The sequence below is a fragment of the Mercenaria mercenaria genome, chromosome 17 (genome assembly GCF_021730395.1).
Source record: "Mercenaria mercenaria strain notata chromosome 17, MADL_Memer_1, whole genome shotgun sequence".
Classification (NCBI taxonomy): Eukaryota; Metazoa; Mollusca; class Bivalvia; order Venerida; family Veneridae; genus Mercenaria; species Mercenaria mercenaria.
The window spans coordinates 39,620,528-39,671,037 of NC_069377.1; the positions used below are offsets into that span (position 1 = coordinate 39,620,528).

Consider the following 50,510-nt stretch of genomic DNA (forward strand, 5'->3'; position numbering starts at 1 on the left):
ACGGTAATTACGCATGTTTGATAAGTCGGAAGTTATCCGGATAATGTAGAAAATAGCCTGGATTCGGTACTAGAAAATAAAAATCGTTTAATGAATAAATGGCAACCAGCGAGTAATTTTATTAAAACGGCAACGTGACTACACGGCTATTAAACACTAGCTCCACCACCAAAAAGTGTTGATATGCAGCTAACACAAGTTTCAATATATATACAGGTGAGTAAAATGTACGTTTTATTTCATCTTTTTTCATTGATAGACCTTATTTCGAAATTCAGAGACTGTAATTTCGTGTGTAAGAACATTTAAGCAGAGCCATCACTAAGTATGATAACTCAACCAATTTTAGAAATACTGACATATTTCTTTTAAGGAATGTTTCATTCAAGAGAAAGTATCATACACATTTTGATTATTTGCATCCGCGATTATGTTCTTATAAGGCGTGTATGCTTCGAAATGTAAGATATCAGAATATGCAGAGAACATCTCTTGACACTACAATTGACATAATATTGTAATGAAATAACAGTCAATCTGTAGTAAAAAATGTTTTTACACGGGACTACATTCTCCGATTTTCGAAATAAGTTATATATCAATTAAAATATAAGACAGCTTGTAAACCTTTACAATAGTGCACATCGGAAATCTTGGCAGCTCCTTTCCTTATCGCCACCTTTTGGTTGTGGAGCTAAGCATTAGTAGCCGTGCACTATTTCTCTTAAGATAAAACATGATATTTAAACGTTTGCACGATGAATAACTCTAAATAAATCTTACAATCAGCGGAACACTGATAATATATCGGATAATGTGTGGATCTCCGTACTCATGAGCAAAGTCAAACACAAACAAGTGGACCTATACAGTTTATTTCATCATATTATAGATCATATGCTCATTTACGACTGTGGAAAGTTTAATTAAAATCTACATTGTAGATACATTTTTGTCATTGAACAAAGGCACAGGCCTTGAAGGAAAACTTGTTTTAGGTCTACAATATTCAGATCAGTCTAGCAAAAAAAAAGGCCAAGCGTACGACCCGCCGAATTTTCTAAGTATATTCTGAAGTTTTGAAACATGAGGATCAAATTCTACATAGTAGAAATAAAATTACCCAAACGGGCAAAATTATCTGAACTTCTAGTAAAAGTATACAGTAATAGCAGATTCTGGTATAGATTTATTAGCATTTTATTAATTTCATCATATATTTGATGTCGCAGGATGAAATAAAGCAAATTACATAATTTTGGTATTTCTCTATTGTTATTTAACAGCTTCGTTGTGTATCACTAGGTTTTGGGTCAATTAAAGACAGGACATGTAACCCGTTCGAAAGGTTAAACACGTTATCAATGGTATTTTCCGTATCATCATAAATAATACCATTAGTTTCCTTTTTTCACTTCTGTTGCGTTTACTTTTCCCCAAAGGAAATATTTCTATGTAATCCTCATCACATTATTCGATGTTCCTCACAATCTGGTTTAGAGAAAAATGCTTTAAATTCAGATAAAATCAAAAAAAAAATGATAAACAGTATTAACATTCGAAATAGTTTTTTGTAAATACAGTACAACTTGCATTCATAAACCTCCTTAGGGAGTACAAAAAGGTGGTCTGTAATACGACATTATAAGTTCTTTAACAACACTATACAGAATTTAAAAAGTGGTCACTTAATGCAAGTGGACGCTTGATAGACGATGTATCTGGAGCAAGTGTGACTGTACTTAAAATCTGTTGTGTCTTATTTTATTATTCTCCACGTCATGTCATATTGTATATCAAACTATATGTAATTATAGATTTTAAGAATATTTAACCATTATGAGAGCAAATGACTTTAAAATCAAACAACACGAACAAATGAAGAAACTTTACAACCTTCATAGATTGAAGTCTACCAGCAATTCAATATAAAATATTCCGCAAATTTATTCATGACATGGCAAAAGAGTTCTAAAATAACAAAGTAAAACATCCAAAAAAGTATTTCTGATTAAATAAATCATCGTCTTTCTGTTCCTTATTATAGAGAAATTTGAAAATACAAAGATCATGAAATCATTCACTAGTAATTTCGTGGGCAAGAAATTTCGTGAATTTCGCCAAACAGCTTTTTGTGGCGATTTGAATTTGGAGAATTCAGCTTCTGCAAATAAAACGAATGAGAATCTTATTTGTTCCCTTGTATTTCATTTTGTAGATTGACACAGCCACGAAATGCACGAAAGTTAGTCCCAAACGAATATTAATGGTTCTATAGTAGTATTATATTTGTTGAAAACACCCCTCAGAACATTGCTGTAGGGACATTAACATATGGTTCCGTTTGAAAGAAAACAGAGCTAGCCTTTTGGATTGACAGGTGTCATCAACACAAGAAATATTACAAACATTTCAACGAGATAGTACATGTTACAGTCTGGCAGATTCAATAATGTTTGACATTTGTTGTCTATTTCTTCTGCTGTTTTCAGACGACCTTTCTAACTCGTCTACAATGCTCGTATTTTCGCTGTGTTCACTTATGTTATCTAAATTTAAACTATTGCGATGGTTTCTGTCGACAGAAAATTTTACGCCAATTCTCCTTTGCTCAGTCTCCTGCTGGTCGTATGAATCTACAACTGTCACAGGATATTGCATGTTCTCTATGCATTTTTCAGGACCGAATTTTTCTAAAACTTTTATGCCCGACTTACCATTTAAATGTGGTAAAGATTTTGCCTTCAAAGATATCAAGGGGGAATAATTTCTTTCTCCCCTCTCTGTGGTCGAAGAAGCGTATTCTAATCTTTCATCTAGCCCTTTATCCATACTGATACCCGAATCAGCAACACTGATTTTCCTTTCAATTTCATCTACAGCTTTTAGAGCATATTTGTGAGAACCATTAACCGCCTGAGCATATGATAATTCATTCTGCATTTCTTGAAATTTTTCGTCGATGTTTGCTTTCTCCTCGTTCCCCAGCACAGTTATTTGATGGCTAGTCTCGTGATAAAGTGGTTCGCTATAACGCCTTACGTCGCGGTAGCCGGGGTCGATTAAATGGTTTAATTGTGGTGTTGATGACTGACTAACGCCAGTGTGTGTGCCAGTCAGCCAATATGTGTGCATTGTGCCTTTTCCCTAGTTGAAAAGAACAGAATTTTGTTTTTATTATTTTATGCAATTATGTGATTCTTATGTTCCCCGTTTAACACTTAATGGTAGTGTCCAAACTGAAAGATGGACAAGTTCATTATAGAAATTTAGCGGTGTACGGGTTAATCCGAACTATCTTTACAGAATGAATAGCAGATGCCACATTTGCACAGAAATACAAACTATATGAAACTTTGTTGATCCTAAATGTAACACAAACAAAAAATATCAAGTCTTGTCAATGGTTAAACCATACTTTATCTATTTTACCCGTTCTGCGCAACAAATCATCCATTTCCATGAACAGCGTCCGGTAAATTCATATCGCAATTTACCAGATACTGCTATACACCCGATGTACAAACAGTCAAAGGTACATACAGTTAAGGAAATACAGACACTTATCATTTGAGCCGTGCCATGGGAAAACCAACATAGTGGCTTTGCGACCAGCATGGATCCAGACCAGCCTGCGCATCCGCGCAGTCTGGTCAGGCTCCATGCTGTTCGCTTTTAAAGCCTATTGGAATTGGAGAAACTGTTAGCGAACAGCATGGATCCTGACCAGACTGCGCGGATGCGCAGGCTGGTCTGGATCCATGCTGGTCGCAAACCCACTATGTTGGTTTTGTCATGGCACGGCTCATTTAGTGACCTTAACATACCTTCACAGCAATGAGGCCTCTTTCCTCCACAATAAAGTTCGGAAAAGCTTCTAGCACAACTTTTGTATACGGACTGATGTGGATTTTCAAGGCTGTAAAAGATTGATTTCCTCTTTAATTTCAGATTATCAAACTTCTATTCCAAATCTTGACTAAGACTATCAAACGCAAATTTTCATGTTGCAATTGTTTTATTTCTGTTTGCTCTAACACCATTGTAACAGTTTGGCTGATCTCTTAAAGTGATATTTGTAACATTTCTGCAAAGTTTCATCAAAATATTTGCATTAGAATCTGAGCTTAGACATTCAAGGGAAAGGCGTGTATTTGAATCATTTAAGAAATGAACTAAAATTGAACTCATGAAATGAGCCGCGATATGAGAAAACCAACATAGTGGTTTAGCGACCAGCATGGATCCAGACCAGCCTGCGCATCCGCGCAGTCTGGTCAGGATCCATACTGTTCTCTTTCAAAGTCTATTGCAATTAGAGAAACTGTTAGCGAACAGCATGGATCCTGACCAGACTGCGCAGATGCGCAGGCTGGTCTGGATCCATGCTGGTCGCAAAGTCACTATGTTGGTTTTCTCATGGCACGGTTGAGTATTGGGTGAGCGATACTTTTATTTGCTCATTTATGCACGACAGGAGCAATACTTACGTTCTCCCGTGGACTCCATCCTAGATGCGGTGTTTACCGTGTCTCCAAATAGACAATACCTAGGCATGATAAGCCCGACCACTCCCGCTACAACTGGTCCAGTATGTAATCCTAGGACACACACGTGTATATATTTATATATAAACCGACGAAATTCTTCATACCCATTAAAATTCAATTTACTGATAACTAACATTAACTGCTTTAATATTAATAAAAGATAAATCTATTAAATATGCTGCCATAAAAGTATGGCATTGCACGAATATTAGCCATACGAAACGGATAGGTTCTTTATTAATTAAATGAATATACAAATACTTGTATTGCTTTTGTTTGGGTTTAATGTCACACTGATACTATTGTCATATGGCGACTTTCCGGCTTTTCATAGAGGAATACACCCTGATGCCCCTTCGTGCCTTGTTTCAGACACATGATAGAACCACCGACTTTCCGTAAGTCAGAGGATGGCTTCCCTACATGAAATAAATCTACAAATAAAGCCAAGTTTCGAACCCGCGGCGTCGAGGGGCAAGCGATTCGTAGTCAGCGACCTAAACCACTCAGGGACTTTCTTAAGAGTGAACTATTTATTGTCCAATAAGTACTATCCAGTGAGCATTATTTCACTTCTGGGAGATTTATCTAACACAAAGGAAAAGGAACATTGTTTAAAATATAATGTTTCTGTTAAAAAAATTGAGCCACCGACAATATTTAGAGAGCATATACGAACAAACCAAATGCAAAAAATCAATACCAAGGAAAGAACTAAGGACAATTAGCAAATTTTGTGAAAAAGGCCCATGATTACGTATAATACATGGAGATTTCATTATCAGAAGGAACTACTAACCGATGCGGATTTTAAGCTGCTTATCAGGCCTGTGAGGTATTTTGAATGATATGACACTCTGGAGAATGTTTAAAGCCATTTCTGCTATCTCTCGAACCTGTTGGCTGCCGTTCCTTTCCGGAAGTCCGCTAGCTACCATGTACGAATCACCAATAGTTTCCACCTTGAGGAAAATGATAAATCTTGAACATTGTTCTAAATACTTAGGGGACTGCATCAAACGACATGTACTGAACATTACTTGAAGGTAAACTGCGAAAAGAAACAATTTGTTCTATCATAAATTATAAAAGTATTTAAAAACGAAGAAATGATACGAAAATGGTGTTGGGACAAATTAAAGCGAAATGTTCGCCTCCAAATTTTGAGCAATCTAATAATGGTGCACATAACTGAAGCCTGATACCGTAAAGCAATTTAACGTTGTTTTAAAAACTTTGTAAAAATACCGACATACAGGCAACCTGATGTTACTCAGATATTGTCGTTAAACATTGTTAAAGGCAATTTAAAGTTGTTAAAATGACATCCTAAAAGTACCAAAAGACTTGAACAATGAGACAACCCAACGTTGTTAAAATAACAATTATAAAAAGCAAATTCAATTAATTGATATCCCCCGCCGAAAGGGTTTGTGGTGAGGAACGGGAAAACAGTATATCCAGCAAAAAATTAAGGATGTTAATAAGAGGCAAATAATTTCATTAGTCAAAATCAATTTAACAGAAAATGAATGCTATTTTGTGGTGGTTGGGGGGCGGGGGGTGCAGCAAGGGTGACTGGGTGAGGGTACAAAACATCATATGTTGATTATAAATATTGATGGAAAATTAAAAATGAAAAAGAAAATGGCGGGGGGGGGGGCGAGGGGATGCATGTTTGGGGTGGTGGGCATGACTGGGTGGAGGAGTGGGTTCGGGAAAATGGTACAACTTTGCATGTTGATAAATATTCATGGAAGGTTTGAAAAAAAAAGGAATGAAAAATAATCTTCTTTTTTGGGGGGATGGGGGGCGATGGCATGGGGAGGGGGTGTGACCAAGGCAAGGTGGTGACCAGGTGTGGGTACACAGCTTCACATGTTTATAATAAATGTTCATGGAAAAGAATGAAAGACGTTTAATGAAATTCTACCAATTGGTTGGTTTGTTATGTACAAATCTGTAGATTTTTAAACAATTAAAGGGCAATAACTCTAAGGAAAATTGACCAATTAAAAAAAATGACAGGCATCATCGAAGTATGTTGATTCATATTTAGTTCAAGTTTCATGAATTTCTACCACCTTGTTACTGAGAAATTGCTGCAGACGTGGATTTTTCATTAAATCAAGGGCAATAACTCCAAGGGAAATTGACCAATCAAAACAAAATTGATGGGCATCATCGCAGTATATTGGTGCATGTTTATTTCAAGTTTTATGAAATTCTACATGATATCTACTGAGAAATAGCTGCGGACGGACATTTTTGGGCATTTTTCATTAAATCAAGGGCAATAACTCTAAGGAAAATTGACCAATCAAAAAAAAACTTGACGGGCATCATCGCAGTATGTTGGTTCATGTTTATTTCAAGTTTCATGAAATTCTACCAGCTAGTTACTGAGATATGGTTGCGGACGGACGCACGCACGCACGGACGTGACGGACGGGCAACGCCATTTCAATACCCCTCTCCCGATTTCATCGGCGGGGGATAATTCAAAAGTACCGATTTATAGTCATTCTTGGACAATATAATGTTGTTAAAATAACGTTGTGAACGTTTAGACAGAGAGGCACAAAAAGACATCCAAAATGTTGCTAAAACGTTGAAAAAGTATAGACAGACAGACAAAGTAAGACAACATAATGTTGTTAAAACAACACAAGTATACTCTTTTCTTCTAGAGTGAGGCAATTGCATGATGATAATGATAACGTGATGAGGATATCATAAGACAGACACTGTAAGATAATGTTATCTTGTTAGAATAACGATGGAAAAGTACGACATACAAGCAATGTTAGGCAATCTAATGTTGTCACAATAACGTTGAAAAGAACTAACAGACAGACACAGTAAGACAACCTACTGTTGTTAGAATAACATTGGAAAATTCCAATAGCCAAACATAAATCTAAAAGAATCAAATCTAGTTTACCTTATAAACATCATAATAACTTATGATATCGTCGAACATTGTATACAGGGCATTCAAGAACTCGACGATCTGAAAACAAATCATTGGAATATGTTCTATACTAATTGCAAATAAAGATGATACTCGATGATGATATCACACTTGTATTAAATATTATTTCTTGTTATTTCTGTTTATGTGCCTTCATTTATTATGTGAGATGCTAGGTAAAAAGGCCAAGTACAAGTCTTATTTTCTGTCAACGGGGTGAAGTTTAATTTAATGTCTGTATGACTATGAAATGAGCCGCACCATGAGAAAACCAACACAGTGCATTTGTGACCAGCATGGATCCTGATCCATACTGTCCGCTTTCAAACCCTATTTCAATTGGAGAAACCGTTAGCGAACAGAATGGATCCTGACCAGATGCGCAGTCTGGTCTGGATCCATGCTGGTCGCTAATGCACTATGTTGGTTTTCTCATGACGCGGCTCAAATAATCTTTATTGCTGCTTTAATACATATCATCCTCTGGATGTTGTGCTTCAATAAATCAAAATTATTTATGCAAACAAAATTCTTACCTGTAACGGTGTGCTCTCACTACAAAGTCTTGTGAATTCCACAATATCAGAAAAATATATTGTCACCATATCAAATGCTTCCGCTTCTACTGTCCTTCCAACCTTCAGTTCATCAGCAACTTTTCTGAAAAATTATATATATCTATATAAATTCTGTAAAACTATGACTTGTATTGCACAAGTAGAAACGATTATATGCATAAACCGAATTCCGTATTGTGCTATGTTGAAATCCAATCCAGTGTCATATTTGTGTCCGGGCTTTTCAAACAAAAAGCGGGACAGCATACGCCCGAATTGAAGAAAGTTAAATCTAAAGAAAACGTTTTTTGATTGTGTATTTAATGTGGTGATGGGTTGGTGATTCTAGGGTTTTATGTCGCTGTAGTGATGTCATACGTAGGAAAAAGAATCTTAAACTGATTTTCAGTGTGTGTACGGGGAGAGTAATATGAACTCAGTTTGAGGTCTTGAACTTTGACCTAACAACAAAGTCCAAGTGCTCGGCATATTATCTCATCTCCACCAACCTAAATGCCAAGTTTGAGGTCAAAACCTTCTTTGGGTATTCAGTTATGCTCTGCAAACTAAATATGATGAACAGATTTGACTTTGCTGAAACCTTGACCTTCGACCAAGCGCACAAGAATGTGTTGCACTCCGCTAAAAATAAGAGTAATTGGTTTTTTTGGGGTGGGAGCTGGGTATTATGGGCGATCAATTAGGGATAGGGAAGTAATGTGGATTGTGACACACCTCAAATCAACTCATCACCACCTTTAATACGAGTTCAAAGTCACTACATTGAATAATTTTGAAGTTGTGTTCCGAAAACAAAATACAAAGGAAATATTTGAACTCAGCTGGTGACCTTGACCTTTGATCTTACGACCAAGTTCATGGGCTTTGCACATTGCCTCACCACCACTTACCTATATCCAAAGTTTGAAGTCAATACCTTGAATGTTTTTTAAGTTATGCTCTTGACACATAATATGACCGAAAGATTGACCTTGCTGTGACCTTGACCTTTGACCTATAGATTTTGTCTATGCGCTCTGCACATTGTCTCATCGCCAAGTACCTATATGTCAAGATTGATGTCAATACCTTTAACTGTTAAGTTGTGTTTCGGACAGGAAATATGAGTATCAAATTTGACCTTTGAGATCCATTTGACCTTGACCATTGATTTTTAGGCCTGGTTCATGCGTTCTGCATATGATCTCATGGCCACCTACCTATAAGTCAAGTTTAAAATCAATACCTTGATTGGTTATTGAGCTATGCGACAGACACGAAATATGACGTACAGACGGACACACGGACGGACGCACGCGCCATCATATAATACGTCGGTTTTTTTTTTCATAATGAGCGTATAAAATGCAATTTCTCCATTGCAACTATTCTGCAAATAGCTGCAAAATTGATGAAAATGACATTGTTTTATTGAATTCAAAAAAAATATTACGTCTTTCGAGATGGAATCCAAATACGTAAAACAAGGATGACGTCACGAGGTTTAAAAGTCGTACTTAATGAAATTGATGATCAAATTTAAATTGTAACATGGCTTGATTTGCTTGCCAGTTAAACAAAGAAGAAGATCTAACTCTGTATATTCTGCGATAAAACAACGGTCGACGTGCGGACATTAAGACAGCATTATATTATAGCGTGGATTTGTCGCGTGACACCAAGCATGATTTTATATTAAAAAAATATTCTATGGACATTTAAGAATGAAACAATTACAGTCTTCTTGTACTTTATCAGTTCATCGTTCAGATGCTTTGATGTTTAACCTCGTGGGCAAACGCCCTCGTGGTTCGTTTTCTGCGCATCTGAACACTGGACTGTCACATAACAGGCGACAAACCTTTCGAAGGCTTTATTTGTTTTAAACACAATATGGAACGTCACTGTGTGCTTTTTCTTATTTATTTATTATTTTATTTCATTCCATTTGTTCTTATTGATAAATTTGCGGTCACCCCAACCTTGAAATCGTTTTAATTTGTTGCAATTTATTAACACTGATTCCTTGTATACGTGCAGTAGTTCCTGAAACAGAGGTATCCGTATATTAATGTTCTGAAGAAAACTTGACGAGATAAAAATATTACAGTCAATTGACGACAAAATAAATTGAAAGGTTAATAAGGTGTCTAAAATCAGACCGCACATACCTTGGTAAGATACTGTATAACAAAGCTTCTGTCTTCTTCTTTTCTTCTTGCACTTGAGAAGTTCTTTCAGCAACCACTTCCTCCAGGTTATTTGTGTACTTCTCCATCAATGCTAGTATATTATCTATAACGCTTATTTTTCTGCGTTATATATATAAAGAAAATTGAGCCATGACATGGGAAAACCAACATAGTGGGTATGCGACCAGCATGGATCCAGCACTGGCACCAGATCAGAAAGAAAATGCCTCCGTACGTGTTATACCCTACCCCTAGGTATTCTATAAGAACCATGGTCGTGAACGGAAAAATATACTAGCCCGTTTCAATCGCGCATTTCATACCTTAAACACGCAGTGGGGTAAATGTGTACTGTGGATATCAAACAAGTGGTAATTTATCTTCCATTGTGTACCGGTCACATTTTTTCAATACATTTTATTTAAGAAAAACAACGCGTTGTTTATAGTAATTTCAACATTACACAAAAAACCTGCTTGAACTTCCCTGTTGAAGTTCCGTTCTAGATTATAAAACGATTCTGATTGGCTGTTGTAAAAATGTATGTCAATCGTCATTTTACTACACGTGTTTCGCTAAAATGTGAAAATGCAGCAAAATGTGCAAAATGAATAAAATATACAGAACAGATGCAGACCAATGTACGATTTCAAATTAAAGATCATATACAAGATGAATTTCATTCATCATTTCGAGTTTTAGTGTAAAATTGTGATTTTTGAAAAATCTGTTTTGTTTGTTTACGTTTCGCCAAACATGTGCGCACTGCCGTGACCTCTAGACCGGATGTTCATTAGGGAAGTTCAAGCAAGTTTTTTCTGTAACGTTGACGAAAGCATAAAATATGTTTATAATCTCAGCAATATGGAATATTGAGACAATGTGACTGGTGCACGATGGAAGATAAATTATCGCTTGTTCAATATACTAGGTACCCATTCACCGAACTGCGCGTTTAAGTTGAGAAATGTACGATTGAAACGGGTTAGTGCACTTTCCCGTTCATGACCATGGTTCTTATAGAATACCTAGGGGTAGGGTGTAACACATACGGAGGCATTTTCTTTCTGATCTGGTGCCAGTGGGATCCAGACCAGCCTGCGCATCCGCGCAGTCTGGTCAGGATCCATGCTGTTCGCTAATAGTCTCTCCAATTCCAATAGGCTTTAAAAGCGAACAGCATGGAGCCTGACCAGACTGCGCGGATGCGCAGGCTGGTCTGAATCCATGCTGGTCGCATACCCACTATGTTAGTTTTCTCATGGCACGGCTCAAATATTGTGAGGACACGTCACGGCTGAGATAGTTTAGCATTATTGCAAAACACAATCGGTATTAAAATTGTGTTTCCAGTAAATGTGCTCATTAGATAAATCGTCAATATTTATGTGAAAATAAGGGATGTGTTTTGTATGATTGCAACATTGTTAGTTGTTCTAATTAGTGAAAAACGACTAAAACAATAGGAATTCTTACATGATTTGGATAGACAAAACGACAGTAAGGCAACAATATATTCTTTATTGTTTCAATTTATGAGTTGTAAGCTACAATATAGAAGACCAGTTTTTTAAGAAAATCAACCTGGAAGTTAGAAATAATAGAAAAAATTTTAATTAGGTCATGAGTCATCAAACACCAGTCAAAATTTGACATTAGTTTTCACGAGTTGTCAAAATTATTTTTATCTCTCCATTCTTCAAACGCATTGTTTTTGTAAGAATCTTGGTAGGTCATTGTAGTGTGCAACTTACTTTACATTCCACATTAATAATTGTGCTTTAAATTGCTTTGTTGAGCTCACAGAAATCACGTAAGAATTTCTATTGTTTTAGTTTATTATTTGTAATAAATGTACCAATCCTCAATAATAAGATATAAGAATTGTTTCTTTCTGGTAGACATAGGAAACTATTTGGTTGAATCATAACATAATGGTTTTTGGAAAGATCTGAGTATTAATTCTTTGGTTTTTCATCATTCACCGGAAATTCAAAACTTGATACTACCTTAATGCCTTGTAAAAAATAGTCATCACTGAAGCTGTTTAAGAACGTTTGAACATATGATATACTGAGCCGCACCATAAGAAAACCAACATAGTGCATTGGCGACCAGCATGGATCCAGACAGACTGCGTATCCACACAGTCTGATCTGGATCCATGCTGGTCGCAAATGCACTATGTTGGTGTTCTCATGGTGCGGCTCAAAATTATTATAGGTTTTCCACAGCAATCATCAGACTGCTATTGAGAAGATCAATAATAACGTGTTGAAGACAGATTTTATGACATGGAACCAAAATATGTAATTTATGTTATATAAAACATTGCAATCTGCAAAAAATAAAAACAACTGTTTTTAATTTTTGCCCAAATTGTGGAATCTTTGTTCCAAAAATACCTTACTTTTTATCGTTTCATCAATTACTATGTCACCAGAACACCCTACACATAAGGCGGAAAAATGGACATTCTCGTTCAAGGTTATCAAATACAACTCAACTTACGGGAAGTAGGATAAGAAGTTTTTAATTTATTTTGAGTTATATAGGAACTTGTCTGTTTGATCCACAACTTGTGTTATAAAAACACGAGAGATGCTGTAACCATGATGTATAAAAGTCCGTTTAAGTCAGATACAATCAAAACTATCTGCATTTCAGTTTTAAGTAAAAAAAAAAATATCGTCAAACTGCTAATGCTCTAAACTCTCTCAAACTCCACTAGCACAAAGATAAAAGAATAATCAAAGTGCTTCTGCATATAAACCGGATTAATGTAAATGAGTTTTTACTTTATTCTCTAAAAACGACCTTTAACCAATATTATTCTATAGAGCTGAACTCAGTTAAATGTAATTTTATTTCAAATTTCAATCATTTTCTTTTCTTTTTTTTCTAATTTTGATATCTCAAATCACTTACTTGAACGGATTGATCTTGTTAAGCATTCTTATGACCGTTTTTATATTTGGTCTAGCATCTGGGTCTTCAAGCCAACACCTCTGCACCAGGTATTCGATATTAGACTGCTGTATTTCAGAGCTCAGGTCGGCACTGTTAATAAAAGGCCGAAATATGTCTTCTCCGCCTTCAGGAAAGGCAACTTTTGTAACAATTTCTGAAGAAAGTATTAAAAATCTGTGTGGGTTTCAACACGTCAGACGATGGATTTGTTTTATATCCGGTAAATGATGTTCTACATTGACAGTAGAGTATTTACAACTTAAATTTGCTACACTTGGTAATTTTGTTAGATTATGGAACACATACATAAAACTTACAGACACATATCATAACAAGAAAATTAATATTTTGTGGGTTTTCAACTGTAATTTATCCAGTATTGGTACATTATTTTACCAGTCAGCATTAGAACCGATAACACATGAGAAGTAAAACGGATCAGAATAGCATGGATACAAGTGTGTCAACGTACATTCTATTTTCAAAGTATAATATATAACACATCAACATCAAAATTTTCATTATCGAGATCATTCAGACGAAAGTATTCAGTCAAACCTTTTGGTTTGAGATGTGATTCGGCACTGTATGGCTGAGAGTTACTGACTAGCTCCTTGAAAATCACCCCGAGTGAGTAGATATCAGACTGATGGGTACACTCGCAGCTTTCATTCTTCAAAAGCTTGCGCAATATTTCTGGAGCCGTCCAGTATAATCCTGAAATTGTAAGCACAAGATTAGTTGATATGACGCAAAGAGACAAACTATAACAGGATTTAGTTCTTTCGCAATTTCGGATATTACGACGAAATTCCAAACGCATAATGCTTTAATCATAACTGTACGTTAAGCAAGAGGTTGCATGCATCAGTGTAAAGCAAAGTTAGCATTGACTTGCAGATTTTTTCTTGCTGTCATGTTTCACATGTTATTATCTAAAATATAGAAATTTTGAAATGAATATTAAGAATCATACTGGAATAAAAGTTATATTCGCCCATCATTTCCTCCGAGTTTTGGATAGCTCTGAACTTTTCAATACCAAAGTCTGTCAGTTTACACACCCAACGACTGTCAATAACACAATTTGCACTTCTAAGATTTCCGTGGACTTTGATGGAACTTTTATGTAGATAATCCAGTCCCTGAAATATATATACAGACAATGAAGAGAATTAATACGCACATGAAATGCGTCAAATTACTGCAAAAATGCTAGGAGATTTTTTCCGATTTTCAGATTTTATAGATTCGAAAATACAAAAGTTTACAGTTTGTACTTATATACAGAATGAAATATAGAAGGTATTTTGTCACTATAATTCTTATTCTGCATTCATGACACAATTCGTCTTCAGAATCTATGGAAATAACTTCAACATCATGTCATGCGAAGTGTTTTAAGGTGTCGCCCACTCAGCCGGGAAATCCTGTGTTTTAACCAAAATTGGACAACTCCTTAAATGACAACAGCTCCTGTTTTTCTCTGAAAAGGGACTCAGACAGATCTAAAGCTGTAATCACAATCAAGCTAAACTAACCTAGAACAAATGAACACGACCTACTACATGGAACATACCTGACAAATATCCGCAGCCAGCGAAAGTCTAAACATGGTGTCGAGCCGGATATCGTTGTTTTCAATCACATCCTATTTATGTAAAGAAAAAAAAAGTAAAATGAGCATTTCATTTTATAAATATCCTATACCGCATCAGAAATAAAACATTAATGGCAAATAGATAAATGTCCACGTGACGATAGTTATCGTTTTGAATGACATGAGTGGCGTATACAGGTCCGTTTCAAAATTGACCGAATCGTTCTTTTGTTATCGAGCAATGACTATTTTCAGACGACTTTACCGACACTGATAACTCAGAAACGTAATAGATGGAACAGACTTTGGAGTGATTACAACTTCGACGGGTTAAAAGTGAGTCAAATACACTTATTGTTAAATAACGTGCTCACTGTTGTTGTTTATTTTTAAATACAAAATTGCAGCTCACTCATGCATTCACTCATGTATTGTCCGTAAGTATTGACCTGGCACTCATGAATATTCCGTATCTTTCCGTAAATTAATTTTCGGTGTCCGAATATAACTAGCGATATAACTAAATATTACATATATAATTCCTAACTGTTATATTGTCACATGTGCAGGTAGCTGTGCGGACAAAGCGTTTACTTTCCAATATCAGGATTGTAAGTTCGAGTTCTACGTCTGACCATATCTTTTTTTCCCCAAAGTTTATATGCAAACTAAATACTACTCATTTGATCAAACGTATCGTGATATTTATGGTTCTTTTATTAAAAGTAATCATATTTACCCGTTGTAAAAATTGGAATAAAATTGTTTTAAAAGTATCTTAGATAAAAAAGACAAATTACCTGTCACCAGCGTTCCAGAAAAAAATACAAGAGAAAAGAATTAAAATTCATGAAATATGATATTTAAAATAATATAAACGATAACATTACAATACATTTAAAGTGATTTCGAACTCGTGGTAACGAACGTGAAAGTCAGACACGTTACCTCCACGCCACCGTGTATTCGATAAACTTTACATGTTACTTTAGTAATGTAGATAATTTCATGATACTAATATTGCGTGAATTAACGAAAACGCCCGAAAATATTGGCGAAGATTAATGAGTGCCAGGTCAATACTTACGGACAATAAACGAAGTGAATTTTGAGCAGCTCCCGATAAAATTCACGTGAAAGTTCCCGTTATTCTTCAAATTTAGAGAGCAAACTCCAATGGCGACAAGAAATTACAATGGGAGACTGCCGTTGAAAATATAAATTTGCCGTTTATTTGGATAATTGGCAAAGCAGAAAAAAAATCGTTAAAATTCTCGAGGGTGGATTTTTTTTTAGTTTATGAAACCATGTTTACTTTGCCGATAAGTGTCGTAGTTTTGTCATATGACACCGAAGTTGGGGTAAACCTTTGGAATGGAACAGACTTTAGGCACTGCAATCATTCTGTCATTAAGTTTGAAAATTGTACAACCAAACATTCCCTTACCCTACTAAATTTCTATAATGAACTTGTCCATCTTTCAATTTGGACAGTAGCATTAACTGTTAAAAGGGGTGCAAACCTAAAAGATACTGACTGAATGGCGAACAGTGTTGATCATGATCTGCACTGGTCGCAAAGGCAGAATAAATCGTTTGTTTGTTTGTTTTGGGTTTAACGCCGTTTTTCAACAGTATTTCAGTCATGTAACGGCGGGCAGTTAACCTAACCAATGTTTCTGGATTCTGTACCGGTACAAACCTGTTCTCAGCAAGTAACTGCCAACTTCCCCACATGAATTATCAGAGGTGGAGGACGAATGATTTCAGACACAATGTCTTTTATCAAATCGTCACGGAGAACATACGCCCTGTCCGGGGATCGAACTCGCGACCCGTAGACCAACGCTCTCTCTACTGAGCTAAGCGGGCGGGTTAGAATAAATCGTTTCCAGCATAATAAGGGTTAAAACCAAATGGTCTGCCGACGAACAGACAGACCAACCGACTGATAACGTGCGAAAGAATACACATCTGGGGATATAATTATTTATAACATAGAAAAATATGTTAAAAATGCTTTAAAGTAAGAGAATATACAAATGATAATATTAAATTTTTTAATTAAAGTTAAACATAATATGTCTGTCTTTGCCTTAAGTGAGTGTTTGTATTCCATTATGATCTAAGGCATATACATAATTTGAAACTTGGTAAAAATGTATTTTACTCATTAACAACATATTACAATTATGACTGTTGCACAGAAAGATAATGCCACCGTAATCAAGGGTGTCATTGTCTATAGGGGCTGTTCATGAAGTAAAAAGTAAAACAAAATGTATAAAACTTCCTTAATGTTTAGTGATTTAACCCTTACCATGCTGGACATGACTGGTTCTGCCTTTGCGACCAGTGTAGATCATGATCAGCCCGCACATCCGTGCAGTCTGATCATGATCTGCACTGTCCGCCATTCAGCCAGTATATTTTTGGTACACACCCCTTTTAACAGTGAATGGAACTGTCAAAATTGGAAGACGGTCGAGTTCATTATAGAAATTTAGCAGGGTAAGGGTTAAATCAACCTGGCATATTGTACCTGTAAGCTGCCTTTTGGACAATATTCCCTCACAATACAAACTGTTTCTGGTGCAGTACAAACTCCAATGAACTTCGTCAAGTTAGCATGCTGAAGATCTCTAAGCTGTGAAAATACATATTAAATAAGTGATGAATACTTCAATGTTCTACATAGGCATAAGACAATTTGTCTGTAAAGTGCACATCAAAAAAGACGATAATTACTTCAAATTTATGCACAGTCATAAGACAACCTTTCTGTGAAAATAAACATTCAAACCTTTAAAAAAATACTACTGTTTATTTTCTGCACAAGCATAAGACAATTTTTCTATGAAAATACACATCAAAATAAATATATAAATACTTGTTTGATGCTATAGGACTATTTTTCTGTAAAATTACACATTCAAAAAAACTGCTAAATACTTCAATTTCATTTATGCAGACATAAGACATTAAACATAAAAATCATATTCCCTTCAGAATACAATGCTTTGAATGATCATGACAAGGTCGCGATAATAACTACCGAAACTAAAACCAAACCATAACAGTAACTGTTTTAATATGAATATGGTCGTATGATGCTTACATTTCTGACTTGCAGCAAAAATGTTCTATCCATGTTTATTTCTTTCTTTGTACACATTTTCACAGCAACGAGTTCTTCTTTATAGGTTGCAACTGTCGTATAAAACTGACCACCCCGCCGGAATGAATCATCTACCGTCGAAACGCCACTGCGTATTTTACGCGGTACGCTCTTCTTAACAATTCTCCCAATAGGACTGTTTGTTTCGCTCCTTCTTCTATATTTGTATACTGGACTAGTTGATACTTTCCTTTTCTTAGATCCATTAACAGCCGGTGAGCTAGCGTCACTGATCTTTCTAAAACTGTTCACAGTGCTGTCGTCTCCCTTTATGTACCGATGCTTTTTAATGGTTATTCTCGATCGATTCTTTAAATATAAAATACGTCACTATGAGTTAGTTCAAAGGACCCGTAGGACATGCCAGTCTATATTGAAAACATTACAAATAAAGAACACTTTTTATATCCTTGCGGATGTTGAAGTATTTGCGGAGTAGTCTCTCTTCAGTGGTGATTCCAACTGTACGATTAACCATATTTTTTTTACGTTCGGAAGTGATATATTCTTTTAGAAAAATAGTTCTGTAGTTTTACGTCCTGTCTTTCACCAACAACCATTTGGTAAGCTATTCTACGACTGATAATAACATAATTGTTGTTTGCTCTTACTTCGATACTCTTCTTAAGGTATACGTTATTTAAAAGTCACTATGTTAGCACGAGGGATGTTGGAAAAGAGAGGCAACCAGTCTCCGCATTTGTTCAATTATTAATCTTTTAAGTTAAAGGAATGGAACAGAATTGTAAAGATCAGCGTTTTTAATCAGTACAAATTTGAACGGAATCAATTAATAAATAATTTTGTTACGTAAGTTTTTAGGGCACTGTCCATTAGCAACAAAAGATAGTTTTGCTAGCTGATTTTGGCACAGACGCTTTGTTTGGGCATGGTTTGCAAATACAGACCGAGTTAATTACTTTACGAACATCCCATGTAAAACAGAAACACTTGGAAGTATACTTTACAATTGATGTTTGTGTACTGTACTGGGGCAAGTCGAAATCAAAGTCCAGATCGTTGTAGTTTATTTTCCAGGACATACTTTGTAGCTCTTTCTCATTCAGCCACCATCTGTATTAAAGATGTATATGAAGTTAGAAACAACCCCTATTGTCAACCAACAAAAACTCACCCAAGGCTATTTTAAGCATCTCTTCTTCAGTATTTGGCGTTACTTAGCGTGATAACATCTTTTAAGTTTCCTCAAAATGAAAACGAGCCCAAAAATTCAAATAGAAATGTGGTGCAGCTATAAAAACATCACCTATTGCTTACGGAAAGGTATACCGGTCCTGGTTCTTTTACAAAATTCACCAATACAGTGAATTAAAAAAACAACAAATATTTTAATGTCAAAATAATCAGATTTTTCACAATTACCCATGACGCTATGTAAACAAGTATTTGGTTGGAAATAAGGTCACTGCTCTAGAAAGGTCTATCTCCATGCAAGGAATTAAGAGCTAGCTTAAAGTTTAAACCAGTGTATTAACTTGCACTTTAATCATGATAGACAATGCAGTGTTAACTAGAAATGTGTCCATAAGACAAGGGTGCTCCTATTATATTATGTATGAAGACAAAAGCGTGAGTCCTGTAATGGAATTTTGACAATAGAACACGTATGCTGAACTTACGGATTGAAAAAGTCAAATTATCGTTCATATTTATTTCATAATTAAATGATTTAATGTGTATCCCTTTGTATGAGGAATGTTTTATTCTAAGTTATTTGAATATTTTCTATGTATATACAAGTTATAGGCTAGATGACAAAAAATAAATCTTTGCCCTCTAAGTGTGACCTTAACATCTGAGCTAGGGTTCTAAGTGTTAGACTTCACACATTGTCTTATTATGGTGAATGCTTGTGCAAAGGTATTTGAATATTCATCTATGCATACAAATATACAGAAGTTACAGACTGGATAAAAAAGGAAGCTATGACATCTAAGCGTAACCTTGACCGTTTAGCCAAGGTGTACGTCTTGCATGCATCAAATTATCTAGTTAGAGTTAATGTTTGTGCGGACGTACTTGAATATATATCCATTCATACAAAAGTTATAGATTGGACAAGAAAAGTTACGTAAAAAAAGACCTGAAACTGTGACCTTGACCTAAATGGTAGGGGTATGTGACTTGAAAGCGTCATGTTGTCATGTTTTGGTGAATGTTTGTGCCAAGTTATTTGAATATCCACGAATGCGTAAAAAAGTTATAGAGCGGACAGGAAAAATTACCTTAAATATTTGAGTGTGTTCTTGGCCTTTAAGGTAAGGATATGTGCGTTATACGCAACATGCCGCCATGTTATGGGTGATCATTTGTGCCAAGTTGTTAGAGAGCGGAAAAGTAAACTGACATTATTGTGATCATTTGTGCCAAGCTGTTTTAAAATCCGACATAGCACAAAAAATTATAGACCAGACATGATTTTGTGCATTCATGGACGCACGGACGGACGCGCGCACACTAGGACTGGGGTAACACACTATATATCCCATAATTTTCAATGTTGTAGCCATGATGATACACTTATATATATTACTGTGACAAAACAAAATGTATAAAACGCCATATACCTCACTATAACGAAAAGTACTATACAAAACAACGTTATGGTTCCAACAGTCGATGATATAATTATAACATCTTTATGGTCGTTCTCTGAAATAAACATAATAATTTTATATACCAAAATGTATAACTAAAATCTAGCACCAAGCACATGGAAACTCAAATAAATTGACACTCGTTTTCAATTTATAAAAGATATAAAAAATATTATATCTTCTATAATTATTGTCTATCTTTATATATTTATTCAATGTCTTAAAATATTTATTGTAAAACAGAAATATGTTTTCAATGTTTTCATAATTTTTTTACTATGTGTTGAAATAATATTTATAAAACTAAAAAAATCTGCAATGCTACAGAATATTTATTCAATGTTTTCAATTTATTTATTCGATCCTACAAAATATTTTTTGCAAAATAAAATATTTGTTGTATATCACAAAATATTTATTCTAAAATTTAATATTTTTATTCAATCCTACAACTTTTTTTGTTCGATGCAACTGTAATAATTTTGTGTAAAACGTAAATATTTATCTGCTTAAAATATTTGTTCGAAAGAATTCTGGGTAAATTGCTATATTGCGGCCAATCTGCGAAAATCTGCGGCACATTTTATTAATATGACCGTTTTGGAAAAGACGGACGTATTAGCCTATGTGCTGGTCCGTGCGTCCGTCTACTCGTCCGTCTATCTGTCCGTCCGTCAAATTCGTGTCCGAAGCATAACTTTATAACCACTGACTTTAAACTTGGCATAAAGGTAGATGGTGATGAGACAATGCACTAAAATCGGCTCTTTAGGTGAAAGGTCAAGGTCACAAACTGAGCAAAAAGGTCAAAACCAACCATCATATTTCGTGTCCGGAGCATAGCTAAATAACCATGCAAGGTATTGACTTCAAATTTGGCATGTTCTTAGATGGCGATGAGACAATATACAGAGCACTTAAACCGGCTCTGAAGATCAATGGTCAAGGTCACAAATTGAGCTCAAAGATGAAATTTGTTAGTTTAATTCCATGTCCGAAAAAAAAACTTTTTAACCATTCAAGGTATCGACGTCAAACTTGGGGTATAGGTATTAGGTGATGAGACAATGTGCAGAGTGCTGAAACCAGGGTAAACGGTCAAAGGTCACAGCAAGGTCAAATCTCCCTATCTTAGTTTATGTCCAGAGCATATACATCCCCCGGCTCACAAAAAAATCTTTATTTTCATTTACACCCCATCCCCATCTACATTATACCATCACCCCCTGCCCCACCAACCTCACGCCCCGCCAATTATTTTTTCTCTTCCCCGTCCCACGCCCTTTTCATTTAACTTCTTGCCCTTTAGTATTATGTCACATCCAAACCACAAACACTCCCGCACCCTGCATTTTTTATATTTAGTTTCTAGCTCTTTAGTAAACTGTCTCCTGTCACTTGCACCGTGCGCGCACACACACACACGCACACACACACACACACACACACACACACACACACATCCATCTCCCCCTCCCCTCCCAATCCCTCGCATGTCCCGCCAAAAAATCTGTAAATACGTGTCTTCTTCTTTTTTGCTTCCCTCCTCTAAAATAACCTTTCGGGAGTATATTGCCCACTAGGTGAAGCTGTTGTTCGGTATATTTCTGTTATCGACTATATCTATACCCTCTAGCGTTTTTCACTGATTAAATTAGTGAGAAGCATAAAATACATGTAATTGTTTTATCAATGAGGTAATAAAATTTTGCCGCATGACCGCAGAATAGGGATGTCCGCAAAATAGCAATTTACCCAGAATTTTTTCGAACAAATATTTTCAGCAGATAGAATGAAAATTTACGTTTTACACACAATTATTATCGTTGCATCGAATAAATTTTTTGCAGGATTGAACAAATAATTTGAAACATTGAATAAATATTTTGTCACATTGCATTTTTTTAGTTTTTACAATAAATATTTCAAAAGATAGAAAAAAATATGAAACATTGAAAAAAAAAATACTTCTGTTTTACAATAAATATTTTAAGACATGAATGAATATATAAAGATACACAATAGTTATAGAAGATATAATATTGCAAAAAATTACACGCCATAATCTGAATTGCAAAATGATTTATTATTCTATTTTGTTTTTGCAATTCAGGGTATGCATTGTATATTGAATCACGATTCAATTTATCAAAACGATGGAATTATTTTGGGAAATTCAGCCTTAAAAATGAATATTTAAGTCGCTTCTTAATTTGAACCACAAACTGCAAAATATTCTACATTTTCAATTTTGCAATTTATTTTGTATTTTAAAATTCAAGAAAGATGTTGTGTTTGCTTTTATTTTAATTTAAATGGCAAACTGCGAAATATTATGCAAACTGATTTTTGTAGTCTTATATTCATAATATATATAGAACTGAGATTCAGTTTCTAAGAAAGATGATAATGTAATGGACAACTGAACATTTCATTGTTTTTGCGCTGTGTAAGTTGAATTGCAAACTGAAAAAAAAAGGTTTGCGTTTCGTATTGCAAAATTTTAAGTACTATGCAATTTATAATTTAAATAACTAGTACAAAGCTGTTCTTCGAAAGTGCAGACTCTCCCCCTGAACCAAAAGTGGAAGACGAAAAATTTCAGACACGTCTGTCATGTCGTTTTGAAGAAAATACGCCTCGTCTGGGGATCGAACTCACGGGCCCGAACTTCAAAGACCTGCGCTTTTCCTTCTTAGCTACGGTGCGGGCTATCTGTGTATATAAACATATCTTGAAATGCGAAATAAAAAATCAGTTTGCAATTCAAACTGCAAAATATAACATAAATTTCGAAATGTAAAATCTGCTTTCAACTCGATTTGCAAAATACAAAACAGTTTGTGATTTACACTTCAAATTGCAAACCAACATAACACCTATAGATGTTGAAACATGAAATAACTCCAAATAATGTTAAAAACCCTTCTGGATATTTAAGGTTTTATCTAAGCCATGAGCAAATGTCTCCAAAATGCCATGTTTTATAAATTTTGGAATCTGCTGAAAACAAAGTACTAGATGGGTCGGACCTGGCATCACCGATCTAGTACTTCTGTCAGGTAGCGAGACAACTATGGTGAAAGTAAGACTAGAGAACATGTCTCTCGTAATATGAGTGTTACACAATAAGCTGAAGTGTTGCAATAGTTTATTTTTGACTCACAAAAATACATTATAATAATAGCGTTTAATGTAAACTGTCAAAAAGATTAGCTGCTACTTATTAATTTAGTTTACGTTTTTTTAAACATTAAAATAAACCTGGTGTGGTGGTGGCCTGTTCTGTAGTTGTGGTTGGACACTTTTCATTATAAAATCCACACGGCGGGGTGTCTGGTGGGTAAGAACCATTTGCAGACGTTGTCCCGTTTCCCCATCGTATAACATCGTATGTGGAACTCTGAAGATTTATTTGGAAAATAAAATAACATATCTATGGTGGCATATTTCTGCATACGATAACCAGATAAAATTCGCGAAAACATATAAGCTTTTCGCGAAAACATAAAGCTTTTCTCGAAAGGAACTGCAAATATTAAGTGGATAAGTTTGTGTTAGTGCCCACTTCTGCATAAGAAAACCAGATAAGTTTCGCGAAAATGGACCAAATTTTCATGAAAAACGGTAAAGTTTTCGTGAAAATAAAATATTATTTTCGCGAAAACATTTTATTTTCACGAAACCTTTACCGTTTTTCATGAAAGTTTAGTCCATTTTCGCGAAACTTATCTGGTTTTCCTATGCAACAGTGGGCACTAACGCAATCTTTTTCCATTTAATATTTGCAGTTCTTTCCGTGAAAAGTTTTTATGTTTTCGCGAATAATTTTCTGTTTTTCGTGAAAACTCGATACATTTTCGCGAAACTTATCTGGTTATCGTATGCAGAAATATGCCACCATACATATCTAAACGAAACACAAGGCAGTCAATAACCTTAACATATCTATAAAAGTTTGTTTGGTTGGTTTTAAGACAAACCGGCTGCATTTAGGTCAAATGGCGACATTCAAACCTTTAACTGAGGAGAAAGAACCATGCTAGGTGCCAATCTCAGCATTAGTTCTGCCACGGGGGGGGGGGGGGGGGGCATCTGGATAGAACCACTCATCTACCGTAAAGTATACGAATAACTTACTCACAAGAAACCACACCGAAATGGGGCAAATGATTCAAAATCTTAACCCCTGGTCAGGCACATTGACCCCTCCGATCTTTAACTTATATCCTGACTTGGTGTGAATGTCATTCGTATTGCTGAGATAGACATAGACTGCTCGCTGCTTCTTACTGACCATGCCGCAAAAGTTCAGAACAAGATTCTTTCTAGGTCAGTAAACACAGGTAAAGTTTCAAAATGACAACATAATTGTAATTCAGAAGAAATATTCTCTTGAATAAACTTTTATTTTAAGGCATCAAACGTAGAAGTAACAATAAGTGTAAAAACTTTGACACTGGTCTCACAAATCTTATCTTTGACTGATCAATTGTGTCTAAGCATACATTTGAATTTAATCAATGGCAATGTTTGATATTCAGTTCTGAAAATAAAAGAAATTACCCTTCTTGGCTTTCCGTCCGCTGAAATGTAATACTCTACGGTTGCGACCTTGTGAAAACTGCCAAACTGGTCCAAGTCGGATACAAAGAAGGTTGGGAACCTGTCACCTAGACCGCCTATCACCACCTCTCCAGATAAACCTTAACGAAAGCGAGCAATGAGTACTTGTTTTAATTGTAGAAAGAATAAATATCATATCATGCTAACTTGTCCCGTCTCGTAATTACTGCATTTATCGTTTACTGTTGTTTTTTTTCATCATCTTGAATATGTATCATTATTTCAGGGGATACTCGCAAAATATTAAAAGCATGTATATATAATACCGAAGTCCTGTTTGAAATTAAGACACTGGATGTTCAGATCCATACTTTAATATATTAAGATAAATTTTGTCTTGATAGAGACCCGGATTTCCAACGATACCAAATGACTAAGCGAAGTATATAGGAACGCTATTGTTTTGGTGCTTAAGAGATATTAACTTTTTGAGAAACAGGCCTAGTTTGAGAGACATCATCCAGCTTTGCGCACGAGGTGTAGTTAATAGTTTGCTCTTTTAATTGAGTTAGACGGTGGAAGGGAGACAACTGTGTATAGTGTTGATCTTAATAAACAAGGGAAGATAATAGTATTGATTTTTATCCAATTCTTCAGTATGTATTTCTTACAGGTACGTGTGAAATCAATAAATATATCCCACTCACGTTATTATGCATGGACACTTACCTTTAAACAGTACACGAGTAGTAAGGGTTAATATATCCTGGAAGGTTCCGTTATCATCCGTGGACACGTACCTTTAAATGGTACATTTACGTGAGAAGTTACAGTAAATATATCCTGGACAGTTCCGTTACGATGATTAGAAACTTACCTTTCAACTGCACTTGAGAAGATACATTAAATATATCCTGGCCATACCCGTTATAAATTGTACGTGAGAAATTAGTTTAAATATTTCATGCCAGCATGGACACTTACCGTTAAAATGAACTTGAAACGTCACAGTAAACATATCGTAGCCATACACGTTGTGATATATGGACACTTACCGTTAAACTGTACTTGAAACGTTACAGTAAACATATCATAGCTATACACGAGGTGATATATGGACACTTACTTTTAAATTGTACTTGAGTAGTTAGAGTAAGTAGAGTATCCTTGCCAGTTCCGTTATGATCCATGGACGCTTACTTTAAAATGGTACTTCAGAAGTTAAAAGTTAATATAACTTTGCACCTTGACATGTACTTGAGAAGTAAGGCTCAATATATCCTGGCCTGTTCCGTTATGATGCACGAACATAAACATTTAAATTGTACATGATTAGATTCAGTGTATACATATCCTGGGGTTAGTTCCGTTAAGGTGCACTGACACTTACCTTTAAATAGAACATGATCAGTCAGTGTAAATATATCATGTCTAGTTCCGTTATGATTCACAGGCACTTACCTTTAAATGGTACCCGAGGAGTAAGAGGCCAGTTCCGTTATGATGTATAGGCGCCTACCGAGGAGTAAGAGTAAATATATACTTGCCAGCTCCGCTATGATGAAAAGGCACTTACCTTTAAATGGTACCCGAGGAGTAAGAGGCCAGTTCCGTTATAATGCATAGGCGCTTACCTTTAAATGGTACTCGAGGAGTATAAGGCCAGTTACGTTATGATGTATAGGCGCTTACCGAGGAGTAAGAGTAAATATATACTTGCCAGCTCCGCTATGATGAATAGGCACTTACCTTTAAATGGTACCCGAGGAGTAAGAGGCCAGTTCCGTTATAATGCATAGGCGCTTACCTTTAAATGGTACTCGAGCAGTAAGAGGCCAGTTCCGTTATGAAGCATAGGCGCTTACCTTTAAATGGTACCCGAGGAGTAAGAGGCCAGTTCCGTAATGATGCATAGGCTCTTACCTTTAAATGGTACCCGAGGAGTAATAGGCCAGTTCCGTTATAATGCATAGGCGCTTACCTTTATATGGTACTCGAGGAGTAAGAGGCCTGTTCCGTTATGATGCATAGGCACTTACCTTTAAATGGTACCCGAGGAGTAAGAGGCCTGTTCCGTTATGATGCAGAGGCACTTACCTTTAAATGGTACCCAAGGAGTAATAGGCCAGTTCCGTTATAATGCATAGGCACTTACCTTTAAATGGTACTCGAGGAGTAAGAGGCCTGTTCCGTTATGATGCATAGGCGCTTACCTTTATATGGTACTCAAGAAGTAAGAGGCCTGTTCCGTTATGATGCAGAGGCACTTACCTTTAAATGGTACCCGAGGAGTAAGAGGACTGTTCCGTTATGATGCAGAGGCACTTACCTTTAAATGGTACCCGAGGAGTAAGAGGCCAGTTCCGTAATGATGCATAGGCACTTACCTTTATATGGTACCCGAGGAGTAAGAGGCCAGTTCCGTTATAATGCATAGGCGCTTACCTTTAAATGGTACTCGAGGAGTATAAGGCCAGTTACGTTATGATGTATAGGCGCTTACCGAGGAGTAAGAGTAAATATATACTTGCCAGCTCCGCTATGATGAATAGGCACTTACCTTTAAATGGTACCCGAGGAGTAAGAGGCCAGTTCCGTTATAATGCATAGGCGCTTACCTTTAAATGGTACTCGAGCAGTAAGAGGCCAGTTCCGTTATGAAGCATAGGCGCTTACCTTTAAATGGTACCCGAGGAGTAAGAGGCCAGTTCCGTTATAATGCATAGGCGCTTACCTTTAAATGGTACTCGAGGAGTATAAGGCCAGTTACGTTATGATGTATAGGCGCTTACCGAGGAGTAAGAGTAAATATATACTTGCCAGCTCCGCTATGATGAATAGGCACTTACCTTTAAATGGTACCGAGGAGTAGAGGCCAGTTCGTATAATGATAGGCGCTTACTTTAAATGGTACTCGAGCAGTAAGAGGCCAGTTCCGTTATGAAGCATAGGCGCTTACCTTTAAATGGTACCGAGGTAAGAGCCAGTTACGTATGATGCTAGGCACTTACCTTAATGGTACCGAGGAGTTAAGAGGCCAGTTCCGTATAATGCATAGGCGCTTACCTTTATATGGTACCCGAGGAGTAAGAGGCAGTTACGTTATGATGCATAGGCACTTACCTTTAATGTCGGAGTAAAAGGCCAGTTACGTTATGATGCATAGACTCTTACCTTTAAATGGTACCCGAGGTGTAAGAGGCCAGTTCCGCTATGGTGCATAGGCACTTACCTTTAAATGGTACCCGAGGAGTAAGAGGCCAGTTCCGCTATGGTGCATAGACTCTTACCTTTAAATGGTACCCGAGGTGTAAGAGGCCAGTTCCGTTTTGATGCATAGGCACTTACCTTTAAATGATACCTAAGGAGTAAGAGGCCTGTTCCGTTATGATGCATAGGCACTTACCTTTAAATGGTACTCGAGGAGTAAGAGGTCAGTTCCGTTATGATGCATAGGCTCTTACCTTTAAATGGTACCCGAGAAGTAAGAGTAAATATATCCTGGCCGGTTCCGTTATGATTTGTAGACAAGCTTTTATTCATGGCTCTAGCATACAATATAATCGCGTCATGAAGGTACGAGGCGTATTCGTCTGGCTAAAAGATAATTTAATTGACATAGGTATAATACGTGTTCAATACATATGAAATATATGTTAGGGGTCATTTACGTTTTAAGTAAAATTCTACTTTAAACTTATATGACTACAAAATTGGAGGAAATATCTGCTTTTACACAAACCGTTGCATATAAGGGTATGATAATAATTTACTTGCATGAGTCTTCCTTTGCCGGTCGAAATGAAATATTTTTAGAATAGTTATTGAATGTTCAACTGGTGAATATAGCATAATACATAATGTTTTTATAAAATAACTCTAAAACATCCAGCCAATCATCGCAACTGCTGGAGAGCAAGCACCTGCTTGAAACACAGAACTTGCTGGATGTTCAGATGATTTTCCTCTAGAGAGATCAGGTTAGTCAGAAAGTTGTCAAGTTGGGCAGAAAAATATCTTCTGCTGTTAGGATACATATGCTATTTAGAGATATTGTAATTTTATATCGTATAGTTTGTAGATCTACCGGGCGCATTTAGAGTAAACAGAAAGCATATTCCATTATATCAACATATATAAGTATTTTATTCTGATATAAAAATAAAAGTAAAGGAAATTGTTTAAAAATAAAAGTAAAGGAAAGTGTTTGTTCATTGGAGTGTCGGGTCAGCCATGTTCACTTGATTAGTATTTGTAATAACAGGCACCAGTCTGGTAGGCAGGCAGTAACCATTATGAAAACAGCTGGCAGTCTTTCGTCGGTAATAAGATTTGATAACTACATGTACAATTGTATAAACTGGTTTTCTATATGGAACGCCGAAACTGTCTTATGGTTGAACATTTTCGTTCTGCGCGGTTTACAAAGTGTCAAACCAGTGGTCTTTTTGCTGAAAAGATGTGTCGTACGCCGACTATGCTTTCTTGTCGATTCAGAGTGTTATTTTGTTCGATTAGTGTGTTTTCTCGTCAAAGTAATACGTAAACTTGTCTATGAAACGGATGGGTTGGTGGGGATGTTACTTTGCAAAAGTATCGTGAGAACATGTCTGGGTAACCTATAAGCATGTGTGAACTTCTCGTTGGTGAAGAGATTATTTTCTACCTCCCGTGATGTATTATCAAAATCTCATATGCACTTGTCATTGTAACTATTTGATTCTCAAACTCCCAAGATGTCGTGTCAAATTATCTTGTGATCTTGTCTATGTTACGTGTTATAATTGAAAAAAAAACGTAACGTTTACTTCATGACGTCACGTCCGTTGTTTTATTATGTATTTATCCTGATGAAGGCGTAAGCGCCGAAACGTTGATAAAAGATAAATATTCACGTGTTGTTGTTGAATTTTACCATCGTATACGTGTTATAATTGGAAATAGGTAAATTGTCTTGTGTTAGTGACATGTTTATTAATGTATGTGATTTCTTCAAAACAACATGCCTGTCTGACAAAATAACATGTAACACATATATAGCTTTTCGACATAACAACATGCATATTTTTGGCGTATTAACATGTTCCATCAAGGAGTTCACATGATTCTTTGACAAATCAGTATATTCTGTTGACGTAATAGTACGTTCAATAAACGTATTCACTACTTCTTCTACAAAACAGTTATTTCATGCAAAGAAGAAATCCACCTTGTTTGCGAAAGGTTGATGCTTCCATCCAGGTGGCCGACAGTGCCCTATAATAATGCTTGGAAAATTACCTGTGGTGTTCCTACACTGGAAACTACTGCATAATTGTATCGCAGTGATGTTAAACCACAATAACAACAAAAAATCAACAACACAGCATACCTTTTTGACATAACAGTAACTTACTAAGACAATTTCACATGCTACTTGGACAAACCAATATGCCTATTTGACATAATGACACGTCACATAGACAGGGCAAAATATGCTTGTTGGTTTGGTTTAACGTCACGCAGACACAATTACATGATTGTCATAATGCGACTTTCTAGCTTTTATGGTTCAGGAAGACCCCAGGTGCCCCTCAAAGCATTATTTCATCATGGGCTAACACCTGAGTAGAATCGCCGATCTTCCTTAAGCCACCTGGATGGCTTCCTAACATGACGAATTCTACGCATCAAGCGAGACTCGGACCCACATCGGCGAGGGCAAGCGATTCGAAGTCAGCGACCGTAACGACTCGACCAAGGAAGCCCCCTACAAGTCAAACTAGTACTTTCAGAATGCGACATTGTTGTAAGATACATAGTTAACAAATGTAAGACGAAAATAATTTAATGATATAGCCAGTAAACATATCAGACAAAACAATAACATCTTAAGACGGCTGTGGCGTGGCATAATTCTTTTCGACATAATGAATGCCAGAATTAGTAAGACATCTAACAGAACTAAAACCTACCTCTGTAGGACGTGGTATGTCTGGTCTGTCTTTGAAAATGTTGTGAAACGCTGCATACGACTCGTTTTTCCAACTGTCTATATCCTTGCTGTTATGTCCGAGCACAAACTGAATGAAAGTCGCAGGGAAAATTACAACCATGAAGCGTTCTGTCAAATATTTATCATTAATCATATTTCAAACGAATATTGCACAAAAATCCAATCTCATATTATTTTATAGCAATCGTATCTAAAATCTACAATGTTCGTACTCTCATATTGTCGACCCGGCCTCGATAAGAGTGATATCATGATGCGAAAAGATGACAACACGATGCGACAGCATGACAATCAAATGCAAGCAAACATAATTAATATCGCCTTATCACATCGTATTGTCGTGCTATCGCAATGTGTCCTCGTCCTATCACATTGTGTTGTCGTGGTGTCGCGTTCGGTAGCAAGATATTAAGGTCACGCAATAGTATCCAGTTGTCGTGGTGCCAAGATGACGGTACGATATTATCTTTGGGTTATCGCCTTCTAGAAACAAAAACGTAGAAGATTTATTGCATTGTGTAACCGAAACGCGGTAACACGATATAAATGTCACACCGACGCGCTGTCGACATCGACACCACGAAAACTCGATGTGTAATATTAATGTCGTATTGTGGACGGTGATAGCACGGTAACTTGATGCGACAGCACGAAACATGATGCAATAGTATGACTTCATCGTGATACAGCGCTACAATACAATTCGATGACCGCGATATAACATCCCTACTGTCGTATCTTGTTAGCGCGCTGTCACATCGTGTTTTCGTAATATTTATCACCCTTACCTCTGCAAGGGTTTACAGTCCGAGAATAAGATGGCCTTATCGGAGCCTCGTTGGTAAGTTGATTGTAAAGTCGTCGAAAAAAGTTTATTTTGAAAGAATAAAACTGCTACAAAAATGTGTCTGTGAAAGTTTGATACTACAAAAGTGCAAAAGGCGAAATGCGTTATCATGTGTACGTAACGGTTTCTTCTTAGATCGTATTACGAAGACTGACTTTAAAGCCCTGCTCGCGGCTGTTCAAATTCTATTGTGTGTATGCAACCCATGATTACAATAGTTAACAGTTAACGGCCTCGTGGCACACTTTGGCACGCAAAACCACAGGTATTTTATATAGAATTTTATATAAAATAGGCTCTATTTTGACAGGCGTCACTGTTCATAGTCAGGATTTTCATGCTTTTTAGTGACAATTTAAGGTTAAAAGGTAGGACTGGAGCAGGTCTTTAAAACAAACAATAAGACAATATATTACTGCAGTCAGATAACAACTGATTCGTTAGCCCTTTATTTGCATATAGTGTAGTGAAATTATCTAATAATAATAATAATAATATATGTTACATACGTAGAGAACGTTTTCGAAAGCTTGTTTCGCCACAACGTCAAAGTCGTCTGATTTATTCCAAAGTTTGTCACTGTTTATGTACTCCAGATTTCTGTTATCGGCTAACTAAGTGAAATCAACACAAAAATAAGGGATGAATATTTTGAAAACAGTTTCTGTTACTTAAATTAACTTACAGGAATTACTTTAAGTAAAAGCGTGTCCCAATCATCACAAATTGCCGTGAAAGTAGAGATTTAAATAATTCCTTTAAGGGCTATATTTTATCATAAATATACTTTAGGATTAAATTACTTTTTCTGGTGTTCATGCATGTATGGAGTATGCACCCGGCCGATTTTTTTTTAAATGATTTGTTCTACGTGCCAAAAAATCCGAAAACAACGTCTCGGTCGATATTCATATATCTCGCGGTGAACATTTTTCATATCACACTCTCAGGAATGCAGTATTTATATAATTGCGTTTTGCAGCTCCAACAAAGTGACAGAGTATTGCACTGACAATACAGGAGTCCTCTACGGTGGAAAACTTTATTAGTGTCCGTACATTGTAGTTGTTTGCAACAGTGTTAGGACTAAAAATGCTTCAAGGCACTTAGATGCTAAGAAACAAAAACTATTTTACTAAGCATACAAGCATAGATCATGTGTTGACACATGTCTCATCATGGGGACGTTTGTGTGTAGCATTTAAGATAATCTATCAATGCATATACAAGTTATGAAGATAAAACAATTTTTACTAGACATTCACTTGTGATCTTGACCTATGACCTTCAAGCACAAGTCATATACATGCATAAATTACATATTACCCTCTACTCATATACCAAGGTTTATGAGCCTAGCTTGAATACGTTTGAGTAATTTCAGGATCCAGATTTGTGGACGTACGGACGGACGGAGGGCATTCCTATAGCCCCCCTCCGGTGTTCCACAGGTAGGGAACTAATAGTTCTTAATCTTAAGTGTTTCCTACATAAGGTCAATTGCAAAAATGAGTCCGTTTCTATCAGAAAATCTTCCGAAATGCCATACTAGTAGTCAGTAAACGGAACAGGTGTTAACCATGTCGATATTTTAAAATATTAAAGGTATGGAACAAAACCTTCTGCTGTAGACATATTAATACGCAAAACAACGTTGTTTGTGTGCACTTCAACGTGAAATGTAAACAGTAGACTGTCGATATCATCTTGGAACAGATTTGCTACACAAGGTAGACATTTTCTTTTTATCGAGCCATTCGGGACTTTTCAGATGGAAACAAACCTTTCCAGGTAGGTGAACATAACGTAGACACCACCCGGATAATATGCCTTTTGACAAAAAAAAAAATATTCGCGATTTAGACTTTTGTGAGAAAAAAAATAGAGTCGAAAAATTGGAATATAAAACCTAAAGAAATGCGAACAAGTAAAGTGCTGTTCAATTTAACTACTCTTATAGAATGGTATCCATCTAGAAGTTTGTCTTTAATTTTTCGAAATTTATACTTAGTACAAAAGCACCAAAGACATATTTCTGATGATTATCTTTAATATCAGACTAGTGTTTTACGAGTACCTGTCTTTCGCAGATTTTTTATATATTCGTAGCTATGTGCAAGAAAGTACAAATGTTCAAACATCTTTGGTAGGTAGGTGATCCTCGAAGGACGATCAAGGTCAAGTTAAGTCAACTTGTGCCAAATAGTTATTGAGATTATGTGGTTTAAAAAAAGAAAAACGAATGTAGACGGACGGATGGACGGACTTACGATGGGTGGTCATAATAATTTCAGTTCTGGTGAGCTAGTAAAATCTGTAAAAGCCCAATAAGGTTTTTAATTTTATGTTAAAGGCTGATAAATCAGCTGTTCAAATAAGGAGTATTCATAATATCACGTGCCAGTTACTTTCAATACTGCATTAGTATGATCTTATATGATCAATGCCATAAAGGGAGGTAGTCAGAAATCAATGGACTTAATAATGCGTCCTACTAATTAAACCAAATACTCAAGCAGATGACAAATATAGGAGAAAACAATTAACAAAAGTAAGATTTAACAAACTATAAATGAGCCACGCCATGAGAAAACCAACATAGTGGCTTTGCGACCAGAATGGATCCATCCAGCCTGCGCATCCGCGCAGTCTGGTCAGGATCCATGCTGTTCGCTTTTAAAACCTACTGCAGTTGGAGAAAACGTTAGCGAACAGCATGGATCCTGACCAGACTGCGCGAATGCGCAGGCTGTTCTGGATCCATGCTGGTCGCAAAGCCACTGTGTTGGTTTTCCCATGGCACGGCTCAAATGTATTTTATTCTTGTAACAAAACATATGGCATCCATGTAAACAAAGTCATAAAGAGACTTTAATTGTAGAGTGTTAATTCGCAATGGGAAGAACTTTAGTTGTACCGAATACTACAAATATATATCGACTTAAAGAATACGCACTTATGTTTTAATAATTGAAAAGAAGGTTGTTGTAAATTCTGATGTTCTATTGTATGACTGAAGACATGTCCATATATGCATAAGTAACTAGTATTTAAGTCGAACGAACCTTTGTGTCTACAAACAGAAACTGGTAATGTCCATCTGTCATGTTCATCTCGTATGCTCTCAGCATATACCTCCGTAATTGACCTCGTGGAATCACCATTATTATAACTACAAAAAAGGGTCTAGTGAAGAAAGTGTTGCAAAAAAAAACAAAAAAAGAAAAAACATGAAAATGTTCATGGCCTAGACTGAGCAATTTGATTATATAGATTATTAAAAACAAAACTTTCACAAGTTTTGCAAAGCATTTCACATGCGGTATGAACTGCAAGAACCATGAATAAGAAATTGCAACGGAGTTACCAACGTCCCACGTATGTGTACAGTGTCGAAGATAAAATATTACCATCTTATTTGAAAACTTTGAGGCAAGGGCCACACTTGATATCGCAAACGTTTACTACAGCGTGACTTTAAAGCGTTGCTCTTCTTATAGTATGTACGGACTGACAAGAAACATTAACCTTTGACTTTTTATAGGAACTTTTAGATACAAACATGAGTTCTGTCTCATTACGTGGAACACTTGTGCCGGCTAATACAAAAATCCTTGGTCTGAGAAATGGAAACAATAGGCAGATACATGGTAAACTTTGATCGATCTCTTAGTTTGCCTTTTACCTACAAGCCTTGGTATTGCACTTGGCAAAGCAAACAAGTTTGACAAGTAATATTAAAATTCATGACTGACAGCAGAGTTACTGACGAGAATCGTGACCAGCCCGGTTGACTGTTGGCCTTTAATAGTGGCCTAGACATTCCAGTAAATGTACGTGCCAAGTAATATCAGAATCCCTCGATGGTAATGGAGTTATTGACCTGACACCAAGTGTGTGGGACGGACGAATGAACGGTCGTAGCCCGTTTCCATGTCCCATTTTTTCTTCGAAATAGAGCAGGGGACAATAACCCTTGAGCCAAAGCGACCGAATAGATTGAATCCTTATTCCAGAATTGTTTGTTAGGAAAATCGGTAGATCTTTGCGATATTTTTTTTTTTTTGAAACACTGTATATGTACATATTAAAGTGTGATCATATTATTTTGTTCGAAAAAATAACTCAAAACTTACACCAAATTAAACCTGGTGGCGGTAGAATTCCGTCATTTAACGATATCACGGACGTTGTTTATGAGATTTAGCGAGATTTCGTTCTATCAAAGTTTCAGGCAAGGCTGTTTCTCCGATATATGCAAATACAGATCACAAGGCAAGACTCAACAAAAGCCGTTGGTCAATAATTTATACCTGTTATACCTGTTATTTTCCCATGGAAATGACGTTTTTATGACTAACGGCAAACATGAAACCACCAGCTGATAATTCAAACAATAGTGGCGCAGATTATCACATATCTATTGAAAAAGAAGGTATTTACTTCGCCCCTCATGCTTGATTGTTTTGAAATTCTCGTCAACGTCTTTGTCCCTTATATTCAGTTTAACTTCGTAGTGACGGGCCAGTTTCACACCTGCACCTGCCTGTTTGTCGAGACTATCTTTTATGTCCTCTGCCGTACTTACATAGTCTCGTTCGTCGCTTGATATTAGAATAAATCGTTTCCATTGTATTTGAAGGAAAAACCGCACCATAAGTCCACCTGTATCGAAAAGCATTCAAAGGAAATGTTTGTAAACTGGTAATGTGGTGTCAAAGTAACATGAATATATGACTTTTGTCATTGTTGACGAAATTTGACTTCATAATAAATTCCCAAAATCTGCCAGTTCTGGTCATATAGTCTTTTGTTAGTACACTGATTTTTAACCAGAGAGAATATTGACATTTTAAATTCTTTGGGTTTAAATTGCTTTCTTTCAAAGTTACCAAAAGTATTGGGACTGTGTTTTCGTTCAAAATTGAAATAATTAATTAACCTTTTACAATTTACTAAATATACTAATGTAAACCTTGACGCATGTTTATGTTTTCATACAATTGCAATTTAAGTAGTGTGGCAACTGTCAGACTTTAACGGTTGCGGAGGATCCTGATATCCTTCCGAGTATTATATCATAGTAAAGTGTGTATGCCTAATACTTAACTGGAGCCGTGGATCTCGAACAAGTAATCAAGTCCACAATATATGCCTTGTTCGAGACACGAATTCAAAACGCCCGATAAATGCTCTGAATAAAAATAAATGGCTAGCAAATATGAAGTCCTTACAACAGTTGGATGTATCAAGATTTACGCCCAATTAACATTTAAAAAACAGACAATAAATTTATTTTGTCTACGCCCATATTTTCACAGAAATTTGTACAAACAGCTAATCTTCTAAGATTTGCATCAATTTTTCCTACAGATTTTACATTTTTCAGGAGTAGTTTAGTAAATGAAACAGCTTATAGTTTGATGTATCATTTAGTTGTGTTACAGTTACCTAAAGAGGACATGGGAGCCATTGTCCTTATGTATGTATTAAGGTCCTTCTTCAGAAAGTCCACAGTTTGACCCAGAGAGATCCAGTTGATATGTGGTATATTTCTGTAGGACAGTAGCTCTCCAATAGGCTGAACAACTTAAATAGAAATCATCATGTATAATCACACCCTGGCACGAGGGAAGCATACTGACCATATCGAACACAGTTCCACACTCCGATTTAACAAAACAGATACCGTACAGTTGAAAGTCGTTCGTTTACACTCAACGGGACCGTCTAGATTTGTTCGAGACATCGGTAGTTCGAGCCGTCGGACAATAAACACTAAGAGATATTGCCGTGACCTGACGATGAGTTCGAAGGGTGGTGTTTGAATTATCCGATTTCGAGCGAACGATGTTCGACTATATATAGCTTACGGCAAGTTCAATTTATCTATATGATCACCATACTGCGCCCTGTCGGCACTTTTTACACCTAAATATTTTCGATTATGTTTCACTCTTGAAGATTATCAGCATCAAAAAATATTTTGAACCTAAAACGTAACTGGATATTAAATATATTTTTCAACGGTATGGAACTACGAAATGGCTAAAATATGATTAAAAGCTGAATCCACCGAAATGCGTTTGCATACTGAAGAATTGGGCAAAAATCGATTCTATTATCTTTCCTTGTTTATTGAGATCAACGCTATACAGTGTTGTCTCCCTTCGACCGTCTAGCTAAATATCGATCACTATCGGATATTTTTTAGCGAGTGTTGCAGATCGTTATGGTTCGGCTATCTCCGCTTATCGTATCACGGGAGATACCGATCATAAAAAACAAGGATTATAGATTAGAGATCTACTGTAAAAACGTAGTGGGAAAGGGTGATTTATTTTACACCAATTTTAAGTACCGGTAAAACAACAACAGCAAATATAGTCATCAACTTGGTTTAATTCTGTTTTTCAATAATGTAAAATACGGAACGGAAAAAAGAAGACACTACTTTATTTATTCTTTTATTTTGCATAGTCAAAGAGCTATAAAAATGTATTTTATACTTCTTTGGCATAGTATATGAAAATATGATCAAGACTGATTTACGTATAAGATCTCGTGAACACCATATTTTACATATTTTCACTCATCGCTGCGCCAGATAATCGATCTCAAAGAAGTAATTAACCTCTGTATTTTACCATACATATATTTTATTGTGGATGTTAATTGGAACACGGTTTTTATCTACCTAAAATAAACATGGCAGAGATAACATCACAGTACTGCAGCGAAATCCAAAAACAAGTTCATAATTATTATCATAAGAAAATACACGTTTTAATAGATAAAAGATTCAACTGTCCAAAAATGTAAAACGTACATTCAAAAAACGCCATCTTACTTATTACTTGGATAGTTTGGTACAAGAGCATAATATTTGGAAGCTTCGAACTTAACCAAGCAAAGTAATAGCAAACATTCCCGACACCCTCATTACCAGCTTAAGCGGAACCCTGCAGTAAATGAATACTGAACGTAATTAATGATCCCATAAAACCACACACGTCTTTGTTTTGGGCATGTATTAATTTCAACTTTAGTAGACGCCATTCATATGGGTGACACCTTAAAGAAAAAGTTACTATAGATTTTCGATCGTTTAAGATAGCGCACGACATAACAGATGCTCCAACTCCAGAACTTTTCCTTAAGACTCTTAATGTTTTCTATGTATTGCACACATGTGTCACCCATTCCGCTCAACATGCACGGGACACTTACTCGAATTTTATCTTGAATTCAATGCTATTACATGGTTTCGTAGTCGGCTTCTTAACTTTGTATACCTAAATTATGTCATGTATTCTAGTACCAACCTTTTGGACACGGTGGGCCAATGACAACATCTACATTTTGCTGACAAAACCGTTCCACGAGCTTCCCTATACTCATTTTACTGTTACAGTCTGTATCGATAAGGGTCACGCTGCAAACAATGAAACAGAATTAGAAGTTTAAAAAAATATGAAAATCAGCTTTTAAGGTAGGAGAAACTTAAGCTATTCATATCCCCCACAAAACAGCAGAACATTCAAGACGTCCTGTAATATTATCAGTTAATGGAGGGGAGCCAGTTTTTTGTCGAAGATGTCCATCAAAAGATTTAATAAGGCGATGCGTTCTTAAGATATTCAAAATAAAGTTACGGTTATAACGCTTATTGCAATCTATCATTGTATCAAGTAACGTTAAATTCTCATCACCAGATTTAAGAAAATTGTGCTAAATGTCTAAAACGGTGAATGAAAATGGGGAAATTTTATTTAAAACAGCGATTTATTAGACTGGTTACGTCAAACTACTGCATTGTCCCGGTCGTAAATGTAAAGTACCAATGCCATACTTTCATTAGTTTCATAGGTATTCGAGGAAAACAACATTTTTGACCAAAAGGGGAATTATTTCGTAAAAATAAAAGATGGAGTTATGTGACGCGATGTGTAAATTTGCATGATGACCCCAAAGTTTTTTTGTGAAGTTTCAATCAAATGCATGTATAGATTTAGTAAAGGTCATTTTAGGAAATTGTCCATAGGCAAAAAGCGAAATACTTTAGTCAAAAGAAATGTCTGAATTAAATTATTGAACTTGGTATGTGAACATTTTTATGATCCGAAAAGCCTCTGTTCCTGAGAAATTCAAAGAAAATAATACAAAAATAACGGGACGGGACTTTTTGGCGTGTACAATGGGAAACATTTTTGCCAAAGGAAAAGTCAGACTTATGGAACCTGATATTTGAACTTACCACTTGACTATAAAGCTTTTGCGGTTTCAGAGATTTTCAAGAAACACAATACAAACAATGACGAAGCGAGACATTTTTGAGTGAGTGCAAGAATGTGAAAAAAAAATTATCAAAAGAAACGTCAAAGTTATGATACCTGATATGCGAACTTGTCTCGTGATCCTAAAAGCCTCTTTAAGTTTTTAAAATATAAATGTATCGGTTCCAAAGACACTGAGGAAAACGATTCGGAACAGAAAAGGGCCGGACATTTTAGAGTGCAAAACGGGAAATGGTGTCATAGGTACAATAAAAGCCTGTTGATAGATTCTTTTATTGGAGCACCATTTGAAAAAGATATGTGTACCTTTACAATTGATTTAAACTGTTATATCTACTCTATACCGGCAGTTTTAGTGTAGGGATAACGCATGTTTTTTCGTGTTATAACGTCTGCAGAATCCCGGGGGATTGGTTGGTGCCCGAGCCCTAGGGCGAGGGTACCAACGTATCCCAAGGGATTCTGCAGATGTTATAACACGAAATGAACATGCGCTAACGCTATTCTAGCATAAAACGCGGAAAAAATACTAATAAATGAATACATCCTACCTCAACGTCATTAAATTTTCATGAAATGCACAGGAATGTCTGAGCTGTTTTTTACGTTGACGTCATTTCGTTTTGAATTATCCGTTTTAGGGCCGAATGACGTTTACGCTTTGCCACGGAACTCGCATATATAAAAAGGTGTTATAACAGCACGTGAGCGCGAGAATCTCTCTGTTAACACACGTTTTCTCTCTTTTTAAAACACCCCCGAAACGTGACAATAACAGCAGTTTTATGCTAGAATTTGGACTAACACTCCGGTGAGCAAACAGTTTTTGCCATGAGATGATTGGTGAACATTATTACATGTTTCTGATAAAATAGTCAAAAATATGATCCCAAAGAATAAGCTTAAGAGGTTTGTATAAAGATAACTCGTGAAGCTAACCTTGTGCCTCTAATATTCATGGCGTATTGTCCCGTTATAACGAGAAAATATACTCGCTAGAAAATGTAATGTAATAACTAGAAAAAAATATCGTTATATCTGGAAATTGTGTCGTCATAATGACTGTAAAACATATCCGTAACAACTAGATATCAATTTTATCATACTACCTAGAAAAAAAAATATCTTAATTAATTACAAAATATCTTGTAATAGCAAGAAAATATGAGATAATTAGTCAGTACAACGAGATTATAGTGACCGTAATAATGAGGAAACATAGATAAAAGACTGAGAAAATAATACTGATTTGTTGGTAACAACGCAGACTTAGCAGGATTTTTTTTTTATTTCTTATCAAAAGGATGTTTCCTTCAGAAATAGAACATTTGAGTGTATGATAATTGATAGTAAATTATCATACAGAATGTTTGTATTTCCGATCTTCACATGCTCGTTTCACGTAACTTGCAACAATTATGTTATATCTGCCAGTCTGTTACGTTTCTTGGTTTTACTGTTGACATCAGTAGTTTTCGTTATAAATGCCCAGACACTTTAAAACAAAACTTTACTTAGGTGTCTGTGATATAATCAATGACCAGTCTCAGTCAAAACATTGCTATATGTCCTAATTTCATCATATGACTGACGGACGTTTTCATACCGTGAATTCCCAGTCAAAATTACCACTTTAGATTTTCGCAGTAGAGAACTGTGGCAAGTCTATATCTGCACGTAGTTTTCGTGTGGCTATCGGTGTGTAACATTAACGTATTCGCATTGACCGTTAATTATAGGCTATAGCATTTATTTTAATCCATCGGTATTTCACAAATTAGAAGAGTTAAAGACCCACCCATACCTAGTGGTCTAACTTTTTCCTCCCACATGAACTTTGTGCAAATAATTCTGGTAATACTGGTATCATACAACTATTCTACAAGATGACAGGTGGACATTTCATAACTTCATCTGCAAACTTACTTGTCATTCTCTTCTCAGTATACTTTTATAAAAAAAATAGAATAATAACTATCTTACACTGTATATAGAAACAAAGTGTGATCTAAACTCACCTTAATACATGAAGTACCGTGCATACTACTACATTAATTGAATAATATATTTAGTAATACATTGTCTTAGCCTTATATCTGTTACTGTCAAACTGTAATTAGACACTTGTTATTTCTCATTTCTCCATACAAAAATGTATAATTACAATTATGGAACAATCTGACTGAAGTACTTGATCTTCTAAACGAAGATTCGAGAATGACCCATTCTTAATCGTCTTCTGTATATTTTTGATTTCTAGATTTGGTATTTTTATTTTCGCAAATCTATTTTTTTTTTATTTTAACCTATCAGACGACTTGTTCGAAAGTCAAAGATTAAGAAAAATGTGTAGGCTGTCAGGGACTCTAATCCGGGACCAGTCGCTTACAGAGCAAGTGCTCTACCGACAAATCTAACGCTTTACCGACAGAGCTAACCGGCTGACACTTTACGTCATAAAAATTTAACTATCAAACATCCAGTCTAAATATAGATTTTTTATTCTTACAAAATGTTGTAAGTAAGTAAAAATGTGTAGGCTGTCAGGGACTCGAATCCGGGACCAGTCGCTTACAGACTTTTTATTCTTACTAAATGTTGAACTTGTAAGTAAGCCTTCTGCCTGGCTAACGGAATGGTCGTCAGAACGAGGCTATCGATAGCACGTCTTCAGATCATAAGTATAGCGTAATAGGAGATGTACTTTAGTCAGACAGCATTATGGAAATACAAAAGGTTACAGTTAGTTAGTGGTGTGTCTTTAAGGTTACTTGAAAATAGCCACTACCGACCTTGACATTTTAAAGGGATAAGTACAAATATATATAACTCTCAAAGTTAGAATTGAAGCTCAAACAAGAGATGGCACTATTAGTGACAAACGCCCCCGAGGTTTGTCCAAGAATGCTACAGTTCGATGCGCAAAATATGCCAGAATAGTTAAGGTATGACTAATTTTTCGACAAGGGAAAAAATTTCTCCGAAGGTAACCTCGACCTTAGAGCTAGGGTCTGGGTCTTCAACATGACACACTCATCATAGGGAAAATTGTGACAAATAATATTTGATGATGGCAGAGTTGTTGACTGGACAAGAAACATAAATGTTAACTTTTTAATTTAAGTTTGACTTTGACTTTGAAGCTAGAGATTTTGGACTTGCGTCTGACACGTCATTTTAATATTGGGAACGTTTAATGCCATGTAATTTTAAAATGTCTTCATCGACGGAATAGATATGGAACTGACAAGAAACACACCATGTAAACCGTTAACCTCTAAATGTGACATCGATCGTGGAGCTAGTGGTCTGGTTGTTATGCACGATACGTTTTCTCGTTATCGGGGAATATTTCTGCTAATTAATTTCGAAATTTCTTGATTAATGACAGAAATACGAACCGGATATGAAACAGACCCTTTTAACCTTTCACTTGACTTCTAAGTGTAAACTTGATCTTGGAGCTAGGGGTCTGGGTCTTGCGCGTAATCATTTTGTGGGGTCGAATCTACGTGAGTTTTTTTCCATGTTTTGTGTGTGTGTGTGTGTGTGTGTTTCCATTTTCATTTTCATTCCCATGTTTCTGTTTCTTTCTTTGATGGTTTGTATTTGTATGTATGCCTTTATATAAAACAACAGTATGTTTATTATTTGCATGGCTTAAATGCATGCATTTAGTCAATATCATCTTTGATATAATGGTAAACTTTTCTGATCTGCCATATCGGCTTATGATACTTCTCTGTTGTGTTGTCACATAGTTCATGGTGGAATCTAAATGTTTACGAGAAAAAAAATAATGTCGATGGTGAGCTTCGAACCCACACGGTAAAAGATCTGTTTAACATGGACTGTATGCTTTACCACTGAGCTAATTTGCAATTGGTACAAAATCTTAAAATATTTAGATTGTAACATGATTAATGACAGAGTTACGAATCGGATATGAAACAGACCCTTTTAACCTTTGTCTTGCGCGTAACACATTGCCTCCTTATGGTAAACATTTATGCCAAGTTGTTTCAAAACCCCCTCATGGATAACAGAGTTATATATCGGGCACGTAAAGATCTATTATGATATGACTTCTAAATATGACACTGACCTTAGAGCAAAGGATCTGGGTCTTGCGCGTGACACATTGTCTGATTATAGTTACCATTTATGCCAAGATATTTCAAAATCCCTCCATGGATAGCAGAAATATGGATCGGACACAAAAACAACCCTGTTAACACCTTAACCTTGGAGCTAGGGTTCTCATTTTGATAAACATTTATGCTAAGTACTTTTAAAACCTCTTGATGAATGGCACAGTTACGATCCGGACACAAAACAGACTGTTTGACTTCTAAGTGTGACATTGACCTTGTAGAAAGGGGTCTGAGTGTTACACATGAAACGTCGTCTCATTAAGGTTATTATATTTATGCCAAACTATTTCAAAATTCCTTCATGGATGACAGAATTACAGCCCGGACAAGAATTTACAAAGTTACGGTCGGCATTAAAATCAAAGAACATACTATAGTGTAAATAAAAAGTTATTTGCTGAAACATCTTTAAATGATGTAAGGATGTTATCATTAAATAAAATCCTAAAATTATCTAATGTTTTTTTTTCTTGAAATAGATATTGATATATACTTAATCACTTAATAACAACATAATATATTAGGCCCTAACAAAATCTGAAAAATAGATCCTTCAGAAGCAACGAGGACAAAACAATTAGTAAATATTGCAGACTCGAATTGACTGATAGTTGGTTTAAATTAATTTGTACGCTAGTCAGCAGTGTACATATTTCGATAATTTACAACCATGCTTTGCACGGAATGAATTTGCAGCCATGCTTTGCACGGAATGTCATGGATCAGAGGGATAGACTGGCTATATTCATCACTAAAACCCGGCAAACTGTATGAAATCTAAAGTGGTAGGATATTCATGGCATGTCTATCAGAAAATTTCAGACTAGAATGATTTGCCGACTAGCTTAAAAATATGAAATCAAGTTTTAAATCAGCTTTAAAAAGGTGAATCACTACAGTAAAACGAAGCCATAGGAAAGTGTGTATGTAAACACTTACTTCAGTTCGTGGTCTGGTAATATAGAATTGTTGCGGATTGCTTCCAGTCCCCGAGCTACAGCTGCTACGGACGATGCTGCGTTGTAAGGATATACATTATCCTTGTGTGACTTTAGTGGAACCATCCAAATCACTTCTAAGGTATTTTCGCTGGTGATTTTTGTCACAAATATGGCAAATATCCAAGTAAAAATTCTAAATATATTGTATAGTTCCATCGTATTAACAAACTAAAGTTTTATATAAGTCTTCTTTTTATTCTTTTTATTACGATTCAAACACTTTTTGCTCTTTCAGCAAAAGAAAAATAACTTAATGACCTTTTTGCTGCCCTATTAACTGATGATTTGACAGAAAAAAAATAACAATGCTGTCTTACTTTAGTTAACTAGTAAATCCTGATGGCTATATTATACGAAACAAAAAGCTGCAAACCAGGGTATACCCCAAGTTCTGTCAGCAGCGGCACAATTCACAATGTCTCCCATCATTCCCAATTACACTGTTACCTATAAAAGGATATTAATCATTCTTATATCACGGATGTTTTAAACAAAAGCAAGAATTTCCGCTGATAATAAGTTAGTTTAAATGCCCTTTGCCAATGATGCTGCGTCTTCCCAAAGACCTTTCCTCAATATGTATGACTCACTCAATGATTTTTAAACAGTAGCGGATCTATGACTTCTTCAGGGAGTACCGCCTATATTGAAATATTGCAATTTAGTAAATGACGTCGGCAACTTTTAGCGCCTATTTTGCTTTAAAATGCCTACAGACTGTGTGTCATATTGTAATGCTCTGAATAATAATAATGTTCAGTAAACGCTTTCCGAAAAAAAAAACATATTTATGAATGTTTAAATGAGGCTGCGTGTAAACTGCGCCGCTTTAAAAATCCGCCAGAGGTAAATTCATTTGTTTCTATATTAATTGTATAAATAACTGACACTCCTGGTTCATGATGACAAAAAGTACACATAGTATATCTGACAATGTTCGGTTACTCTGCAAGTGAAGATACTCTTATCCATACATTTACACCTTGTCCCCCAACCGCAGATGGTTGCGTCGCCAGCTGTGATGATATTTTAATTCCGTCAGTATAAGAATGTAAATTCCCACTGCACTTTATCTCGCAATTATCATCATCTTGATAACGTCAGCTACCAGTAAAGTTACAAGGTTATACAATCTAACATATCAAACCTGTTGAAAGGTTGTTTTTAAAAATTAAGAACGAATGTAAATACAGATAATTATTATACTCTTTGTCACTGATCGCGTTACTTTAGAAAAGAAACTTTCTATATTTGAAAATCAAAAATGTTCTGTTCATAAGATCTGGTGCCAATATTTGTGAAGGCGCAAATATAAATCAAAGTTCTGCGTGCAAATAAACTTACTCTACAAAATTTATTAGGGCATGATTGGTTAAATACTTTTCATTAATTTACCATCATATTGATTTCAATTTTGTCAATATAATGAAACTAGACTTCTAAATTAGTATCCCTTTTTTCAATAAAAGAAACTAAAATAGTAACACGATAACATGTTATTTTCCTTCTTTTTTTTCTTTTTTTTTTTTCATTTCTTAAGTTCATTTTCGAAGGCAAATGCATTACAAATCAGTCTTAAATAAAGATCAACATCCGCGCAAAATTTGCGTAGACTCAAATGTAATTTGCACCGGTATTACCAGGGGCAAAATATACACTTACGGATGTAATTTGGTCTTATGGTGAAAGATTTGGTGAAAGATTTGCAATTGCGCGTGCGCAAATTTTGCGCTGGCTAGAAATCTTGCACATGTGAAACATGCTTAAATTTACAGTCTGTTACTTAGTTTATACATAATTTATTTTAGGTCGATTGTGAGGGAAGTTGTACAACTTATATTAATCACTCTTGACATCTCATTCCTGATGGAATCCATCGCCGCGAGTGTATAAGAGAAGAGGCGAGTTTCCCTTTTAATGCTGAGCGCCAAGTAAGGGAGCTACTGGTACCATTTTTCACGTCTTTGGTATGACGCGGCCGAGGGTCGAACCCACGACCTCTCGCACTCGAAGCGGACGCTCTACCACTAGGCTAAGTTGGTTACTTAAATTGATTATGCTGTCAAGTATTTAATTTCAAAAAAGAAAAAGAAAATATTCACTGCAGATGTCAGTCCGTTTGTAGAAAAGATTCTAAAACTACTATTTATTTTGTATATCTGCAAATTTTCTATCGAAACGCTCAGTTTTATGCTAAAATCTTAACCATTTTCTAAATCAAGTACAGTTCTAAAATCTGGCCTACGGTTAGAAATCAATATTAGAATATTATTTTAAAATGATACATGTAATTAAAAAATACATACAAATACGTACCTATGTTTTAACTTTACCGTAACAGAATAGAGATGTCCATCGTCATAAAAAAATACATAATTGAGCCGTGCCATGGGAAAACCAACATAGTGGGTTTCCGACCAGCATCCGCGCAGTCCGGTCAGGCTCCATGTTGTTCGCTTTTAAAGCCTACTGCAATTAGAGAAACCGTTAGCGAACAGCATGGAGCCTGACCAGACTGCGCGGATGCGCAGGCTGGTCTGGATCCATGCTGGTCGCAAACCCACTATGTTGGTTTTCCCATGGCACGGCTCATATTATTGCAGATTAAATATTTCAGCATCAAGTCAATCTGTCGGCTAGTATGTTAATATAATCAACCAGTCTAATATCGGTCATTCAGTAGGTTAGTCAGTCAGTTGGTCAGAATTTCATTTATTCAATCATTAAATAATTTACCCATTGATTAACGATTTACTCATTTAGCCAGAATGCCTGTCAGTCAATCAATCATAGAGAAAGTCTATCTTTTAGTTTTGTTACTCATTGCATTTCAGCATTGGTCACATTTGTCGGTGAACTTCTAGTTTGATAATCGATTAGCAAATGCCTAAAATTCTTACCAGAAAGCAATGTAAAAGTCTGCCCGCCTGCCCATTCGCTTGTCTATACTCAACTCTTTCAACTTAATCGATTAGTCAGTCATGTTGCTAATCTGACAACGTTCATTCACTAGGTTATGTCAGTCAGCTGGCCAGTTATTCATAAATTCAGCAAGTAAGTTTGGCCGTCAGGGCTGTCAGTTAACAAGTCTGATATCGGTCATACAGCAAAGAAAATATATGAGCCGCGCCATGAGAAAACCAACATAGTGGGTTTGCGACCAGCATGGATCCAGACCAGCCTGCGCATCCGCGCAGTCTGGTCAGGATCCATGCTGTTCGCTAATGGTTTCTCTAATTGCAGTAGGCTTTAAAAGCGAACAGCATGGATCCTGACCTGACTGCGCGGATGCGCAGGCTGGTCTGGATCCATGCTGGTCGCAAACCCACTATGTTGGTTTTCTCATGGCACGGCTCATATTAGAAGCTCATTTGGAAGCAAAGAATGCAGTCAAGCACAATCATAGCAGACTCGGCTTAATTGAGTCTGTTCTTGAGAGGTAAAGAAAAGTGCAACACCCCTCACGCCCTAGGGAACAAGCTAGGTGCTTGGGCACCAGTTTAATGCAAGTCAGTCAGTGATATATCTAGTCTGACATCTGTCCTTCAGTAAGTAAGTCAGTCAGTGATATATCTAGTCTGACATCTGTCCCTCAGTAAGTAAGTCAGTAATTTGGCCAGTTTTTAGCTCACCTGAGCCAAAGGCTCATGGTGAGCTTTTGTGACCGCTCAATGTCCGTCGTCCGTCGTGCCTAGTCAGTCGTCCGTCGTACGTCCGTCAACATTTTCTAAAAAAAAACTACTTCTTCAAAACCACTGAGCAGATTTACACCAAACTTCACAGGAATGATCCTTGGGTGATCCCCTTTCAAAAGTTTTCAAAGAATTGAATTCTACACAGAACTCTTGTTGCCATGGCAACCGAAAGAAAAATCTTTAAAAAAGTTTCTTGTGCAAAACCGCAAGGCGTAGAGCATCGATATTTGGCATGTGACATCATCTTATGGTCCTCTATGAAGGTTATTTAAATTATGCCCATGGGGTGAAAAGAGGCCTCGCCCTGGTAGTCCCAAGTTTTACATGGAATTAAATAGAAATAAAAACTTTAAAAATCTTCTTGCCTGAAACTGCCAGGCCTAGGCTTTTGATATTTGGTATGTTGCATTGCCTAGTGGTCCTCTACCAAAATTGTTCAGATTATACCCCTCGGTGAAAAGAGGCCCATGCCCTGGGGCTCCCAATTTTTATATGGACTTATATAGGAAAGAACTTTTAAAATCTTCTTGTCTGAAAGTTCAAGGCCTAGGCCTTTGATATTTGGTATGTTGCATTGCCTAGTGGTTCCCTAACAAGATTGTTCAAATTATGCCCCTGGGATGAGAAGAGGCCCGTCCCGTGGGTCACTTGTTATATGAGTTATATAGGAAAAAATACTTCAAAAATTATCTGATCATATTTCCTAGACTGTTTAATTTTAATTACCTAATGACCCCAAGTAATTAGGGGTCACTTGACTGTGACCTTGACCTACTGACCTATTTTCTTGCTTTTTAAGATAAAGCCTTGAAATGGATGACATATACAGTTTTGCACACCGATCTTAAAACTGACTTTCAGTGACCATGAATGTGGCCTACTGACCTGCTTTCTTAATATTTTAGCATCAGTTTGACATTTGAAACATGTAGCTCATATTACTCAGGTGAGCGATCCAGGGTCATCATGACCCTATTGTTCATTTATTTAGTCAGTCGATTTCGATTATAAGCCTTAATCGATTTTTTTGCGAAGTCAGACCGCTGATGAGTCAGTTAATCTATTAGACCGTCAGTCAGTCGGTAATCACTTGTTTACTCATTTTTAGTCATTGTTATTCGGGTCATAAAGTTATCTCGCCAGTAAATTATAAATGCCGTTCTCATGACACTAGTGGATATAATGATAGGCATAGGGTAAATACAGGCCATAAATGACAGTTTTTTACATGAATTTATTTTGTCATAATTCCATCTTACAACACTCCTTTGCATAAAAAACAGCGAATGTCACGACCATGCACTGGGTTTAAAAAT

At 36.1% G+C, this 50,510-nt stretch overlaps 1 protein-coding gene across 1 annotated transcript; it reads right to left on the reverse strand.

Annotated features, from left to right (window-relative positions):
- Positions 1-859: 859 nt before the first annotated feature.
- Positions 860-46,236, reverse strand: LOC123537183 (guanylate cyclase 2G-like). Its single transcript, XM_045320804.2, has 25 exons — positions 45,438-46,236; positions 39,373-39,482; positions 37,499-37,636; positions 36,491-36,712; positions 35,113-35,219; positions 32,557-32,661; positions 31,160-31,267; positions 28,670-28,802; positions 25,206-25,345; positions 23,904-24,042; positions 20,610-20,694; positions 18,990-19,095; positions 17,962-18,330; positions 17,386-17,490; positions 14,823-14,894; positions 14,220-14,388; positions 13,802-13,960; positions 13,202-13,397; positions 10,253-10,393; positions 8,061-8,184; positions 7,495-7,563; positions 5,350-5,512; positions 4,491-4,601; positions 3,828-3,919; positions 860-3,147 (listed from the first exon to the last, which is right to left on the reverse strand). The coding sequence occupies exons 1-25, from the start codon at positions 45,653-45,655 to the stop codon at positions 2,431-2,433; spliced, it is 4,098 nt and encodes a 1,365-aa protein (XP_045176739.2). The 5' UTR covers positions 45,656-46,236; the 3' UTR covers positions 860-2,430.
- Between the last annotated feature and the right edge of the window lie 4,274 nt (positions 46,237-50,510).

Bases quoted from the DNA above. Each gene is read 5' to 3' on its own strand.
- LOC123537183 (XM_045320804.2), bottom strand. From the start codon at position 45,655: ATGGAACTATACAATATATTTAGAATTTTTACTTGGATATTTGCCATA. The intron at 14,895-17,385 runs GTACAATATGCC...TTACATAAATAG, and splicing joins GTCCAAAAGGCAGCTTACAG to GATGTGATTGAAAACAACGA. The intron at 13,961-14,219 runs GTATGATTCTTA...TTACAATTTCAG, and splicing joins CGAATATAACTTTTATTCCA to GATTATACTGGACGGCTCCA.